Source organism: Camelus ferus, chromosome X (assembly GCF_009834535.1).
Source record: "Camelus ferus isolate YT-003-E chromosome X, BCGSAC_Cfer_1.0, whole genome shotgun sequence".
Classification (NCBI taxonomy): Eukaryota; Metazoa; Chordata; class Mammalia; order Artiodactyla; family Camelidae; genus Camelus; species Camelus ferus.
The window spans coordinates 42,165,754-42,237,842 of NC_045732.1; the positions used below are offsets into that span (position 1 = coordinate 42,165,754).

A 72,089-nucleotide genomic window follows, 5' to 3' on the forward strand; every position below is an offset into this window, starting at 1 on the left:
TTGTCACAACCACAGACTACCACAGACTGGGTGGCTTAAACAATAGAAATCTATTTTCTCACAGTTCTGGAGGCTGGAAGTCCAAGGTCAAGGTGTTGGGTTCCTTCTGGGGCCTCTCTCCTGGGCTTGCTGATGGCCGCCTTCTCACTGGGCCCTCACGTGATCTTCCCTCTCTGCAGGAGCATGTCTGTGTGATCTCCTATTCTTATACAGACACCAGTCAGATTGGATTAGGGCCCACTCAGATGACCTCATTTTACCTTAATTACCTATTCACAGGCCCTGTCTCTAAATCCAGTCAAATTGTGAGGTAGTAGAGGTTAGGACTTCAATATGTGATTTTTGAGGAGGGGGGGTCACAATTCATTCCATAACACCTTGCAAGAGTATTTATTTTATAAAAGAGGATGTCAAAAGCCTCCTGTTATCCTCTTCTTGATGAGACCAGCAACCTCCCAACAGTATGCCAAAATTTGGAAAGTCATAGCAGCTACGCATTACCCTGAGGAAAGGGTATGAAGGATCTTTTTGTGGCTTGTCAAAGTCAGAACCCCCTAATACTTCTTGGTATGTGGATCAAGTTCAGCTTTGGCTCAAGACTTGGAAGCAACCTAAATGTCCATCAACAGATGAATGGATAAAGAAGATATTTTGTAAACACACACACACACACACACACACGAATACTATTCAGCCATAAAAAAGAATAAAATAATGCTATTTGCAGCAACATGGATGGATCTAGAAATTATCATATTAATGGAAGGAAGTCAGACAGAGAAAGACAAATATCATATGATATCATTTATATGTGGAATCTAAAAAAAGATACAAATGAACTTATTTACAAATCAGAAATAGACTCACATACATAGAAAACAAACTATGGTTACCAAAGGGGAAAGGGGTGGGGAGAGGGATAAATTAGGAATTTGGGATTAGCAGATACACACTACTATGTATAAAGTAGATAAACAACAAGGACCTACTGTATAGACCAGGGAACTATATTCAATGTGTTGTAATAACCTATAATGGAAAAGAATCTGAAAAAGAATATATATATATATTCCATTATATATATAATGGAATCACTTTGCTGTACACCTGAAACTAACACAATATTGTAAATCAACTATACTTCAATAAAAAAAAATAAAAACAGAAAAAAAGAAAGCTCAGACTGGATAAAAAAAGTTCAGATTTGGCTCCCTGAGATGGATGGTTAGAGGACCTTATCACTCTGGATCTGGGTGACTCAGATTAAGAATTGCTTGTGGGAAAGGACACAGTGAGCCCCAGAAGGAGCTCACTGGGAAGAAAGGAGAAATTGGCATGAAACCCAGGCCCAGCACTAGGAGTTGGTGAGGCTGAGGCTCACTGGTGTTGTGTTCCGCTGGGGAGAGTTGCTCACATGTGAACGGGAACCACAGAGCCATAACTTTTGAGCACACGGGAGGACATCATCGAGGCCTGTATGATGACTCATACAAACTTGAGCATCGTTGCAGAGAGGATGAAAAACCACGTGACTGGGCAGGACCAGACTTCAAAAGCTACTCTGGGGGGCTTTGGAAGCAAGCAGCAGGGAATTGACCCCACTTTCCAGTTCTTTCTGGACGCATCCTAAGTAATGGTTTAGAGCAACCTCAGAGACGTCCTGCCAGGGTTCAAAGCCCACCTCAGCCACTTACTATGTAACTTTGGGCAAGTTATTCCCTGTGCTTCATTTTCCTCATCTGTAAAATGGGGATAATAAAAGTCCCTCCTTATAGAGTCTTTAGGAGGATTAAATGATTTAATAACTTGGGACTGTGTTTGGCACATTAAATGTTCAATAGATAATAAGTTCTTATTATTTCTATACCTGGTTTCAAAATTGTTATTATTTTGCCTCGGTTTTTGCACACAGAACTGGTGCTCTTTGACCAGAGTAAGCCTCAGGATTCTTCAAAGGTTGGGAGCTAGAATGGGGAGATTTATGGGGGGAAATATTGAATTGCCTGCTTATAAGGACAGAGGAAAGTTCAAGAGAATAACTGGAAAAATTTTTAAAGATGTGATTTTTTTTTTACTTAATTTGGTGAAGCAAGTTAAACCTATAATACATGCCCATTTTGATTTGGAAAATACAAATAATAAAATAATAGTCACTACATTCCTACCATCCACAGAAAACCAGTTAATATTTTAGTATAATTCCTTGCACATTTTCAAAACCCATATAAATTTTACATTGATTTTTTCCACATCAATATGCAATTTGTGTTCTGTTTTACACCATATCATATAAAAGTATTTCACACATTAAAAAAATGTTGTCAGCATAATTTTAAATGCCTGTATAGTATTCCATAAAATGTGTCCATATTCTGAGTGATCTCAAGCTAATGAATATTTAGTGCTCCATTTTCAATTATCACTTAAAATATTTGTTCATAGATCTCTATCGCCATTTCTGGTTATTTCCTCAAGTCAGAGTCCTAGAAATGAAGTTACTGGATCAAAGGGAGTAGGCATATTAAAAGCTCCTTTTTACAGATTGCCAATTTGTTTTCCAGAAAGATGATACCTCCTTGCCACAATCCATACTCTTGTCAGCACTTTGCTAAATTTAACATTGTTTTAACCTTCATATTTTCATTACTAACGAAATTTAAATGTTTTCAATATCTAATAGATGATTGCATTTCCATGATTGCGCCCATTTATTTGCTGCTCATTGTAATCAAATGCCACCTATATGAAAATATTAAAGGAATGCGAGTGGGAATTTGGGAAAGAAAATGAGGATGCTGTGATTCTGGGAGTTGAAAGACACACTCTGATTTGCCCCAGGTAAGCTTTTCCCACATCTCCATCTTCCCCGAACAACTTAGCCTCTGTGTCTGGCTGGATAGCAGGTGAAATGTGTGTCAAACTCAAGGCAAAGGCAGACCTGACAGATTCTATTGGTAATGAAACAACAAACCCTTTTTAGATTCGTTTATTACTCACAAAAACAGTGAAAGGAGGAAGGGCAGCCAAAGGTGCTGGCTCCCTGTGACCCCTGAGCAGGGCAACACTAAGACAAAAGGGGCCAAATGACTTCAACACAAATGATAGGATGTCCATTGCTGAGAAGCCAGTTCTAGACTACAGTCAAGTGGTTTCATTGCCTGCAGCTGGGCCCTACAGGGGCGAGCCAGGAAGCCTCTTACCTATCAGGACCCAGGAAGCGATAAGAAACCTATGTTATCCCAAATGGAAGGATGTCCTTCTTCCTCGTGGTTGAGTAATATTCCATTGTGTGTGTATGTATATACATATATCAAATCCATTATATATAAGTGTGTGTATATATATGTGTGTGTACATATGTGTGTTATATATATGTGTACACACACATATATATACACACATCCATGAATATCCATTCATCTGTTGATGGGCACTTAGGTTGCTTCCACAACTTGGTTAGACCTTGAGGGCATTATGCTAAATGAGTTAAGTCAGAGGAAGACAAATACTGTATAGTATCACTTATATGTGGAATCTAAAAAAGCTGAACTCATAAAAACAGAGAGTGAAATGGTGGTTACGGGGATGAGGGTGGGAGATAGGCGAGATGTTGTTTAAGTGGACAAACTTGCAACGAGTAGTGAATAAGTCCTAGAGATCAAATGCATCGTATAGTGAATATACACAACAATATTGTACCATAATCATCATACTTGCTAAGAGACTAGAACGTAACTATTCCAGCCACTAAAAGGAAATTATTAAGTAATGTGACAGAAATGCTAATTATCGCTACAATGGCAATCATATTACAATATATAAATGTATCAAATTAGCATGTTGACTTGATAAATTTACGCGATATTATATATCAAATAGATTTCCTTAAGAAAAGAAACTATTGGATGACACTCTTCCAAACTGGTATCTCCCAGGGAAGACATGGAGGTGAGTGGGGAAAAGGCTTCAAAAGCAAGTCCTCACAAGTTTCCCATGCTCTCAGAGGCATTCTATCAAGACTTAGATCCAGCTGTGGGACAAGCCTTGTCTCCTTAGCCTATGTGGAGATGTGCTTGGTTACCAGGGCAATGGGGGTGGAGCCACTCCTTTACAGTGCTCAGGGAAGGAGTCTCAGAATTCCATCTAGACATTTTTTCAACTTACAGGGTTTTCAGAAAACTTCATTAGTTTCAACCAGACCACTGTCTTCACCACGTACAGGAAGATCAATGAAAAACTTGCACCTACAGCAATCATTTTCTTGCCAGAGAGAGCCTAAGTGTTGTGGATGGGCAGCTACTGAATCTAGTTAACATTATACGCTCCTCATATCCTTCTGTGTCTTTGATAATATGACCATAATATGACCCAGAAAGCAGGTGCGTGGAGCCACTCCAAGATTACTGCATCGTATTCGTTGACTTCAGAAGGGCCGCTGCTATCCTCAGAAATGTTCCTGGATCTTAGTGTGCATTGAGGACGTTAGGACTTATCTTGAAGGGGGATGGCACATATAGACTAGAGTGGCTTATGTGCTAACTGAAACATTTTTCATTATCAACGGAGTGAAAGACGACTTCAGAAGTTGAAGTACAATCCTTACTCAGAGAGGGTTTTTTTGATTGTCCTGTTTCTTCAGAACTAAAAGCCAGTGTTAAAATATGTTTCTTGTCCTTTGGGAAATTCTTTAAAGCCAGCAGGCCAGTCTAAAAAGTCCCGTTGACTCTGGCTTTTTTTTTAATTGAAGTATAGTCAGTTTACAATGTTGTGTCAGTTTCTGGTATATGGAATAATGTTTCAGTCATACATATACATTCTTATATTCCTTTTCATGTTATTTTTCATTGTAGGTTATTACAAGATATTGAATATAGTTCCCTGTGCTCTACAGTAGAAGCTTCTTGTTTATCTATTTTATATATAGTAGTTAATATCTGCAAATCCTGAACCCCCAGTTTATCCATTCCCACCCTCTTCCACCCGATGGTAACCATAAGTTTGTTTTCTATGTCTGTGAGTCTGTTTCTGTTTTGTGAATAAGTTTTTTTGTGTCATTTTTTTTTTCAGATTCCACATCTAAGTGATATCATATGGTGTTTTTCTTTCTCCTTCTGGCTTACTCTGTTGACTCTGTTAATAACTGTGTCCTAAACCTCTCACACGGGGAGATGTTGCTTTCTGATCGTAAGCCTGAACGAAACTAATCATCCTTCCATATGATTTCAGGAAGGAAACTTCCATACACAGCCTGTGTTAGTTTGCTAGGGCTGCTGTAATAAAATATCAGACTGGGGGGCTTAAACAACAGAAACGTCTCACAGTTCTAGAGTCTGGAAGTCTCAGGTCGAGGTGTATGTAGTGCTAATTCCTTGTAAGTGAAGGATCTGTCCAGGCCTCTCCTTGACTTGTAGATGACTGTCCGCTCCCTGTGTCTCTTCACATGGTCTTCCCTCTGTGCCTGTCTGTGTCCCAATTTCCTCTTCCTATCAGGACATGGGTCATATTGGATTAGCACGCACCCTAATGACCTCACTTTAACTCGATAACCTCCGACAAGACCCTGTCTCCAAATAAGGTCACAATCTGAGGTACTGGGGGTTAGGACTTCAACATATGAGTTTTGAGGGAACACAATTCAACCCATAACATAGCCTAAGATTTTCCTGCTTGTTCTGTCACCCAGAAGCATTGCTCAGTGTGGCTAATTTGGCAGTACACTCTCAGCTCAAGAAATCAGAACGAATCATGACGTAACATTTTTTTTAAAACTCTGAAACCCAGAGATGAGAACCATCAAGGCTTCAAATTCCAGACCGAAATTCTTGAGGTGCACACGAATGCCAAAGTTCAAGCCTTACGATTCAGCTGTAGATTACCGGAAAATAGCAGCAATTACATTGCCCTGGAGTAGTGTTAAGAAGAATTAGACAGTGAGGAGGGTATAGCTCAAGTGGTAGAGCGCATGCTTAGCATGCATGAGGTCCTGGGTTCAATCCCCAGTGCCTCCTCTAAAAATAAATGAATAAATAAACCTAATTACCTCCCCCCTTGCCAAAACAAAATAATTAAATAATACAATAATAAATAAATTATATATATATACACATATATGTATGAAGAAATAGACAGAACGTGTTAACAAGCAAGATAATTGCATGGCCTTTTAATGCTGTTCTGGAACACTGTCCAATAGGCCCAACTAAGGTTCAGCTGATTCTGAAAGGGAATGTACCTTGATTGACATACAATTTACTGTTGATTAGGACCCAGATATTTTTAAGTCTATAAAGTTAGAGGTTAATTTATAGAAAACTCGTACAGTGTGATGGTTTTCTTTTCTGCTCAATAGAAAAGATCTCAAAGCATATGGTTTTACTGCTCCTTAGGACATTAACCAGTTTTGTATCCATGGTAGCAATCTTATTCCAGCATTCCTTTTTCTCCGTTAACTATAAAAAGCCCCGCTTTTCATATCCTCTTTGAATCAGCTGGTTGAACTTTTGGCTTCCTTATCAGTGAATTAAATCAATATTGGATACCGGCTTACTGTCAATTTTGTATCAGAATTCTGTTTTTACTCTTTTTGAAAATTATACTTTGGTAGTACCCGTTTCAAGCAAAGGTTATCAACTAGGAGGCAATAGGGTAAGTAACTATAAAAAACAATGTTGTCATTGTTAAAATAAAAAGCTGGACAAGAGGTACAGGAGTTTATTTCTGCTAGCAAGGAGGAATGATATGACAGGTTTGGTAAGAACTTACACTGTCTCAACAGGAAGTATAAGCATCAGTTTTCTAAACAGTTTGAGAAAAAGAAAAATTTGCAGTCATGCTAATTTAAAATTGAAAAAAATACCGGGTCAGCATGTAAATTTCAAGATCTTAACTTATCTCTCTCATAGGATAGTTTTTTAATTTTATTTTATTCTTATTGAAATGTAGTTGATTTACAGTGTTAGTTTCAGGTGTACAGCAAAGCAATTCAGTTATGCATACATATATATTTTTTCTTTTCAGGTTCTTTTCCATTGTATGCTATTACAGGAAATTGAATATAGTTTCCTGTGCTATACAATAGGTCTTTGCTGTTTATCTATTTTATATATAGCATTGTGCATCTGTTAATCCCAAGCTCCTAATTTATCCTTCCCCTGCCCTTTCCCCTTTGATAACTATAGTATGTTTTCTATATCTGAGAGTCTATTTTTGATTTGTAAATAAAATTTGTATCTTTTTTTCAGATTACACATATAAGTGACATCACATGATATTTGTCTTTGTCTGACTTACTTCACTTAATATGGTAATCTCTAGGTCCATCCACATTGCTGCAAATGGCATTATTTCATTCTTTTTTATGGCTGAGTAATATTCCATTGTGTGTGTGTGTGTGTGTGTGTGTGTGTGTGTGTGTGTGTATTTATATCTCACGTCTTTATCTGTCGATGGACGTTTAGGTTGTTTCCATGTCTTGGCTATTGTAAATAGTGTTGCTATGAACATTGGGGTGCATGTAACTTTTCAAATTAGAGTTTTCTCTGGATATATGCCCAGGAGTAGGATTGCTGGATCATGTTAGTTTTTTAAGGAGCCTCCATACTTTCTTCCATAGTAGCTGTACCAATTTACATTCCCAACAGTGTAGGAGGGTTCCTTGTTCTCCACTCCCTCCCCAGCATTTATTATTTGCAGACTTTTTAACAACGGCCATTCTTGACTGGCATGAAGTGATACCTCATTGCAGTTTTTTTAAACTTTTTTTATTGAGTTTTTTTTTTTAATTCTTGTAATGTATTGAGTTATAGTCATTTTACAATGTTGTGTCAAATTCCAGTGTAGAGCACAATTTTTCAGTTATACATGAACATACATATATTCATTGTCACATTTTTTTTGCTGTGAGCTACCACAAGATCTTGTATATATTTCCCTGTGCTATACAATATAATCTTGTTTATCTATTCTACATATGCCTGTCAGTACCTACAAATTTTGAACTCCCAGTCTATCCCTTCCCACCTTCCTCCACCTTGGCAACCACAAGTTTGTATTCTGTCTATGAGTCTATTTCTGTTTTGTATTTCTGGTTTTTTTTTCTCATTGCAGTTTTGATCTGCATTTCTCTAATAGCGATATTGAGTCATAGGAAATTTTTTTTTAAAAATTTGACCAAATTTGCACCTCTAGTCGTTCAAACGTCTGGTTACGTAGTTGTCTCTGTGAATTGTGAACCAGTCAGTAAATTTGCATGGGGAATTCTCTTCTTTGCATATCTGGCTCCAGTAGCTGATTGGCTATCACCAGCCTATACCTATGGGTTCTCTGTTCCCATTGAGGTTTTTCATAAATTGTGGCAGATCTGCAATATTGCCGGGAAAATATGGTCTTCTTAGTCCTTTGTCTGTATAATATGCTGTATGTATATATTCTAAAGCAAATTAGTATATGAAAAATGTGTATTATGTGTGAATTTAGATCCTGGCTTCCCAAGAGGTAATAGCTCTAATATCGTTCTGCTAGGTATTGAACCCAGGACCTCCTGCATGCTAAGCATGTGCTCTACCACTGAGCCATACTGATCCACCCCCCGCCTCACCAATACCTTTTGACAAATGGCTCATGGTATAACAAATGGAACGCAAACTTTAGGGTCCTCCATTTGCATGGGTCCTGTACACACCTCAGGTAATTTTGTATTCTTAATTTGTATTATTTTTCTTAGCAAGGACCCAACTCAAATTGTATAAACTGCGAACTCTACACATCCTAGATTTCTCAGAGTGAGCTGTTGTTTATTTGGTGCCATTCTTAGCACCCCAAGAATTAGTAAATGAATAAAAGAAGTGCTGAAGAGATGTTTTCCTCGCTGATTCACTTTCTCATCCTGGTCTTAGAATGTACTGTGCAGCTGGGTATTCGTGGCTGGGAGGTGAGGCGAGGGGAATTGTACAAACCCTAGCAGAGTGGCTCTTAGGGAAGATTTTGTCAAGAATGAGCCCTGATTTTGTCAGGAACTATGGGAGAAGGAGAAGTGCGAGCAGGAAAAAAATCTTACTCTTAAAGTTCCCAGGGACATTCAGGCCTGCTTAAGTGTTGGCCATCTACATGATTATTAGCCATTTCCTAGTGTAAAATTTAGGAAACGTTATTAAATATTCTTTTACTAAAATTTTGGCCTAGACCCTCAGTTTTCCTGCCCAAATCTTTCTTTTTAAAAAAATTTTAATGGTCAATTTACAATGTTGTGTTAATTTCTGGTCTACAGCATAGTGATTCATATATATACGTATTTCTTTTCATTTTCTTTTTCATTATAGGCCATTACAAGGACCCCAATCTTTCTTATTGACTGTTTTGGAATTGTATACTACACAACTGTCGACAAGTAACAATCATGGGGAGCTTATTTTTGGTCTATGTGCGTAGAGGAAACTAGGAAATATAATCTCCAGCTTGGGTGAAATGGGAAGTAACTCTTTTATTAATAAAATCCCCAGGATAAAGACAAATTTTATGAACTAGCACACTTTGATTATCTCTATGGTTTTAGTTTGATCACAGTTCATCCCTTTCCTGAAAAGTATTGAAATGAAGGTTTGGAAAATGGAAATTCCACTAGAAAAAAAATTTTTTTTCAGTCCAGAAAATATTTTTTAAATAGTTTCCATTGGAACTGCTTTGCTGTAACAGTTACAGGAATGATTTTTATTTTATGCTGCTAAAGGCATTCACTTCTGAGACACCTTTCTTGACTTTTCCACCCTCCCCACCCCTATCTGAGTTAAAAGCCTGTTTGCTCTGTTATTCCTTTTCTATACTAACTTCCAAATATTTTTTTACTGAGCTTGCATTAAGAATTTTACCAGCAACAGTGAACAAGATACTCGATGCTAAGAACAGTCAGAAAAATACATAGTCTTTATAACCTGATTACATACAATTGTTGATGCTTTTGAAAATAATTAGAACTGATTAATATGATGGTAAAAGAAAATTGGTGAAGACTACCTAAAAGTTAAAGTATGACAAGAGATGTTGGGTCAAAAATCTATTAAAAGAAAACAAAGTATCTGCTTGTACAATTTTTAAAAACCTTCCAATCCTCTTCTTCAGTGTATATGTAATACTGTTGACAGAATTAACTCCCGCTATGGTAGCCAGCCTCTGAGATGACACCCCAAAGACCTGCACCTTCCAGTATTCATTTGTTTGTTTAGTCCCTTCCTTTAGTGAATCAGGGCCAGCCCTTTGTGATTAGTAGATTCCAGTGGAAGTGATGTATGATTTCTGAAGTTATATTATAAGAAGCGCTGCTGCTTCTGCCTTGGTCTCATGGAATACTTATTCCTAAAGCCCTGACTACCTTAAGGCCATCTTGCTGGAGAGATCACAAGGAGAGGTCCTGAGATTTCATTTAAAACAATTCCTGGCTATAACCTCACACCAATCAGAATGGCCATCATTCAAAAGTCCACAAGTGATAAATGCTGGAGAGGGTGTGGAGAAAAGGGAAGCCTCCTATGTTAGTGGGAATGTAGTTTGGTGCAGCCATCATGGAGGACAGTATGGAGATTCCTCAAAAAACTAAAAATAGGCTTACCGTATGATCCAGCAATCCCACTCCTGGGCATATATCTGGAGGGAACTCTAATTTGAAAAGAGACATGCACCCCAATGTTCATAGCAGCACTATTTACAATAGCCAAGACATGGAAACAACCTAAATGTCCATGGACGGATGACTGGATAAAGAAGCTGTGGTATATTTATACAATGGAGTACTACTCAGCCATAAAAAAGAAGAAAATAATGCCATTTGCAGCAACATGGATGGGCCTAGAGATCATCATTCTAAGTGAAGTAAGCCAGAAAGAGAAAGAAAAATACCATATGATATCACTCATATGTGGAATCTAAAAAAAGAAAAAAGAAGACATTAATGAACTTATCTACAAAGCAGAAACAGACTCACAGACATAATAAACAATCTTATGGTTCCCAGGAGGAAAAGGGGTAGGACGGCATAAATTGGGAGTTTGAGATTTGCAAATATTAACTAGTATATGTAAAACAGATAACAAGTTTCTTCTGTACAGCATGAGCAACTGTATTCAATATCTTGTAGTAACCTATAATGAAAAAGAATATGAAAACAAATATATGTATGTATATGTATGACTGAAACATTATGCTGTACACCAGAAATTGACACATTGTAACTGACTATACTTTCATAAGTAAATAAATAAAAGATTCCTGACTAGTCCCCCAGCGAGTCATCCCAGCTCCAGATGAGGCTCTGGGCACAGAATAGAACAGAGTTGAGCTGTCCCCACTGAGCCCTGCCTAAATTGCAGATTCATAAGGAAAATAAATGATCATTGTCATAAGCCATTAAGTTTCAAGTGGTTTGTTACGCAACAATAGGTAATGGAAACACTTCTCCGATCCCTTCTCCTTCACTTATAAAGTGTTTCCTTAGGTGCTTACACAGTAAGCCAGCATGTGTCAGGTCAACTCAAGAATAGGGACATTTCCAGCCATTGTTGCTGGGGTAATTGGCTTATTCATGTTGTGAAGATTTGTCTTCTGAGAGGTAACTATGTCACTTCTGTGGTCAAGACACACAGGGGACCCAGACCATCTCTGGAGCCCGTGGCCAGGTGCAAACCCACAATCCAACTTTTTAGTACAGATGAACCTATGTCTATTCAGCTGAAAATGAAGGGCAGCTTTCTATAGAAAAGAAGCCATAGGAATATAAAGAGCAGGAGAAGTATAGGCAGAAGGAGCCACCAATTTCTGTCTGGACTCTGTGCAGTTAGGACTGCCCGCACCTGTGCCCTTTTCTGGACCTGCTCCCCACTCGTGTTTGTAATATGGAACTCATCCTTGCGGCTGCAGCAAGTAGACCAGGGGTGTACACTTGTCCGATGGGTAGCCATTCTATTTTTGATTGGCCAGCAATTTATCTAGTTATTTCCCTGGAGAATCTGGACTAAGATATAAGAAGATGGTAGCATGCTCTTGGACAGAAAGGCCATGACAAATCAGGGTGGGATGACTGTTCTCAGCCATGTATATGCTGATGAGTAAATAAAGAGAGCTGGTTTGCAGAGAAAAGTGGTGGTGAGAATCCACTGGGGAGGAGAGAGGAGGAGAAAAGGAAGAAAAAATAAGAAAAAGAGAAAGCATGAAAACTCTAGCATAGCTTTGTTCATTGGTTTCCAGTCCCCAGTTTAAATAATTTAATTTTCCTTAATGTTGGTCAGGGGTGCTGGTGGGATGGGATTTAACGGAAAGGGGACTTTATTGTCACTTTTAAGGGTCCCTGAAAAGATCACTGTTGAATATAGAGTTTGTTTTAGGTTTCAGTTTCTCATTAATGAATACTTCAAAACTATTTTAGGCATTGTTTCTCTAAAATTAGTTTTGTTTGTTCATTAAGAGGAACAGCATCACTGTGGCTCAGAGCTCCCACAGGCATCAGAAGGTCTAAGCAGATACTTCTTTACTTCTTTGTTTCAGATGAATCAGAGAGGAACAAATTTAGGCAGAGGGAGCACTGGACAACACAGGTTCTGGGTTTTCCTAGTCCCTGCTCACCCACTCTCATTGTGACCACACAGTGGTTAGTCCCTTCACCTCTGTGGCCCTCTGTTACCTCCACTGCACTACACAGTGGTCACAGTTTTAACCTTCTATGAATATAAAACATCTGAGGGTCTTATCCAAAACATCCTCACACAGACTTTTCATCTCACTCAGAAGAAGAAAAAGTGTGCACCGGGTAAAGACCCTATTGCCTAAGATCTGGAACTTACATTTACAATCATTTCTAATACTTGAGCACATGTACTTTTCTTCCTGATTGTGCAATAAAAGGCAGGAAGGCAGGAAGTGAAAAAGAGAACATTCTTAATGTTCAAGTTAAGTCAGAGGCTCATTTAGCATATACAGTAGATGTAAGTGTGAGAAAGTAAAAAGATAACCAAGTTTGAACCTAAACTCATCTGCATTTGATGTCCTATCAAATGCCCAAATACTGTGCCCAGAGAATTTAACCAACAAGTTGCTTAGAACAGATCTGATAGTTTATATGGCAGTGCTTATGTCCTCCCCTGGGCTATAATCTCCAAGAGGAGAACCCCACCCACACACACTCTGGTCACTTTCTTTACGAAGGAATAGGGAAAGGTTGTAAATGTGTCCTTCACTAGCATGCAAGCATTCTTTCCACAAACATTTTATTGAGCAACTAATGTGGAGTTGGGCCAGGCCTGAGGGGTTAAAAAAAAAAAGACCAGCCGTTTGGTCTCAAGAAATTCACAATTCCAATAGGGAGACGATACACAAATAGTTATTTTACTAAGTTCTTGTTCAATTTTAGAGTGATACGTGGAAGTACTAAGAGAGCACAGAAGAGAGGGCAAGGAGGGTCGGGAAGGTTGGTGGGGAAATTTCCCGAGTGCATGACACTGGCCAGACGACTTGGAAGCAGGGGACGGGTGATGGATGGGTGATGAGGCGATAAGAGGAGTGAGGAATGAGAGTTTCAGAGCTCTTCCTGCGTCAGCAGGAATTCCTGTTTCCTCACCAACTGCATCACAAAGCTGAAGTCTAGCGTTCAACTAGGGAGCCCTCCCGCGCCTAAAACTTGGAAACTGAGAAGCAAGAGCAAGAAGACAGGCTTGCCGGGCCGGCACTCCCGGCAGCTCCACAGCCCCACTCAATCCTAGAAGGGGCGGGGCAGGGCTGGTTGGTTGGCGGGTGGGGGTGACGATCAGCCGGGCTTGCGCCGGAGCCGAGCCGGCCGGGCCCGCCCTTGGGGGGCTGGCGCAGGAGCCGGGTGTGAATTGGTTGTGTGCATACGTCGACAGCCGCTCGCGGGGCTTTGATTGGCTCCCCGGGCGCCGAGCGGTCATTGGCTGCGGCGGGTCGTCTGGGCGACTGAAAGGGAAAAGAGAAGGGGTGCTGGGCCTCGCGGGCGAACCTGCGCTGAGGGCAGCTGGGCGGTTCCGCGGGGCAGTGTCCGGGGAGCTGCGGGGCCCGGGCGCCCGGGGTGCACGCCACAGCTCCGGGAGGTGCCTGAGCCAGCGAGCCGGCGAGGAGCAGCGGCCAGTGAGACCCCGCGGGCCGGGACCATGGGCTGCTTCTTCTCCAAGAGGCGGAAGGCTGAGAAGGAGTCGCAGCCCGAGGGCGAGGAGGAGCGGCCGAAGCAGTACAGCTGGGACCAGCGCGAGAAGGTAACCAAAGTCCCGTAGGCGCTGGTCTCAGCCCTCCCGAGCCGCTCGGCAGCGCCGAGGGGGCCGACCCGGCAGCAGCCGCTCTTGCGCGCGCGCGCTCTCCCGCGAGTAGTTGAAGTCCTAGTGAATGACTTCGGGGGGAGCCGCGAAATCGAGCGCTGGAGAGGGCACCGCGGAGGGCTTTGCAGCGCTGGCGGGGACCTTAGCGCTGATCGTCCAGGTAGATGGACCCTGGGAGCTTTCCTTCCTGTCTGCATCCCGACCTCCTGTCTGAGGACGGACTCGAGGGAAGGAAGGAGAACCCAGAATGCCCCAAATCTCACATCTACTCTTTTTCCCTCGCAGCGTCGAGCGGGGTTTTGTCCAGTCCTCGAGTTACGCATGGGACTGATTCTCATCTCTTTCGCGGCTTATGTTCTTCGTGTGGCTGTTTTCTTTTTTGTCTGCCCTAGGCAGTAAATCTCTTTGGTGCCTCCTGATATATTCCACTGCTAAATTTTCTCGATGACGAAGTGAACCGTTTGACATACAGCTTTGCCTTTCCTCCTCTTCCAGTTACCCGAAAGGAATAATGAAAATCGAATCAGTCTTGGGATGTGTGTTAAGACTCTAAGGTGAAAATAACCAGCATAAGCCAGGCAGTATTTTACTGCTGCTTTAATGAATGAAAATGCCCATATTTTTAGTTTTCTATATAGCCAGAAACGAAAAAGCTTTGAACACGTCCACTTAGTCTTGCACAAAATACACTTAGTCATAAATTTCATAATGCTTCCTCTTTCTACATAGTTCTCCATTTGTATTTAGTAAAACACTTTGATAGATTTATCAGTTATTTTTCTCTTCCAAACAAGATGAGAAAAAATTTTAAATGAGTATTAGGAACAGTTAACTCCTTGCTTAATGCAACGTATCTCTATTCATGAATACTTTATAGTAAATTTCTTATTAAAGTTTTGATTTCATAGGCCAGCCTGCGTGATTTCCAATCCCCAGCAGAATTTAATCATGGCAAATTTGGATCTCCAAGTGTCAGAAGTTAAGAAATTGTACGCTTTTTACAGACGTCTCAGCCCCATCTTTCTGCCCGTGTTTTGCAGGGTTGCATGATCTGTTTATTAATTCTCTCTTATTCATACTTGATAGCAGCATTTTATAATGTAGGAGTGGAAAGTACTGTACTTCCTGTCTTACATGAAGATTGCACGTATCGTTTAAAGTTATTTGGTGGGCAGTTTTTAAAAGATTCATTTCCTTGGCCTTAGTATTCCTAACAATGCTCTTTAAGCTTGAACTGTCTGCCATAGAGAAGGTTGTGAATTTTATTTTTATTTTAACTTTTGGTTTTGAAATCATAGGCTAAAACTAACATACTTTTATTTTTTTATTTAGAGTAGTTTGGTTGCCCTCTGACTCCTTACTTCATGATAAATTGTCTTACAGCTACCTTTATTAAGATAATGTTTGGGCTAGTTGGAATCTCACGTGTCTTTCTCCTTTTAGATAAATGGGTGTGTTCTGTGATTTTTTTTTTCTTCTGCTCTGTGGCTAAGTAAATGCATTGAAAAAGAATAGCGGACACCAACATCTAAGCTTTTCCTCCCAAATGAGTGTATAGTAAACTTTGAAATGTAGACATTGCTTTGTGCTTACAGGGAACATTTTGGGGGAGCCCTACTAAGTACTATAGTTGTAGAGGTGTAAGAGATGTCACTGGGTATGAAAAATAAGCTGGGTTGCATAGAATATGCTTCCGGATTGTGTATAACAAAATCTTGATCAACTCAGCTAATCAAAATTTTTCTTACTAAATAAGCGAACAACCCCGTTTGAAAATCTTTGGGGCTATTAGAGGATTACCAGCTTGCATTTAGAGACAGTGAAGATACCACATTTCTCGACATTGCTTTTTGGAATTGTTTTCTTTTTCTTTTGGAATTACTAGGAATTCACTCTTGGGCACCTCATTTATGATAGCCTGCTAAATTTTATGTGATGTTAAAGTTTTTTTTCTAGCACCTCACCTATTATGAGACCAATATGGGTAGTGTGCAAATATGGGTAGTGTATTACTCCAACTTTTACTGAGTTCAGCGTGGTCTTGCTTGCTCCAAGATTTTAATTGTACCACTTAAAAGGAATAGAATGCAAATACAGCCCAGAACACATAAATGAAATACGTTGCATGTATATGAACAAAATGGTTTGTATTAGGAATTTAGGTCTCTGTAATGTGATCATGGAGCATAGCAAACAATTTTAAATTTATATCAGACAGTTACCACTCAGTTTCTAAGACTTAGCTGTAAAAAAACAAAGTGCATTGCCTGAAAAGTTTCCTTGCATCTTGGAAAAGTGGTGTTTAAATTTTTCCTTAGGTTGTGTAATCAGAGTATCTTTATTGAGAGGCACCCTCTGGGTTTTGGGTTTTGAGTTCTGTAATTGGGTCAGTCTTAGGGGACCGAAGCTAGGAGAAATTGTCTCAATTAGAAAGAATGTTTGGGGACTAAGTGTTGTCATGGCAACCGATATACTGTAATCAACAGTGTAAGAAGCTCATTTTCTATTGCTGACCTTGAAAAAGGAAAAGCTTACCGTACAATTCCTACATTGACATGATGAAAAATATTTGTGGATTGTAAGATCCGTGTTTAAATCATTTGGAAAGAAATGCTTTTATCCTTCTCTCTCTTCTGCCTCTCATACCTTAGCAAGTTATTCAATGTATATGTACTCAAACACCAAGGAAGATGCAAAATTATAAGAATTATTTTCCTTGCCCTGGAAGAGCTGGACTGGCTTTTTGGACTTAAACCAGGAAATATTTAAGTACAAACAAAAGGAAGATGAGTGGTACAGAAAAGTAGTTTTCATTCTCTAATTATTCATACCATTATTCTTTTAGATGACAGAAATGGTGGCATAGGTGTTGAAAATTGTGGCTTTGAGTATGGACAGCTCATCTTGTATCCATTCAGGTTCCTCAGCTCTACAGTGAAACAGTGGTAAAGATTTCTCTACTATTTAAGAAGGTAGAGGCCTGCCCTAGGTAAGAGGGGTTAGACAGTAATGGTCACCTCTGAGGATAGAACTTGAACCAGAGGTTGGGCAGGACAGAACCAGTCGTAATATAAGGCAGATCGTAATGCCCAGAGTTACTCATCAGTGGACGGGGTGGCTTTGTGAAGAACTGATTTCCATGTTAGTCAAGACATTTAGACAGAGGTTGGATGGCTACCTACTAGAAAGAAGTGTCTATGTTGTGTAGGGGGCTAGACACTGTTCTTAGCCTTTTAGGTATGTAAGGTATTCAAGTTACCCATTGTTGCCTACCAAACCACCCCCAAGACTTAAGGGCAGAGGATAATGGCACGTACTTATTTTGCTCCCAGCTCTCCCATTTGTGTAGGGCTTAGCAGGGTTGGCTCTCTGCTCTGTGTGGCATCAGCTGCAGCAGCTTGACCGGGGAGCTGGAGGATCTGCTTTCAGTATGACTTAATCACAGAGCTGGCTGGCAAGTTGGTGCTGGCTTTGGCTGGAAGCTCAGCTGGGGCTGAGGGCCAGGGGCTTCCTTCTGTAGCCCAGGCTTCCTTCCACACAGCGTGATGGCTGGGTTCCAAGGGCGAGTGTCCTAAGAAACCGGCAGAAGCTGCATGGCTTTTTCTAACTAGCCTCTTAAGTGAGGTAGCATGACTTCTGCCCTATTTTGTTGGTTCAGGCAGTCACAGATGTCCACCCACGTCCAAGGGGAGGGGACCTCTTGATGGGAGAAGCATCAGAGAACTTGTCAACATGTTTTAAATCCTTTACGTAAAGTTGTTGCTTAAAAGGGAATAACTAGTTCTTTGTTTATTCGTTTAAAAATAGCTTTATTGAGATAGAATTCATTTAAACGTAGCTTTATTGACATAGAATTCATATGCCATACAACTTACTCATTTAAAGTATACAATTCAATAGTTGTAACAAGTTCACAGGGTTATGTTACCATCACTATGATCTAATTTGTAGAACATTTTCATCCCTCACAAAAGAAACCCACCCATTAATAGCTACTCCTCACTCCCCCAGCCCCTAGAAACCACAATTTTACTTTCTATGTCTATAGATCTGCCTATTTAGGACTTTTATCAATGGAATCATAGAATATGTCATCTTTTGTTACTTGTTTCTTTCACTTAGTATGTTTTTGAAATTCATCCATACTGCAGCATCTATCAGTGGTTTATTCCTTTTTATTGCCGAATAACATAACAGAATAGATATTTTATTTCATTTTATTTATAGGTACATTTTATTTTTTATCTGTTTTATTTGTTTATCCATTCATCAGTTGATGGACCTTCGGGTTATTTCTACTTTTTGGCCATTACAAATAATGCTACTATGAATGTTCACATACAAGCTTTTGTACAGAAATGCATGTTTTTGTTTTTGTTTTGTATATATATTTATTGACATATAGTCAGTTTACAATGTTGTGTCAGTTTCTGATGTACAGAACAATGCTTCAGTCATACATTTTTTTTTCTTGAATATATACTTAGGAGTGGAATTCCTGGGTCATATAGTAACTCTATGTTTAACTTTTTGAGAATCTGCCAAACTGTTTTTCAAAGTGTCTGTACCATTTTACATTTTTGCCAGCAGTGTATGAGGCTTCCACTGTCTTTACTCACATAAGGTGGGAAAAGGGGAAAGCACGTATGGGACTGGGGTCTTCATTTGCATTCTGCCCTGCACTACATCTCACTGGTCAGGTCATTTAGATTTTCCCGTCCTCAATTTCCTAAGATCCTTTCCAGTTCTCTGATTCTTTGAGCATCTCATGAGGGGAGGTGAAAAGCATTCAGGTAAATCTGATTGAACAGAGGGAATCTGATAGGATGTCAAATTAGATTAAGAACAGATTAGATGATATGAAAAATCCTTTCCAAGCCTAAAATTTCATAATTCTATTTTGTGGTTACATTTTTAGCAACATGATGTGCTAATATAAATATAATACTTCACCTTCTCTTATCATCAGTGTATATAAGATCAAAGTACTGGTGTTTACTATTTTTATAATTAGGTGCCACTGCCATTTTCATTCATGAAATTACCTTGCAGCTACATAGGTATGTTGCCCTGAAACGGACTTAACAATGTTTAAATTTTAAGTCATTTGTTTATTTTACATTGAAGTATAATTTCCCTAAAGTAAAATTTATCCTTTTTAAGTGTACAGTTCTATGAATTTTGATAGGCAAATACAGTCATGTAACTATCACCACAATCAAGATGTGAAACAATACCATCATCCCCCCAAATTTCGTCATTCTCCTTTGCAGTCAACCCTGCCTCCAGCCTCTGATCAGTTTCTTATCCGTATAGTTTTGTCTTTTTGAGAATGTCATATAAATGGAATCACATAGTTGGTAACCTTTTGAGTCTGGCTTCTTTCACTTAGCATGATACATTTAAGATTCAACCATGTGATTGCACGCATTAGGAGTTCCTTTTTATTGCTGAATAGTAAGTAGTCCATTATATGGATGTACCCCATTTGTTTATCCATTCACCAGTTGAAGGACATTTAGGTTGCTTATAAATTCTGGTAATTGTGAATAAAGCTACCATAAACATATGCATACAAGTTTTTGAATAAACATAAGCTTTCCTTTCACTTGCGTGAATAGCTAGGAATAGGATTGCCGATTGTGTATTAAACTTTATAAGAAATTGCCAAACTCTTTTCCAAAGTGGCTGTGCTATTTTGCATTCCCTCCAGCAGTCTATAAGAGATGCAGTTTCTCTGCGTCCTCACCAGCACTTGGTATGGTCAGTTTTTTAAAAATCTTAGCCATTCTAATAGGAGTGTAGTGGTATTTCATTGTGGTTTAATTTGCATTTCCCTAATGACTAATTATGTTGAACATTTTTCCATGTACTTATTTACCATCCATATATTTTCTTTGGTGAAGTGTTTATTAAAATCTTATGCCCATTTTTTTTTACTGGGTTATTTATTTTCTTGAGTTTTGGGAGTTTTTATATATCTTGGCTATCAGTCCCTTGTCATGTGTGTCTTGCAAATTTTTTCCCCCAAATAATGTCTTGTCTTCTCTTAACAGTGTCTTTTGAAGAAGAAAAGTTTACAATTTTGATAAAATCCAATTTTCTCTTTTATGGGTTGTGTTTTTGGTTTCACATCTAGGAAATCTTTGCCAACCCAAGATTACAATGATTTTCTCCTCTGTTTTCTTCTAGAAGACTTAGAGTGTTTGGTTTTATATTTAGGTTCTATGATCCATTTTGAGCTAATTGTTAAATATGGTACAAGGTATGGAGATTCCTTTTTCAATTTTTTTTAACATGTAGATGTTCAATTGTTCCAGCACCATTTGTTGAAAAGACTATCCTTTCTCTATTGAATTGCCTCTGCACCTTTGTCAATATATACATAAGTCTATTTTTGAATTCTGTTCTATTTCATTAATTTATTCACCTAGTAAACATTGGTTTCTGTTTGGAGCAGCCAAGAGAATATATTTAGGGGCCAAACTGTCTAAGTCTGAGACTCAGCTCAAGCACATACTAATTGTGTGACCTTGGGCAAGTTATTTAACCTCTGAGTGCCTCAATTCTCTCATCTTTAAAACAGAGATAATTATAGTACACAACTCTCAGAGGGGTTTTTATGAGGACTGAATGAACAAAGCACTTAGAATGGTGCCTGGTACCTATGTAGTGCTTCTTATGCTCCTCGGTCTGATTTTGAACTTCTACCCAGACCAAATTTCCATTAAAATTAATAAATTCCATTATTTCATCTCAGATTATCATTATGGATGTTTATCTGTGGGGGTGAATTTTAATGAAATATTTACGTAACTACTCAGTAAAAGAATAAGATGTTTACTTTTGTTTTCTGTTAGGAAAAAAATTCCTAATTTAGTTTAGTAGCTGTTATCAGGTGAATTCCAACTCTTGAAATGTTTCTTTGATTTTGAAAGTATATCCACTACCTTTCAAGGATTACAGAAAGAAATACAGCCTAAACTAAGCTCACTTCATAAGGGATTCTTGTGAAAAAGTAGTTTAAAACTTGACCTTTCATGTTTGTGATCTGGGGCACTTTGAGAACTAGTAACTTTTGCAAAATTGTTATGGTGCTAAGCTCCAGATTGTTTAGTATCACCTTTTGTTTTGAAGAGCTTTCAGAAATTGTTGAGAAAGCAACATAAATCCTAAATTTCCCCTTTGTAGATCATATTGATAGCCCAGATAATTTTATACTATAGAACTCGTTAACTATAGGATTAATTTCTCCTGGATTAATTTCCCCCAATGAACTATGAGAACTGAGGTGTCCAGAGAAAATACTTAAAAGAGCAGTACATTACATTTAACTCCTCAGCATTGGTAGCTGTTATGGACTGAATGTTTGTGTCCCTGCCCCAAATTCATATGTTGAAGCCCTCAATTCCCAGTGTGGTTGTATTTGGAGATGGAGCCTTGATGGAAATAATTAAGATTAAATGAGGTCACAACAGTGGGGCCCTGATCTGATAGGATTAGTGTCCTTATAAGAAGAGACACCAGAAAACTTGCCCTGCATCCACCCAGGAAAGACCATGTGAGGATAATGCGAGAAGGCAGCCATCTGCAAGCCAGGAAGAAAGGTCTCACCAGGAACCAACCCTGCTGGCACCTTGATCTTGGACTTTGCAGCCTCTGGAACTAGGAGACATACAGTTCTGTTGTTTAAGCCACCCAGTCTGTGTTATTTGGTTATGGCAGCCAGCCTTAGTCTGCTCAAGCCTCTATAACAAGATGCCATAGACTGAGTGGCTTAAACAACAGAAATGTATTTCTCCTAGTTCCAGAGGCTGCAAAGTCCAAGATCAAGGTGCCAGCAGACCCACCGTCTGGTGTCAGAGATAAATACAGCTGGACATTAAAGCAGTGCAAACAGATTTTGTTCAGTAACTACTGACAGGAGAAAGAGCTGAGCTCCATTCTTATTTGTGCAGAGGTGATGTGAGCCATTTAAGGGAGAATAAGGGAAGGAGGAGAGCAGTATTGTCAGAGAAGTGAAAAATTACCAAGTTGGTCCCTGTTAGTGAGATTAGGCCAGTCGTGTTTGTTAGCTGGCAGTTATGGAAGTTAGAATCCTATCCTCCCACAGAGCCTGGTAGACAGAGGCCCTATCCTTCCTAATAATTATATTTCAAGGGAATGGCTCTTGGGTCCTTGAGACACTTAGTTGTAAGAGATACAGTCACAATTATAAGCCCTTTTTAGTAAATGTTCTAAGAAACGGAGGTCAGGGGCCTAGCATCAGGTGTTGGCTAGAACACATAGTACATTTTCCTGGCCAGGTTGAGCTTTCTCAGACAGGCATTTTAATGGGGACCTGAGATCATTCTAGGGACACAGCCTCGTGCTGCTAGAAGCCATGCTAGAGTTTGATCAAGTCTCTTAGCACGGGGATTTGGACGGAGTTGCAGTGTGCCAACAGTTCTGTGGTTCTCGCTGGTGGAAACCCACTTCCTGCTTACAGTCAAGCCACCTTCTTGCTGTGTGCTCACATGGCCTTTCCTCAGCGCCTGCTTGCGCGTGGAGAGAGGTGGAGGGGGGAGAGAGCAAGAGAGAGCGATCTCTTCTTCTTCTAAGGGCACTAATCCCATCATAAGGGCCCCTCCGTCACGACCTCATATAAACCTGATCACTTCCAAAAGTCCTCACCTCCAAATACCATCACATTGGAGTGTTAGGGCTTCAGCGTATGAATTTTGAGAGGACACAAAACATTCACTTCATAATACAGCCCAGGCCAACTAAAAGAGCAGCTCAGTAATTTTAAAGTTAAGAATAGATTTTCTTTCTGTATTTGCAACAAGTACTAATATAGTTCTAATGATAACATATTAACAGAGTTGAAATTTCTGTTAAGTACTGTACATTTTATATATCATCTCCTGTGCAAAAAAAAAAAAAATAACTAAATTCCTTTAAGTAACAAGAATTAACTGTTTTATTTTTTAATCTTTATCCAAACATTGGTTTGTTTCTTACTTCATTCTCAGATAAATGTGCTTGCAAACTTTTGAACTTGCTGTCTGTGTCTTAGGCAAAGATAAATTGCCTAGAGTCTTAAAGCCCAAATCAACTCCCCAGGAAAATGCACACAAAATTTTACACAACAGTTTTAAGGAGTTTATGGTATAGTGAGAGAGAGAGATACTATAAACTGAAGCTTGAAGATTCCCCTTGCTCATTGACTTTGAGGCATTGGTAGAGACAGGCCAACTCCTTTGCTCCCTTTCAAAAAACAAACAAACAAACAAACAAAAACCTATTGGTGGTACTCTCACAGCCACCGTGGGAGGTAGATTGGTGCCAGGAAGACAAGCTGAAGATGACCAGAGAATGCTTTTAACCTCCTTAAGGCCGAAAGCAGAACTGACTTGAACCACACTTGCATGTTCCTTTTTCCCTCTTAAAGCCTGGACTGGCTCAAGATCCCATTAGCCTCCTCCATGACCACATTCCCAGCCCCTTCCACTGGCTCCTCCAAGTGAAAGGCAGCCCCAGCTTCCTTGTACTGCAGGTAGGGACAGAAGAGAATGTAAAATGGAGAGACCCAGGACGGGCATTAAAAGGAGTGCCTCTGCATAGCTTTGTGTATAATTATCTGATCTTCCTACTGAGTCCCAGCAGGTAGAAGGGGAGGATTGTTATCTCATGATTTGGGAGGGGGAGAAGCAAGAGCAAAAATCTCAGAGGTTCCTTCTTCTCTTTTCTCCTCCCACGCCCACCACAGGTGTTTCTCATAGTTTCCCCTTTTCCTGATGTTTTCCTTGCTTGGTCCATTTGGGCTTGCTCTTGGGCACTGGAGAGCCAGCAGCTACGCTAGTGCATAATCTTGGTAGAGACCAAACTGGAACGCTGTACCTTAATATATGTCCGTCACCCGTAAAATCCTTCAAATGGAATTGCTCGGAAACCTCTTCCCACATTAAACCTGTGTGCTGCCTCCTGTGTTTTCCATTTTATTTATTTATTTATTTATTTTTGGTGAGTGGCACTACCAACATCCAATCACATAAACCAAAGCAGTGGTTTTTTTCATACCTGTGGGTGGAATAATACAAAGTATTAGCGGGTTCAACACAAAATAAGAGTATTATTCTGCGAAACTTTGATTTCATTGGTATGGGTACATGTATAAATATTCATAAGAACGTGTACTGGGCTGTGGTGGAGAATGTAATAATGTGGATTATGGTCAAAAAATGGAAAAATACTGGATGAGAGAACTATGAATCATTTTTAACATAAATATCTGAATATGAATTTTAATTTCTGGCATATAATAAAGGTTACCAGAAAGGTGAAGATACAACTTTTATACAGAACAGATTTTTTTTCATTGTTATATCATCTAAAAGCATAATTTGAGATGGTGTGGATAAGCTTAGAAATTTTCTTCTTTCCACTTTTATAGGAATCATTTTTGACCCATCCTTCTGCCTTACCTCCTACAGCCATTGAATTACCAAATCTGCTGATTCTACTTCCTCAGTGTTTCTCAAAATCCATGCCAGCTTCCCCTTCCTTGCTAAGCATTGGTCTAGTTGCAGCCCTTTCTGGACGTCTGCAACAGCCTCTTCAATCCACACTCCGCTTGTCCTTGTTAAATCATCTTCCTGAAATGTAAATTTTGCTTATTTAAATCCTTCTGTAGTGCCGTATTGCCCATGGATAACTTTCGAGCTTTATAATAGAGCCCCTGCCCACCTCTCTACCTTCATTTGCTTCCGTTGCTGGATCACTGGTGGCGCCAGACCACTTTCAGTTTTTGCCTGGCGTGGGAAGGGAGGATCCTTTACTTCCCACCGCTTTCATCTGGTGAACTTCAGCTTGTTCATTTCTCAGCTTGTACAGGAAGTCTTACACCCCTACGGGCCCCGCCCCAGATGTCCCTACTCTGTGTTTCCAGAATATTTATTCTGAGCATCTCCCATTACACAGCCAGGTTGTCTTTAAATCATCTGTTTAGGTTAGTGTTTGCGTCTTTTATGGAAAGAGCTGGTCATACTCATTTTTGGTGCTTAAAACGATGTCTGGCTCATGTTGGATGTTCAAATGTTGGTTGAATGACTGAAGATCTGGAAAGTTAAAAGTGCCTTTTTCATTCATGTTCCTCTTAGGGGACAAAACTGAGACAAAAATACAAGTGCCTCTTTTATTGCCTCATGGTACAGACCAATGCTTCTTCTAGTACATTGTGTAAAACTAGATAAGTACAACGTTTATTGTACAATACTGAATAAGTCACTTTAAGCTAATTTGCTAATGATTAAGATGATTAAATTATCCTTCATAAGTAATCGAATTTTTACATATTGTACCTGTGGGAGCCTGTTTCTGATACATGAATAGTTTTGCATGAAATTTAATATTCACAAAGAGGCAAACAGTGCAAATAGATTTAAAGATAACTTGGAAAAGTCAAAATGGCCTTTTAGTGACTATATTTTGAGAGGTCAGCTAAAATTTAAACAATAATGTGACAGAGTCCAGGCACACTGTTTAAAAGAGTATGTGAAATTAACACAATGTTGCAAATCGACTATACTTCTACGAAAAAACGATTGCGTGAGCTTTAGTTTAGAATATCTAAAGATGGAAATGGTGAAATTTGAAAAATCACATTGTAGGAGTAGCTCAATAAATGTCTCAATCAAATCTATAGATGTAGATTCTGACCTATAGTGATTCCTGTGCCTTTAGTTTCTTCCATTTTCTGTAGCAGATTGCACAGATCAGTTGGGGTTTAGCAACTAAGACCCAAGCATCAATTCAATGGAAGGATAGAGAAATATATTTCAATCTGGGTGTATTTCCAATTTCAAAAGTTTTTAAAGAAGCAGAAGTCATTTTAAAACTGAAGCATCAGAAGAAGAAAAGGGTCAAAGCTGAAATATCCCTGAATGTCATCCAGTATGCTGTATGGATATATGAGAATTTCCCCAACTGTTTCCAAAAAGTTGGTATATTGAAACAGTATCGAACAATGGTCCACACATCGTTTGGTTGATATCTCTTTGAGTCTTTATCTGTAAGTTTCCTCTCCCTTTTTTCCCTTCATGTCTTTTATTTATTTGTAAAAAAATTTTTTTTGTCCTGTTCATTTTTCTTACTATGTTGCAAGTCAGGAAGAGTCCGAACATATTATTTTAGCCTTAAGAATTGTGCCTGGCAGCCAATAGACAATGAATGTTTGCTGGATAATGTTAATGATGCTCAGTGTCTGTGTTTTGTTCCTGCAGGTTGATCCGAAAGACTACATGTTCAGTGGACTGAAAGATGAAACAGTAGGTCGCTTACCTGGGAAAGTGGCAGGACAACAGTTTCTCATCCAAGACTGTGAGAACTGTAGCATCTATATTTTTGATCACTCTGCTACCGTTACTATCGATGACTGTACTAACTGTGTCATTTTTCTGGGACCCGTGAAAGGCAGTGTGTTTTTCCGGAATTGCAGAGATTGCAAGTGTGCGTTAGCCTGCCAACAGTTCCGTGTGCGGGACTGCAGAAAGCTGGAGGTCTTTTTGTGCTGTGCCACGCAGCCCATTATTGAGTCTTCCACAAATATCAAGTTCGCCTGTTTTCAGTGGTACTACCCTGAATTAGCTTTCCAGTTCAAAGATGCAGGGCTAAGTATCTTCAATAACACCTGGAGTAACATTCATGACTTTACACCCGTGTCAGGAGAACTCAACTGGAGCCTTCTTTCAGAAGATACGGTCGTCCAGGACCATATTCCTCTACCTACTACCGAAGAGCTCAAAACTGTCCGCGTTTCCACAGAAGCCAATAGAAGTATCGTTCCAGTATCCCGGGGTCAGAGACAGAAGAGCAGTGATGAATCATGTTTAGTGGTATTATTTGCTGGTGATTATACTATCGCAAATGCCAGGAAACTAATTGATGAGGTAAGGAGAGAGAGAGAAGAGAAACAGACACACACCTACATAGAAGCACACCACTTTCTGGAAAGCATCCATGCTTTTCAACTTGGCTATGAGAAATATGGGCAATCCTTAAATGATAGTCTTCTGCCCCCTACAGATTTATCTGTAAGCTGGTTGCTTAGGCCTCAAGTGCTTTCCTAAGGAAGCTTTTTAAAAATGAAATTTAAGGGAGGGTATAGCTTAGTGGTAGAGTGCATACTTAGCATGCACGAGGTCCTGGGTTCAATCCCCAGTACCTCCATTATAAATAAATAAACCTAATTACCTCCCCCGCAACAAAACAAAAACAATAAAAAATAAAAATGTGAACTAAACTTAAAAAAAAAAGTAAATAAAAATGACATTCAATTCAGGAAGCATTTATTAAGCACTCAATATGTGCAAGTTACTCTGTTACCATGTTTCATTGATTATAGGATGTACCTGTGTTTTCCACAGTTTTGCTTGTCTGAAATGCATCCTGCAATTGATGGCAGCTTAGAGCTAATGAAATATAATACGTGCTGGGAGTGGAGATACATAAAAATTCTCCACCCTCAGAGAACTTCCATTCTTGATAATAAATGATTTCTATGGAAGCTGACAAAAGTAATACTGCAAAGTAAAGGGTGACTTTTTATAATGCTTTAGTGGGGAAATTTATTTGGCGTTTTCATCAGTTAGAGTGTGGGAAAGACATGTAGGAATACAGCTTTTGGACCCCCCCATGGTGACTGTGAGAGCAACCTCCGCACCACTTTCCTTACTTCCCTATGCCCCGGGGCCACAAAGAGGAAGTTGATGGGAAAGAATGAGGTGGGAGCTGGTATAGCAGAGGCTGTGGGCTCGTGAGCAGGGGCTCCTTAGTGCGCTCAGGAGTAGAGAAGGGTTCTTTGGGTAGCAGCTTTCACTTGAAAAAGAAATGGGGGCGTGGAGGTAAGGGGCTCCGGAAGCAGCAGTGTCTGCGTTGGGCGGGTGATCCAGTGGGAGGCAGCAGTCTGGTGATTTAATGATCCATTTAATCAGGCTCTCTTCAGGAGGAGTCTGTTTGAATTAAAAATCCAACTTCCAGAAGTGGAGGAGTGAATGGAAAACTCATCAAGTCTCTTTCTGAGTGGATTTTTTTTAAAAAGTTGTAACAGTTCTGTCAAAAGGAATGATTTTTTTTTTTTTTTTTTGTAGAGGGCGGCAGGGTGTAGCTCAGTGGTGGAGTGTGAGCTTAGCACGCAAGAGGTCCTGGGTTCAATCCCCAGCACTTCCATTAAAAATAAACAAACCAACCAACCTCATTACCTCCCCCCACCAACGAAGAAGATAAAAGAAAAAGAAAAAAGGAATGATTTTTAGAAACAAAAAATCAACTAAAAATGGCTACCTCTCTGTAGGTTATACATTCTACAATGTAGAAAACCTGTGTCTGAAATCTACAAAGTGGGGGGAGGGTATGGCCCAGTGGTAGCACGTGTGCTTAGAATGCATGAGGTCCTGGGTTCAATCCCCAGTACCTCCATTAAAAAAATAAATAAACAAACCTAATTGCCTCCCCCTCAAAAATATTTTTTTAAAAAAAGAGTGAAATCTGCAAAGTATATCTGAGGTCTAGTTTGCAAAACAACAGAAGCCAAAGTATAATCATAAGACTCTGATATTTTCTTTTTTGATTTTGCTAATCTGAGAAAAAACATGATATGGATCTGGTAAGATATAGAAGCTATCTATGTCTTTGAGCTGTCTAATCACATGTAAATCCAACATCAGAGAGGTAAACGTTTTTTGTATGGTGACTTTAAAAAAATCTACATACAGTTTTCAAAAGAGTTAACTATTCAGGTTAAACTCCTTTTTGGTAGATAATGAGGAGTGGACATAAAGAATATATAGCATGTTTAAAGAAAAAGTCATCAAAACAAACACTGTCATGAGTCATCATGAGTCATCAGATGTCCTTAACCTTTTAACTTTTAACATCTGATGTGTGAAATGGCAGTGTTGTGTGCACTTGAGAGCAACATGACCAGGAAGAGTGATGTTCTTTAGATGTCATTCTGGATTACAAAATACTTTAAAACAAATAAAAATCCAACAATAACTATAACAACAATGATGACAATAATAATAATAGCTAACAGCTAACACTTATACAGTGTTTAGTCTGTGTCAGGCACCGTTGTATGAGATTTAAATGAGTTAACCCACTTAACTGAGAATAAACTATGAAACAGGTGCCATTATTCCCCTTTATACAGATGAGGAAAATGAGCCACAGAGAAGGTGAGTAACTTGGAAAAGGTCGCTCACAGGTAAGGAGCAGAGCCATGATTTAAATCCAAGCAGTTCGGCTTTGTAGGCCATAGTCTTAACCCTTAAGCATGATGCTACAATGCTGCCTCAGTGGTAAAGGAAAGTTGATAAATGCCTGGTGGAGCAGGAGTGTGACCAAAAGTGTGTGGAGTCAAGGCAGTCTAGGCCTTGGAAAAAACCCTGGGACTTTTTGGCTAGAGTTATCCTATCTAATCCTGAAATCAGGGGAAGGGTATAGCTCAGTGGTAAGTGCATGCTTAGCATGCATGAGGTCCTGGGCTCAATCCCCAGTACCTCCATTTAAATAGATAGATAGACAGACAGACAGACAGACAGACAGACCAACCGACCTACCTAGTTACCTTCCCCCTAAAATAAAAAAATAAGTAAATAATCCTGAGATCATGGAATGAAGACAAGAGAACAAAAAGAAGAAAATGCCAATTATATGTGAAGAGGTTATCACAACATGCTGAACGATCAGTGACTTACATATTAAGAGAGAGATGACGTATTTTTTTTAAATGAAGCTCAAGTTCCCAGGAAAATAGGTGTAGAAGCTAATTAATTCTGAGATGGAAAAAATAAAACTCGAGTCTTTTCCTCGTATCATAACACAAGTGTCTTAAGACAGGTTTTACTGGAACTGTACTTGCTAGCTCTGGTTTTGTTAAACCCTAAGAGTATCACAGAATTTTGTTTCATAGCATTTGTAGAAATTAAACATATCATAATGGTTTTCTGAGGTAGGAAGTATAAAACTTGAGAGGGTAGGAAGGTCCAGAAAAGCTACTGAGTAAAGCAGAAAGTAGTTTCCATAGGAGTGAAAAGAAGTTACTGAGCCTCAGTTTTCTTACCTAAAAATCAGATTTCTTGCTGGCTCTTAACTACATCACAGATACGCACAGAATAAATTAGAGTAAGAGCAGCTTGTGTCATTTGGAAGTAAAATATTATGTAATTAGTTAGGTAGTTACCACTATTTTCAAGTCTTTAAAAGTAGAAGAATTTTCATGAGTTTCTTCACCTATCTGCAATGAAATATCAAAATAGATATACTAGTTTCATAGTTCAGTATTTGTTTTTAGGTAATGGTATTTTGAATCAATCTTACTTTTGTCAGTTTATATGTCTGACTATAAAATGAGAGGTAATGAGCAGTCTAGAAAATTAGAAACAGATGTAGGATTTTTGCTAATATTTTAAGTAACTTTGCAGTCATCATCTGGCAGTGATGTTTATATAATTTTCTGCTACTTTTTTATGTATGTTTTTTTCTGAGGCAGCATTGAGGGCTCTGAAAAAGGATTCGACTTGGAATCCAATTTGATGAAATGATAAGGAATAATGTAGCCATAGAATGAAGTACTATCAACCATTGAAACTGATTTTATAGTAGAATAGTTGGGAAATGTTCACAATCAAGTAAGTGAAAATTTGTAGAACATCACATAAGTATCGGATTTTTTTAAGAAGGTAAATCTGGAAAGTGATATATACTAAAATGTTAACAGTTGTGGTTCTTCTTAGGAAGTGGATTAAGAGCAGAGTTTTCTTTTCTTCTTTGTACTTCTATGGATTTTACATAGAACATGTATTATTTCTGTAACAGGGGAGAAAGAAAACCAGGAGCGTAAAAGGAAGTGTACCTATTTGGCAGTAGCATCTTTGAGTTGCAGCACCTTGGTTGATAATCCTTTGTCTCTGTTTTTTATTTTTCAAATGTTCTGTATTGAGCATGTATGTTACTTTTATAATTAAAAACTCAAAAGGCTTCCTTGGTTGACTGACTTCAATTTTAAAAACTACTTTCATAATTATTTTAAAAATTAATGTGTACTCATTGTAGAGTGAATAGTCTTTTTAGGGATAATTTTTTCTGATGGGAGTAATTAGGTTTGTTTCTTTCTTTGTTTGCTTATAATGGAGGTATTGGGGGTTAAACCCAGGACCTTGTGCATGCTAGGCATGCACTCTATCACTGAGCTATACCCTCCCCCTTTTTAGGAATAATTTTTAATTTATCAAATCTGTAATCAGGTTAATTGGGTTCAAATCACAGCTCTATTATGTAATAGTTGTGTGACCTTGGGCAGATTTCTTAACCACTCTGTGCCTTAGTTTCTCATCTGTAAAATGAGGGAAATAATAGGACCTGCCTCATGAGAGGGTTAAACGTGCTATACATAGAATATTTTATTTAAGTATATTTACATATATTATGTATATGTAGAATGCATAAAACTGCCTGGAACATAGTAAATACTCCATAAATGTGCTCTTTCGTTATTGTGCTCTACTATGTAAAACTTGAATCATGCTTTTTAAAATTAACATTATTACATAAGCCTTGCCCCCTTTTATTATTTGTTTTACTTAATGAACTATGGTATTTTATCATGTGAATGTACCATAATTCACCTAACCATTCTCCTCTCATCTGACATTTGCAGTATCACCAAACTAAAGCTTCCATCTGTTAGCTTCAGTCAAAAAAAATTTTTTTAAGTAATGTTTAAAATTTGGAAGGCTAATTCACATTTATTTGATCCTTAATGTTAACAGGAAGCCATGCAGTACTAATTCTTAACCAGAACCACCCATCTGGAGAAAAGAATCTTGTGTCTGTGAAAATTTGTTACAGCAAACACCCTAAATTAGAGTCATAACTAAAACAAAAATCAGAGCATTGTGTTGCATTTTATACAGAAAAATTCTAGAATAGGGAAATATTGTTTTAATTTCACAAGGTCATTTTAAAATTTAAATGAAATTTTATTTCCCACAGATGGTTGGTAAAGGCTTTTTCCTAGTTCAGACAAAGGAGGTGTCAATGAAAGCGGAGGATGCGCAAAGGGTTTTTCGGGACAAAGCACCTGACTTCCTTCCTCTTCTGAGCAAAGGTACCTTCTGGATGATTTGGTATACTTTTCTGGTTATTCTCTTGACCTGCTGATTTGATTTACTCTTTTTTCCTTTTTTCTTTTTTTTTTTTTTTTCTGGTTTGCTTGTTTTTTGTTTGTTTGCTTTGCGAGGGTATAATTAGGTTTATTTATTTATTTTAAAAAAATTTTTAAATAGGAGGTACTGGGGATTGAACCCAGGACCTCATGCATGCTAAGCACTGAGCTATGCCCTCCCTCCGCCCCCAATTTACTCTTGCCTTTAGTATTTCTCTTATATTGTCTTCTCTTTCTCGTTTGTTTTATTCTCTTACATTGTCTTGTGTTTCTCATTTTTTTTTATGTTTTTTTCCTGTTACTATTCAGAAATGTCAAAATTTCACATCATTCAAAAAGCCACATATAACTAACTAGAAATTAGGGTTTTTCCTCCCCTATTCTATTACCTTAGTTCTTGAAAATCACGTTTTATTATTATGTATTTGATTATTTTTAATTATTATTTTATTATTGTCATATTATTGTACTATAGTGAGCGACCATTTCCTTCTCCCTGCCCAGATTTACAAAGCACTTGATAAGGATTCTTTCTACCTTCATGTGCTTTGACCATACTGGAAAAGAAGTAAGAAATATAAGTAAAACATATATTATTCTGTATATTTAATATGATTGATTAAACTTCCCACACGTAATTAGAATTGTTTTCACCAGTGGGCGAATGCTACTAATAAATCTCAGATACTGGAAATATGTCTGTAAACGGAGGAACTAGAGTCCGTGTGCCCTCCTGAAGTGTTACTGTCTGTCTCCATGTATTTGAAGGTGAGCTGATTCTAGAAGACAGAGTACTGTTCATCTCTCAGAGCAGGAACATTGTTTGCTCAAGGCTCACCAGGCTTTTCTCGACTGGCCTGAGCAAATATGCATAGTAATATGTACTGCTGATCGGATATACCCTCGAAAGAGGGCATTTCTGCATTTACACGCATGTTGCAATAAACTGCAAAACCCTGTATGAACATATTAGAGGATTTTTAGGATAGTTTTAATAACTAATGCAGGATGTGACTCAGCCCTTAAGTATTAATATGGTATTTCATACTCCTTTGCGGTTACTCTAGTAGTGCCAAGGGCTGACTCCAACCCAGTGTATGAATCTATCCCAGACTATATATAGGAAATTATGACCTGGCTCCTTTGATACTGCCATTTTGATATGGGAACATTCTGATGAAACCTTGAAAGCAAATCTTCAAACTCTCAGCAGCTCTCAGAAATTGAATCAAGTAATAAATGTAATTAACATCCTAAAGTGTGAGGATCAGGGATGAAATGAGCATGAGTAGGCCTAAATTAATGATTTATATACTCATGTACTGTTAGTGAAATGGTTTCTTAGAATTGCTCCAACCGGGGGAGGGTATAGCTCAAGTGGTAGAGCACATGCTTAACATGCAGGAGGTTCTGGGTTCAATCCCCAGTACCTCCTCTAAAAATAAGTAAAATAAATAAACCTAATTACCTCTCCCCCCTCAAAAAAAAAAAAACTAAAAAAAAAAAAACAAAAAACGAATTGCTCCAGCCCAACCATATTTATGTTTTAAGTTACACAGCATTCTACATGGAAGAGGTAAAATATTCTGATCCTCTTGAATAAGAAATAAGAATTATAAGATAAACAAGATTATACTGTATAGCACAGGGAAATATACACAAAATCTTATGATAACTCACAGAGAAAAAAATGTGACGAGTGTGTATATGTCCATGAATGACTGAAAAATTGTGCTGAACACTGGAATTTGACACAACATTGTAAAATGATTATAAATCAATAAAAAAGGTTAAAAAAAGAAATAAGAATTATAAATAAATAAATAAAAATTTTTAAATGTTCTGTTCCTGCAAAAAGTAGAACTAAAACCATCGGGCAGGTATTATAGGAATTTCAGCAAATAAACATCATATAAACATCTTTTAAAACCAGAGATGCCCAGAGGAAGTAGTCAAAGGCTAATGAGATCATGTCAAACGGTCACAAGAGCCAGCTTGAAGAAATTTCAAGGAGTTTCCACTGGCCAAATTTGGGACAATTTGAGCATCAGAAAGAATAGTGAAGGGAAATGATTTAACAACAGCAGAAATTCACACATCCATAGTGATAATAAAAAAAAGTTGGGCAGAGGGAATAAAGGGAAGCTCGTCTGCACTTTACAGAATACTATGAGCTAATAAACGTAGAAGGAATGATAGACTTTGGAAATCACTACGTTCCAACCCCCAAATGTAATAATTTAGGCAAAGGTTATCACTGGATACTGAAACTATCGGGGTAAAAGTTGATAAGAAGTAGGATATTTGTACATTCTAATTCAAATGGGAAGTGTACCTTTGCAGCAGAGATTTGCTGATCATCACATTAACCCAGTGGTCAGACTTAGCGTCACTGATGGCAGGGCAGCCTGATGTATTTCTCCTGATGCGATGCAGTGAGAAATACACAACATCATCTATGAAGTATTCTTGCCAAAAATATTTCACCTGAATCTAAATGAGCCAAGACTTAGCTTCTAGTTTATAGGAAAGAAAGGAAATTTAGAGACGTGTTAAATGACACCATGAGGAAACAGTGAGACAAATCCAAAATAGAAGACATCCTACAAGATAACTGGAGAGAACTCTTTCATACAGTGTCCTGGAAAACAAAGAAAAATGATGGAGGGCTGTTCTGGATTAAAATAAACATATGCTGTACACCAGAAATTGACATAACATTGGAAACTGACTATACTTTAATTTTTTAAAATTAATTAATTAGGAAAAACATAACTAAATGCAAGGAATGAATCTTAATTACATTTTGGATTAGAGTGGGGTAAGCTGTAAGCTATAAATCTGTTAAAGATATTTTGGGGACAACTGGGGAAGTTTGAAGATGATATTATGGAATTATTGTTGTATCCTTAAGTTTGATAATGGTATTGTGGTTATGTAGGAGATGCTTGCTGAAGTGTCATGATGTCTGTTATTTTCAAATGGCTCAGGAAAACAAAAACAAAGTATGTGTGTTTGTATACATGTGCGTGCGTGCGTGTATGTGTATAGTGTGTGGCAAGCAAATGTGGCCAAATGTTAACACTTGATGAGTGTAGACAAAGAACAAATGGACGTTTATGTTATTCTTTCAACTTTTCTATAATGTTGGGAATTTTTCAAAATAAAAGCTGGGAAAATTTTTTTAAGCTGCCCAGTAGTGCACTGATTGATGTGGAATGATGAACAGGCTGTCTGTGGAGATATTCCGGCAAGTGTTGGATGGATTGGGTCCTTATCTAAAGTGACCATCAGTCTTTCTATGGAAGGTTTCTCAAACTCAGCACCACTAACATTTTAGATAATTCTTTGTTGTGGCGGGCTGTACTGAACATTATCGAATATTTAGCAGCATCTCTGGCCTCTACTGACTAGGTGCCAATGGCACACTGCCCCAGTTATGACAACCGAAAATGGTTCCAGACATTGTTAAAGCCCCCTGGGGGGCAAAATTGCTCCCAACTGCAAACCAGTGTTCTGAGCTGAGGGTGGACTTATTCTTTTTGAAAATTCACTTTTACTTCAAATAGTCTGTACTTTAGTCTCTAAATTTTCCTCTTTGGTTAAAGTAGTCCTGATTATTTACTTTGAGTTAGTGAAGCTGTTTGACAGCTTAATGAGAGAATTCGTTGTGTTTTTGATCTTGAGACTCTTCCAAATCAGAACCGTCTAGGGTACTTTTAAAGATTTAAATTTCCAACTCCCACCCCAGAAAGACTGATTCAGATATTTCTGAGATATACCATTGGAATCTGCATTTTTTAAGTTTTCCAGATGGTTCTGATGATTAGTTAGACTTGGGTTCCTTTGTTTTAGAGGGTCATTCATTGATTTATTCAACAAACATAGTAGATGAGATCTGAGAAATGGTAAAGGAGGAATCAGATAATATAGGGCCTTGTAGGCCACTGTAGAGAATTTGGCTTCTAGTCTGAATGAGGTGAGAAGCTACTAGACATTTTTATTTGTTTTTTTTAAAATAAACTCTTTACATAAGAATAATTTTAGATTTACAAAAAAAATTGCAAAGGTGGTACAGAGAGTTTTAATACACACTTCACGCAGCTTCTTATGTTAACATAAGCATGGTACATTTGTCAAAACTAAGAAACTTACATTGGCAAAATGCTATTCATTTAAACTATAAACTTTATTCAAATTTCACCTGTTTTTTTCACTTATGTCCTTTTTCTGTTCCAGAATTCAAACCAAGATCCCACATTGCATTTAGTCATCTTGTCTCCTTAATCTCTCCTTAGTCTTTCCTTGTTTTTTGTAACCGTAAATATTTGAACAGTACTGGTAAGTTATTTTGTAGACTGTCCCTCAGTTTACATTTGTTTGGTGTTTTCTCTGGTTAGACTGAGGTTATGGGTTTTGGAGAAGAGATAAAGTACCCTTCTCATCAGATCACATCAGAGGGCACACGATAGCAACATGACTTAATGCCGATGATGTTGACCTTAGTGACTTGGTTCAGGTAGTATCTGCCAGGTTTCTAGAAGCCTGTAAAGTTCTGTTTTCCTCTTTGTAAACTCTTTTGAAGTTCTTTTTATATTCTTTGGAAGCTGAGTCACTAAGACCAGTCTACATTAAAGGGGAGGGGAATTAAGCTCCACCTCCTACAGAGGGGAGTATTACAAACATTATTTGGAATTCTGTGAGAAAGATTTGTCCCTTCTCTCCCATTTATTTCTTCAGTCATTTATGTCTATCAGTAGGGACTCATAAATTATCCTTTAGGTTATAATCCAGTACCATCAAATTGTTCCAGGTTTAGCCTTTGAGAGCTCTTTTAGGTTAATTCCTCTGTCTCTTTGACATGCCTTTTATTTCGTTTTCTTGCATTATGATGCTGGCTAGGACTGCCACTGTGATGTTATGTACAATATTGAGAAGAGAACATCCTTGTCCTGTTACTTATTTCAAGGTGAAAGTGTTCGGTCTCACCATTAAGAATGATGTTAGTTGTGGTTTTTCATATGTACCTTTTATTAGACTAAGGGAATTCCTATCTATTCCTAGTTTGTTGAGTTTTTATCACACATGCACGTTGAATTTTGTTGAATGCTTTTGCTGCATTTATTGAGATGATCATGTTTTTTAAATTAATGAGTCGTTTCATCTGGTGAGTGACATTTGTTGATTTTGAATGTCAAACCAGCCTTGTATTTCTGAGATGCACTCCCCACCCTTGATCATGATGTTTTACTCCTTAAATATATTGCTGGATTTGATTTGCTAATATTTAATTGAAGATTTTTACATCTTTGTTCATGAGGCATATTGGTCTATACTCTTCTTTTCTTGTTGTATCTTTGTCTGGCTTTGATATTAGGGTAATGCTGGCCTCATAAAATGAGTTGAGAAGTACCCTTCCTCTTCTATGATCTTGAAGAGAAAAAGAATTAGTATCATTTCTTCAATAAATGTCTGGTAGAATTTGCTAGTGAAACCATCTTGGCCTGGAGATTTGTGGGGAAGATTTTTAGTTATGAATTTTATTTATTTGTTATATAGAGAGCTCTTCAGGATATATTTTTCTTCTCAAGTGAATTTTGGTAGTTTTTGTCTTTCAGAGAATTGTTTCATTTCATCTGAGTTACCAAATTTATAGATGTAGAGTTTATAGCATTTCCTTATTCTTATTAATGTATGCGGGGTCATTAGTGATGTCCCTCATATTCCTTCTGTTGGTAATTTGAGGCCTCTTCCTCTCCCATCAGCCTTGATAAAGGTTTATCACTTTATTGATAATTTCAAAGAAACTTCTTTTTGTCTTATTGATTTTTCTCTGTTCAGTTTCATTGGTTTCCACTCCAATATTTATTTTTTCCTTCCTTTCACTTGCTTTAGGTTTGGTTTGCTCTTCTTTCTCTAGTTCCTTAAGGTTTAAGCTTGGGTTACTAATCTTAGATATTTCTTCTTTTCTAACAGAATGATTCTCATTTTTCACAGTAGTTCTGTTCTATAAAGTTGCTGTGAACCCTGAATCAGTGAGTACTGAACAGCTGCTCCTAGGAGAAATGGAGGGCTAGGTTTCTGCAAGTCTCTGGTCACAACATTTTTATCAACTAATCAAAACATAACCTTATTGTATAGACGTTTCTGTTTAAAGACACCTCATTTAGTATATGTTATTGATTCATTAACATTTGAACTCACAGCCAACAGCATTATAACATGTGCCTGAATGAAGCTTGTCTACTAGATATTTCGTCTGTAAGGCACATCACAGCTTTCCTAAGCTTAGGAACATTAGACTATGCTTGAGCACGATATTTGGAGGCCATTTTAAACAGCAATATTACCAACAAAAGGCACAAAAATGTGGAAGATGTGGCACTGAATAGACTACAAAGAGGGCACTTGTTCGCAGAATGAATGCTGAAACAAGAAGGCAGAGCATCACCTTGTTCGGCTTCACCTGGGAACATGCATGTCAGGCAAATCATATTTTTCACCACTTTGTATCCATAAGTGACCATGAAAAAACTTCAAGGATTGATTTTGGGTCAAATATTTTGCCTATTTGATAAAATAAACTTTATCAAGTAGGCAATTGGCAAATAAGGAATCCACAAATAATGAGGATTGACTGTATATGTATCTTGTGGTAGAAATTTTCCTTTCAGCACTGCTTTAGCTGCATCCTGCCAATTTTGATATGATGTATTTTCATTTAATTCAGGATTTGGCAAAGTATGACCTACACTATGTTTTGTAAATGAAGTGTTATCGGAGCACAGCCACACTTGTTCTTTTATCTATTATGTTTTGCTGTTACTGCACTCTAACAGCAGAAATGATTAGTTGCGACAGACGTGGTATGACTCACTAAGCCTAAAATATTTCCCATCTGGCCCTTTACAGAAAAAGTATGCTGATCCCTGATGTAGTTCAGATTATTTTTTAGTTTGCCTTGAGACTTTTCACCAGATCCATGAATTATTTGGAAGTATAATATTTAATTTCCAAACATTTGTGAGATTGTCCAGGTGTGTTTCTATTACTGATTTCTAGATTAATGCTGTTATGGTTTAAAAATGCACATTGTATGATTTCTGTTTTCTTTACTAAGTTAAGGTTTGTTTTGTGGAACAGAATATAGTCTATCATGGTGAATAGCCTATGTGCATGTGAGAAGAATGTATATTCTGCTTTTGTTTTGTGGAATGTTCTATAAATGTCCACTAGGTCAGTTTGGTTGATAGTGCTATTCAGGTCATCTGTATCCTAACTGATTTTCTATCTAAGTGTTCTATGAATTAAAGAAAGAAGAGTATCAGAGTCTTCCACTATAATTGTGGATTTGTCTATTCCTCTTTTCAGATCCTGTCAGGCTTTGCCTTGTGAATTTTGAAACTCTGTTATTAATTGCATACACATTTAGGATTATGTCTTCTTGAAGAATTCTTTATCATTATGTAATTCCCCTCTTGGTCTCTGATAATCTTCTTTGTCTGAAATGTGCTTTGAAATACAGCTACTTCAGCTTTCGTTTGATTATTAGTGTTTCATCATATATCTTTATCCCTTTTCTTCTAACTTATCAAAAGTCTGTGTATCTAAAGTGAACTTTTTGTAGACAGCATATAGTTGGTTCTTGCTTTTCAATCCAATCTGACACTCTCTGTCTTTTTACTGGTGTGTTTACACCATTCAAATTGAAAGGTGTTGCTGTAGTTGGATCAGCATCTACCATCTTGCTAGCTGCTTTCCGTTCCATTTGTTCTTTGTTTCTTGTTACCTCTTTTTCTGTTTAATTGGGTATTATGACTCCATTTTATCTCCTCTATTGACTTATTTATACCACTTTTCGTAAATCTTATAGCATGGTCACCTTTGGTTTTACAGTAAACACATTTAAATAACTTGAGTCCGCCTTATAATAATATTATACCATGTCACCTGTAGTATATAAGGACATAATAACATTATATCCTCAAATCTTTCTTCCCATCCTTGTGTCATTGTTATATATTTTACTATTACATATGCTACAAACACCTAATGCATTGTTCATATTATTACTTTAAACTGTCAGTTATTTTTAGAAGAATTAAAAATAAAAATAATATACTTTACTGGAGGTTTTGGAGCAGAAGAATGCCATGGGCCCATGGGCCTTTTAAAATACAGCTTTTATCATTCTGGTTACTCTAAGGAAGAAGCAGAGACCAGCTGGGAAGCTGTTGCTGTAATCTAATTGAGGTGTGATAGTGGCTTGTTCCAAGGTCATATTAAATAACACAGAAGAGTTTGTTAGATAGGACATCCAGAAATCTTTCTTTATTTACCTCAAAGTCTCACAATTTTTCATGACAGTTCAAATATTAAGATTTAAAGCTCCTGCAAACTATTTGATAAGAAGTTCACATTAAAACACTAAAAACATGAGCAGTGATCCTCGTTGACCTCATAGTTCAGTTTGGAAATTTTACAGTAATTGTAGTCATCATCATTAGAGAATCAAACAGAACTGCTTAAGAAGTGCATTGTCAATGTTGTAGTTTTTGTTAATTTAGAATAATCCACACCTGTTAATCAAAACCAGTGCACTTGTCCACCTTTTTTGTTGATGTTTCTTTGTTGGCAAATTAAGTCACTTATTGGAAGTTCCTCATCTATTCCAAGGATATCAAGCAAGTTACATACTTGGGTGATTCTACCAAAATTGTATTTCTGAATTCCAGATTATATTGTCTTTGTAGACTATAGGAACTTTCAGTAACAAATTCTGACTTTAAAAATATATCTACTGTATTTCCTTTAGAGATCCTGAATAAAAGCATATTCTCTTCTACCTTACTTCAAACTTTCTGTTCTCTGCAAACCTGGAAACCCTACATTATTAACTTTTCCCTTTTAGTTCAATATTTATTTGGTTTAAAATGCTTTGTAAACTCTTTTTTTGCAAATTTCCAAATGTACTGTTTCGACTCAAAAGTAGAGTACAGTGACCCCCATGTGTACCCATCCCCCAGTTTTATCAGCTTTTTGCCATACTTAAAAAAAGAATCTATACTCCCTTTTTTTGCTGAAATATTTTAATCAAATTTTGATATGTCCCATCATTTCATCCCTAAACATTTCAATATGCCTTAAACAAAATGAAATTAAAAACAAATGTTTTCCTTTTTCCTTTTTTAATAAGTTTTATTAAGATATATTTTATATACTATAAGATTTATACCTTAACAATTTGACAGCTACACAAATGTTTTCTTAAGTAACCACAATATATTATCATGTATAACATGATTAACAGTTCCTTAATGTCATCTACTACCTAGTTCATATTCAAATTTCCTTAATTAATCTAAAAACATCCTTTATGTATTTTTACGGTTAATTTGATCCAGGTCTAAAATTGGCCCACTCACTCACTGGATGTGGCTGTTTTGTATCTTACATCGCTTTTAACCAGAAACAGGTGTTACCCCTCCCGTATTTGTGTCATGCCTTTGTTTTGTAAAAGAAACCTGGTCAGTTGTCCCATAGTATGCATGGGTTTGTTGAATTTCTTCCTCTATAGTTCTTGTAGATTAGAAGTTAAATCTAAGCCTTGTTTACACTCAGGTTCAGTTTTGTTGTTTTTTGGTTTGGGGGGTTTTTTCGTCAGAATATTTCATAGGTGGTATTATTTCCTGTAACTAGAGGGTACATAATGTTTGATCGTTGCACTTTTAGTGATCCTAAGATTGTTAGGCTCAGGTAGTGACAGTCTTATTATAGTTTCCTGTCTATCTTCCTTGTGGGATGCGAAAGCCATTGCTGATTGTTGCCTAATCCAGTAAAATAATTAGGAATTTCAAAAATGATCATTTTCTAATTGTGTCACTTCCTCTGCATTTATTAATGGATGTTAACAGAACTTCGCCTTGTACACCGAACTGTTTGGTTAACTTGAAATTTGCTTCATACTAGAAAAGCAGAATAAAGGAAAAATAATTAAGTATCGATTTTTAGAGTAATAAATTGGTGCCCTAGCAACCTACAGTGGTGTCCAGTACATTTTGTTTCTGTCTTTTCTAAATATCGTTGTGAGCTCAAGACTATATATTTAGTATGTTTTAATAAATTGCAGTCATCATTCCCTCTGATCTCCCCATGTCTCATCGTTGGCCCTTAGGAGCCTCTTCAGGCTAGCTCCTGGGTCCTTATGATACAACCCTATTGGCCTTTAATAGCTTCATTGCTTTTTGGCTCAACAAGATGTTCGAGGCTGATTGTATGCATTCATTGCCCCAGACATAGAATCATCCATTTTCCTGAGAAAATATTCCTCAGCTACCTTCTTTTCTTTACTCAACAGCTGTTTTGCTCTATATATATGGTAATGCTGAAAAACTCATACTTTAATTTGTTCTCTGTATCTGGTTGTACAGTTGACTGATGTATCTTGCCTTTTCTGTATTTGTTGTCTGTATTAAATCACAAGACCTTTTCTCTCCTTGTGCCTTGTTCTGTGGCACATGACTACATTCACCTTCATGTTTCATTCCTTAATATTTCATTATTCCCTTGTATTCTATGTTGTTTAATGAATTCATGTCTTTTTTCAAGAAATTTGTAATTTCCTGGATGTTAGGACTTCTCCATTACTGAAGGAGATAAAAAGCAAATCTATTAGGGATAAAGTGATAGTGGAATACCTTTTAATTGGATTGAAAGGCTTATTTTGTTTGGCTGATTTATGACCGTGTTTGCCAACAATTTGAAACCAGTAGTGCCAATGCCACAATTAAATCCAGGCCAAACTAAATCTTTACACCAGAATTTAAAGTACAGGTGGTTTTAAAAGTAATCAAATTAATGATATCTTGTAGTAACTAATGGTGAAAAAGAATATGAAAACAAATATATGTATGTTCATGTATGACTGAAGCATTGTGATGTACACCAGAAATTGACACAACATTGTAAACTGACTATACTTCAATAAAAAATATATATATACACACACACACGTTGAAAAAACAAACAAATAAATAAAAGTATTCAAATTAAGTATGGGAAAGGAGGCACAAATGCTCTCTCCAGAGAATTAAAAAATAAAAACTTGGTCATTGGTTCTAGAATATAGCACACTCAAGAAAAATACTTTCAGATGGTCATTACCTTTGGTACCTGACCTGAATTCTTACTTGGCTTAGTATCATTACTGGTGGCCCTGAACTTGGCTGGTAAGTAGAAGAATTGGAAACAAGACTGGCTGCCTGGCAAACTGACTTGAATAGCTTTTGATCTTATTTGTCATTTTGTCAACTATTCTTTGTACTGCTAAATGGGTGGACTTTTTATGGGTTTTGTTGAAGGATGAAAATCAGAAAAGTCAGACTATTTACAACACTTAAAAATTTTTGTGACACTAGCCCTATAATAGAACTGAAGCTACTTGTCATGTGATGAGACTCTGTATTAATTTCTTTTATGATTAGAGTAGGAAGAAGTAGCTGAAGGGAGTGTCCCGTCTGTCTACTTCCTTCTTTCTTTACTCTTTCCTCCCAAAGAAGAGGCTGGAGATTTTTCAGGGAAGAATAAAAAGATTAATTTTAGAATAGATTTGTATTCATGATAAGACTCTTCATGGGTTTGCTTATAGGTCCTGTAATTGCCTTGGAGTTCAATGGAGATGGTGCTGTAGAAGGATGTCAACTTATTGTCAACGAGACATTCAATGGGACCAAGGTACAAGACTTTATTGACTATTTATATTTCAATCAAACCTTCTACTTCCTAAAATAAATAAACAACAAGGTCCTACTGTATAGCACAGGGAACTATATTCAATATCTTATAAAAGCCTATAGTGAAAAAGAATATGAACTCTTTCTATGCATTAATGGCTAATTCTTACTTATGACCACCCTCATTAGGTTGTTTTATCTAGTATCTTATATATAGCTGTATATGAATAAGGTTTTTTAAATAATTTTTGAAATTTTAACATGAATATTGTAAAAACAACAACAAAAAAAACCAATTCAGGCAGTGAGACAGTAAATCTCCCTGGGACCCCTGACTCTCCTCTGATTTCTTCCCATCGTGTTTCTTTGGAAGCTGAATGGTGGGATGAGGGGCAGGGTTCTGTCCAGGGAGGATCAAGGTGAATGGGAAAGGCATTGATCATATCCTTTATGGCAAAAAAAGGAACTTGGAAATACAGTTGTTCCTTAGTGTCCGTGGGGGATTAGTCCCAGGACCTGCCGTGGATACCAAAATCCACGAGTGCTCAAATCCCATAATTGGTCCTCCGTATCTGTGGTTCTGCATCTGCAAATTCAACCAACCATGGATGGTGTAGTACTGTAACAGTTATTGAAAAGAAAGAACCCTGTATAAGTGGACCTACACAGTTCAAACCTATGGTGTTCATGGGCCAACTGTAAACCCAGTGCTGGTTGGTCAGAAGTAGGGGTCCAGTTCAACAAAATGTCACCCTTGAACTTTCTGGGATTCAGATTTCCTCATCTGTAAAATGAGGATAGTAATGGGACCCACAACATTCAGTTATTAGGTTTCAGTGGATTAATACATGTAAGTCACCTTGAACAGTATCCAGTACATTGTCCAATAAATTTTAATGGTTTGTGCAGTGTAATAGTTTATTCTTTAGCAATCATGAAACACAAAAGGGGTCAATATCCTGAAAAGACACCCATAGCTTAGTTACATGAAGGAGGAGGGAGATGTTAAGTCAGTACAATACAGTGTGGTCTATTTTTGTTAGAACACAAGGTTGCAATAGATTTTTGGCTGTCTCTTTTCAGGTGGCTTTAAAAATATTGTCCAGATTATTGTATTTGTTATAAAAATAGTGTGAAAAATAACAATTTTGAGAATTGTGTCAGTTGATATTAAGATCCAGTAGGAAGCACTACCTACTATATATAAAATAGATAAACAACAAGTTTCTACTGTATAGCACAGGGAACTATATTCAATATCTTATAGTAACTTACAGTGAATAAGAATATGAAAACAAATATATATATGTATATGTATAACTGAATTACTATGCTGTACATCAGAAATTAACACAACATTGTAAACTGACTATACTTCAATTAAAAAAAAACCTTTCATTTCTTTTCCTTTTCCTTACAATTAAATGGTACTTTCAGCAGATCATGATTTTTAAAACTTATAGTAAACAATTGAGAACTAAGTTTTGGTTTTTCTTTGCCAAACTAAAATTTTAATAGCTTAAGAATTTACAAAATAATAATCTACTTATTAAAAACCTTCAATAATATGTAAGTTTCTCAAGTAAAAAGTCTCACCAAATGTCTCTTCAAGTCCTTCCTTTTTAAAAGATAGTGATATGTTGAAAATGTTGTATTTCTAAGATTGTATACTTTAGATGGATGATCCTATTGCTCAGTGTTGATTTTTATTTGCTTCAGTAATACTTCATCAAAACTTGACCTTGACCCTATATCTAGAAATCACTACATGTAGGTTATTTTCTAGATATGGTTGATGAGATTGCTGTATCTAAGAATTTCAGACTCAAATAAATTAATATAGCTTAAAAACCAAATATATAAGAGGATTAAATGAGTATATATAATTGTGGGTTTTTGATAAATATCTGAGAGAAAATGTTTGGTTTTGTAGTCTGATCGGGCTTATGGTCCCTTGAATTTGCATAATTCAAAGTACTTTGTCTTTTGTCTCATTCTGTTATCACAACAGTACTAAGGGAGAGGGCATATATAATCAGGTTGGATAGAAGAGGAAACAGAGAGAAAATGGTTATATGATTTGGAGTTTTTAGATCTGAATGAGCTAAAGATGATCTAATTCAACTTTGTCATTTTACAGATGTGGAAACTGAGCCCAGAGAGGCTTATTAAATTGTCAGCCCCATATAGCTAGTTTATGATAAAGCTAAGTAGAACCCAGGTCTCTTCTAATTTCCGGCTGACATCTGTAAAAGTTATTTTTGAAGGGTTCTATTGAGTACTGCTTTGTTGATGTTTGGAAAACAGTTCGTTTAAAATTAGTAATATATCTTTAGGAGCTTTTAAAATAGCTAATCTCCAGTTTTGCTTCTCGGCCTATTGAGATTCTTAGAAAATACAAGAAACTTAAGAGTTCTTTAAATAAACCTCTTTATTCAGTAGCTTTCATAATATTAACTGTTGTGTATTTTAAAAACTGAAATTCCAAGTGTAATAAAAATACAACTGAAGGATTATGAAAGCAAAGACCTTAATTAAATCATAAGTGCTTTTAAAAGAGCTCAATTTACATCATAGCTATTGAAACTATTATTGCATGAACTCTACAGAAAATCTACAGATTAAATGTTAGAAATGATGTACTTGAATTTCTTTTAAATAGCAGGCTTGTGACTTCTGTGGAGAATGTGGGCTTTGGAATTTGGGGGTTACTAGTATTTACTTTTTTTGTTTCTTTTGTATTTAACATAGATGTTTGTATCAGAAAGCAAGGAGACGGCGCCTGGGGATGTAGACAGCTTCTACAACTTTGCCGATATACAGATGGGAATATGAAGTTCAGTATGGAACCAAGGACTTGGTATTAAGCCCTTTTCAATTTGTGTGTTAGCAATGGTTTTTCACTGATGCTTAAATTGTTAAAGTCATTTTAAAAATCAATTGCTGAATACAGCATCATTTACTCGTGGTTCAAAAAGAGTTCATTTTCAATTAAGTACTTTTAATCAGCTTCAAAACTGTTTAACCCAGTTCAGTGAGCTTGTAGTTATGTTTCTCTGCATGTGATACTGTTATTAGAAAATAGAAGTGGCTAACAGTTCATGATTTTAATCCTAATTAAACGTTCTTTCAGATCTCTAATTTACCCTTTCCTCAGTACACCATATTTGTTCAAGAATACATTCCATTGCTTCTTTTCTTTTTTAATTTAGAACGATTCATTACTGGTTGATCAACTAGAATGAACCTATGGGCATTTTTTTTTTCGTGTATACATATCCAGTTGAATATTAGCCTCCTAGTCACATAATATAGCAAATGAGATTTTGTATACAGACTTGGTGTAATACTTTGTAAATTGAATTTTTTTTAATGAATAGGTATTTGCTAACCAGTTTTGCAAGTAACTCTACTAACTGATGTTGGTATAGCTGTTTAAAGACTACTTTGTGAGTAGTATAATCATTTGAATAAATTCCACATTGTTTAGTTTTTGAATACAGCTGCTATAGACGACTTCTGCTTCCTGGTAAGAAAAGGTATATGAAACACTAAAACTGTAGAAGCCTACCCACAAAGGTGATCATTGTTATATTGGCTCTTAATGAGCTATTAAAATTAGAACAAAACCTTGCAACATTTAGGTAGGAAATACTTAAGCATGATGATAAGCTATGCAGATTATTAAAAAGCTAGATAAATTTGATTTTCATTAGATATGCCACTCATATCAAGCAACGTTCAAGTATAATCAAATTATTTTGGTTGCTTTAAAGCATGATTTTCCAAATCAACCTGACTGTAATAATTTACCAGGAGGCAGGGGAGAGCTACTTGCTTAAAACTCCACATGCTTGGACCCAATCCTTAGGTGCACTGATAGAGTGTCCAGGGGAAATTCTGTTTTAAGGGGTGGGTTGTAATGTAAAGTAATCAGGTCAGAAGATGTTGATAGGTTGATCTTGTGAGAAGGGACTGAATCTGTTATCTCCATACACCACACACAGCAGCTAATAGGAAATTAGCTTTCATAGGTCTATTTTTAAAAGGAACCTTAAATTTAATTCTATTTTGATAAAACTAAGGCTGAAAATAGTCACTTGTGAAAATTCCTCTTAGGACTGTTACTAAAAATGTATTTTCATGTCTCAACTGTTTTTGGATATTTTCAGATCAATTTATAACTACATTGAATTGTGTGTTGATGTTCAGAAATAATACATTCAAAGACTTTTCACTTTAAATTAGTAAGTAATATTGCCCACCTAACCTGTGCCTCACCTTGTATTAGCATTGTATCATTTCAGCCTTTTACAAGAGCATTCTAGACTACATAATCAACCTCTCCTTTAAATCAAAAATGATTTCATGAGATGCAAGTAAAAATTGGTGACAGATTTAATATAATTTTGATCATAATTTACAAATGAGCTTTGTCAAGTAGTGGTGAGAGGGCATTAATTTTTCTCATAGTTAAGCTAAATTAAACATTCTTTCTGATCATAATTACATTAAATCCCATTGTTCACAGTTTAAAAAAATCTCAATACTTTTTGTTTTTCAGAAATATAGTACAAAATTATGCAATATTGTAAATTGAGTTCTTTATTTTATCTATGGTATTTTAGCAAAAACTCAGGAATATTACATATAAGGGAGATGCTAATTTTAAAATGTCCACTAAGTTTAGTATCTATTAACCAAAGCCTAAAATTTTATACTCTTCAGTTAGGTTAAGAGCTTTTACCCAAGTTTAATTTGTCTTTTAGGACAGTTCTTTGGCTTCTGAATGTTTGTAAGGATTTTTTTTTCGAATAAGTAGCGCTACCGTGTTTCTGTCATTCTAAACCTTGATTGTATTCTGCATTTCATTTCTGAATAGCCTTTGAATTCATGAAAAAGTATTAGCAATGAAAATTTAGCAATTTGATTAAGTTACACGTTTATTAGACATTATATTAGCTTATTTCTCTTGTGTTAATAGTACTGCTGTTTTTGCTTCTATATATTTATGTCTAGCTTTTGTATGTAATTTATCTAGTGTTTATAAAACGTGATTTGTAATAAATATTGTTAAAATGAAAATAGCTCAACGCTAATTTTTGAAGCGCACTTCTATAACATATATTTACTCATACATGTACCAAAATTTGATCGTGACACAAATTTTTTAATGATGAAAGTAAAATACAGTAGTCTGATCTCTGGCTCATGTTAATGAGAAATGAACTGTATGCCTTGTGTGTGTATGTATGTGTGTACAAACACTGGAGAAATGCAAAGGAAGTAGAAAATCTATTCTAATCTAAGGAGTTTCCGTTATAATACTCTCTTTGTTAAAAGATACATTTTATTATGATTGAATTCTTACTAAGATTAGGCATGTTTTCTCCCATATTTAAGAAAATAGTGAATTGTTTGGAATATACTTTCTTTCAGGTTTATACAAATGGACCTTATTTTTAAATTACTACCAAATTTACCAGCCTTTGTACCCAACCTCTCCCTCTCCTAGCCCATAAATCAGAGAAACTGCAGATTGGTTGGTTTTTAAAATAACATATATTATCATTATTTCTATGTATAAAGCTTCTACATGTACATTTAAAGCATTTGGGGAAAAAACAGAACTGCACAAGAAAGACAGTAGCAAAAATTACTTCCTACTTATTGGATAATTCTTGCTGTGCTGAGTGTTAAAATTTGTTTTTCTCATTTAAAAGGGACATACTTAACTGCTTTTCATAGGAAGAGAAGATATCATAATTAGGGTATGATTATTCCTTCAAACTCCATCTTAGAAAATATTTCATCCTTTAAACGTGTAACACTAAAAAAGCCAAATTGCATTTGAATTTTAATAATGAAAACTTTTTTGCAAAAAATGGAGTCATTCACTATTGACTTGGTTTGCTTTTTTGGGTAGCGTGTTTGAGGAGCATGGCAATCAGTCCTACTCAACTGGGGAGGCAATAAACCTGTATTCTACTTCATCTCTCTCCTTTGACATTTTTGCCATTTTGGCTTTTAGTGGCAAATTCCAGCAAGATGTCCAGAAACAGCAGGATTTTTTCCTTTTCTAAAGTGTTTTGGTGCTTTCCTGGTCTGGGCAGGTTCTCACCTACAAATAGATGTTGAGGGAGCAGGCGCACAGGTAGCTGAGAGCCCAGCATCCTCCTCTCAGCTCTGATCCTCCCTCTGGGGCCTGCCTTCCCCAGTTCAGTTTAATCTGTCCACTCATAATTGGACTAATGAAAAGTAACTTGGCCAGTAATTAATGGATGTTTGTAAAGTGCCTTGAAAATGAAAGGGGCTTTATGGATGTTAAGTATTATCATGCCAAGCAAAGTGAGTATGGTGTTCTTTTAAAGTAGTTCAGTTGCAAAGACATACACCCACCTACAAAGAGGCAACTGAATAGGAGCAAACACCTATAAGAGGCTGTTAAGACTTAAGTGCTGTTTTCTTATTGATTAATGTACTTTCATTTGTCAAATGGAGGTCCGTTTGTTAGGCTCCTTCATAGAACCTTTCATACTGTTTCACCCTAACTTCTAAACAGAGCATATATTAAGTGATTTTAAAATGTATCTCATTAGAGTCATCTAGTTTTAGGGCTGTGAAGCATCTGAATATTTTCAATTCCTCATTTTACAGATGAGAAAATTGAGGGTCAGAAAATTTAGATGGCCTGTCCAACTCAAACCATAATCACCACACTACAGTGTGAGCCTTCTGACTTTCCCCCTGTGATCACCCAGAGAACAAGGCTCAGCTCATGAGGCTCCTTCTATATGAAGCCTTTTCTAACTCTCAGAAAGGCACAGTCCCTCTTTGGTGCTCACACAGTCACTCTGTCTAGATTTCCTGTGACTCTTTACTCCATTCAAAAAATTTTTTTAATTGGGGGGTAACTAGATGTTGTTTATTTATTTATTTAAATGCAGATACTGGGGATTGAACCCAGGACCTCGTGCATGCTTAGCATGCGCTCTACCACTGAGCTATATATACCCTCCCCCCTACTTCATCTCTTTATCCGTGCCTCCCTTGCTACTCAAAGTGTGGCTTGTGGACCATGAGTATCAGCACCATCTAGAACTCGTTAGACTCTCAGGCCCCACTCCAGATCTGTTGAATAAGCCTGTCAACTGAAGAAAAACTTACAGCCTAAAAGTAACGAGTTATGTTTTCTTTGGGGACCTTATTGAGGACTATCGCACGGGAGACAGACTCTCAGATAGCTCTACGGAACTGCTCCAAAGAGGTAAGGGTGGAGTCAGGATATATAAGAGGTTTTGCTGGAAAAAAAAAATATATATATATATATAGGCAAACATCAAAAGGTTACTGCTAATCACGAAAAAACTCAGACATCTCAAGTTAATGATTTTAGTGCTTTTCTATATATGGGAAGACGCAAGAGTCTGGGCTCATTGAAATTATCCCTGAGATATGCATCTTAACTCTCTAGGGCCAGTATCCTGTTTTTCTCCATCTTTAGTTCCCCTCAGGGTGCACCGTGGGGGTTGGGGGAGCGGCTGCAGTGACTGATGGCTTGATGGTGGGCAGCATTCTTTGTCGACTGAAATGGCAGGCAACATTTTTTGTCTGCAGGCTTCTACCTTTTAACAAAATGTTCAGGAGATTCATACGCACCTTGAAGTTGGAGAAGCTTTGTCCTAGACTGTTAGTTCCTCAAATCAAGGCTTAGATCTCTGTATTCTAGAGAGTAGCTTAGTAATGTGATCTATCTGTAATAAATATTTTTGTCTGAATGACATCATCCAGTGCTTCATTCTACTCTATCAGATTTTAGTCTTTTCTGTAATTCTTCTCTTCATGCACTCTCCTTGATTGACTTTGGAATAAAAACATTCTACAATATTTACTTTTTTTTCTCCCCTGCTTTGTGTTGAAATAGTAACCCTGGTCTCTGCTCACTGAGGCTCCTGGGGAGCTTTAAGAACATCAGTGGTATGCATTTGGAAACAGAGATAAGAGCGCAGCGGGGGAGGGGGAGGGTATAACTCAGTGGTAGAGAGCAAGCTTAGCATGCACAAATCCTGGGTTCTATCCCCAGTACCTACCTCCATTTGAAAAAAAAAAAAAAAAGGAAAGCACAGCAGTTTCTGTCTTAAATTGTCTTCTGATGTGTTTTCATATTCAAGTTTGTTTTATTCAATGAGGAAACACGTTGCCTGAAAGCCAAAGTGGTGATTTGTTGATGCTCAGGCTGAGTTCAAATAAAACAGTAGTCTACTACTTGCTTTGGGCTTGTGGGGAAAGTTAATCACTTAGTCCCTCTCAGATGTTATCCTCCCTCTTTATTTCTTGACATCTTCTCAAGAAGAAGGGATGAGCTGGGCCATCATCATCAATAGAACATGTGTGGGGAGGGTATAGTTCAGTGGTAGAGCACATGCTTAGCATGCACGAGGTCCTGGGTTCAATCCCCAGTACCTCCATTAAAATAAACAAGTATAAACTTGATTACCTCTGCCCCCCCCCCAAAGAGGAACTATCAAGTCAGTGGCACATCTTCTATTGCTGTGCATCACTCCCCCTTTATACTGAGAGTGTCAATGCCACTTATATTTCAGAAGAATGCCTCTAAATCTCCTTGTCAAGATCTGAGACACAGTTATCCACTATCCACGAATTCACTGAGTACTGCTTTTTGGGCTAGGCACTGCACTAGACTCAATTGTTCCTTCTTTATTTTTTTAACAGAGGTACTGGGAATTGAACCCAGGATCTCGTGCATGCTAAGCATGTGCTCTACCACTGAGCTATACCCTCCCCACAATTTTTCCTACTTCTTTAATACTTAGTCTGTTTGGTTATCTCCTCTTTTCATTTTTTTTCTGCCCTTTTTTTCTTCCACCTCAGCTATCATCATGGTCCAAAGTTCAGTCGTGAGCCCTCTGCTTTGATCTCTGTGTCCCTTCCTTTAGCTCCGTGAACTTTTCTCCCAGCCTCCACCAGCATCACTAAGCAGAGCCGTTCATCTGACTGCTGTTGCTCAATCTTCAACTCTACCCAATATGTTCACTTGAGTAGTTAAATTTTAATAGTTCTCCTGGTCTCACCACGTACTAAACTGAACTCATCATATTTCTCCTTCCCAGATGGCCTCCCTGTCTTGGCCTTCTCGGATCCATTGATGACATGCACTTATCTTAGTTATACCATTGACATTTGGGGATCGTCTTAGAATGCTCACCCCCCAATCCCACCCCCCACTAGGCATCTCTTAACTAGCCCTGTTGTTGAAATGTTTCTCTTCTCCATCCTCTCCTTCTTCATGCCCATCCTCCACCTAACGTGTGCCATTGACCCCATGGTTGCTACATCAGCCTCCTCACGAGGACCCCCTACTTAAGATCTCTGCTTGCTTCCTCCCACGCATCCCATACACTGCAAGGCAAAAAGCATAGTAGTTAAGAGCATAACCTCTGGGGCTGGTTTTGTTATCATTAGTCTGATATGATGTCATCTTGTGACACTTTCTTTTGTGGAACTCTTTTTTAAATTTATTTTTAATTTATTTTTTAATCAGTCTGTTTTTGAGAGGTGGGAGAGGTAATTAGGTTTTTATTTAATTCATTTATTTTAGTGGAGGTTCTGGGGATTGAACTCAGCACCTCGTGCATGCTAAGCACGTGCTCTACCACTGAGCTATACCTTCCCCCACCTATTGTTGAACTCTTGAATGATTTCATTCTCTCCCAAGCTAGATTGTCAGCTTTTGGAGTAATCCAAATGATGCGTGCCTTCATTTTCAAGTCTGGGACCACTTTCTTTGTTTTTTAATTGAAGTGAAGTCAGACAAAGATATGATATCACTTCTATGTGGAATCTAAAAAAAATGATACAAATGAATCTATATACAAAACGGAAAGAGACTCACAGACATAGGAAACAAACGTTTGGTTACCAAAGGGGAAAGGGAGGGAAGGGATAAATTAGGAGTTTGGGATTAGCAGCTACAAACTACTGTATCTAAAATGGAACCACTTTCTTAAAGAACGAAAACATCAAAAACTGAGCAGCGACACATGCCAGGTACTTTCACAAAATTAACCTTGGTCTAGCCCACAGCATCTATCACAGGATATTGAGATAAATCAACAGATGATACTTACTTGTTTGAAGAACTCAGTTCTCCACTTCAGCTGTTTGATCTCTTGATTTTCAAATAGTCGTGATCAATGACAACCAGTCTTGGCTTACATTCCTCTCCATGCCTGCCATCCCTTGATCACACTCCCCTTTTCCTCTCCAGCTTACCCCAAATCTTCAAATTCTGCCATTCCTTCAGGACTGACCCACTTTCTATCTCCTCCATTAAGCCCCTGACCCCTGATCATTTGGACTAGTCATGTCAGAGTTGCAAAGAACAAGTGTGGATTTGTGAAGGGTCAGACCTCTGTTTCACTTACATTCTGCTACGTACTACCTGTGTAGAGCTCCACAAACTGTCAGGTCTTTAGTTTCCTCCTCTGTTAAATGAGATTTATGCCTGATTTGGAGTATTCTGTGGAACAAAGTAAGTAAAAGTTCTAATCTCAGTGTTAGCACTTTGTAATCATACAAAACCCTGAAGTACTGTGTTTCTTGTGTCTTATTTTTCTCAAATGACACAAAACTCACTGTGGACAGACACCAAGACTTCCGTCGCTGCCCTCTGTTGGCCTCAGGTAGCCAAATTTACTGCCTGTGGCAAATAAATACTGGTTGGATGAATACGAATATAAACACGTTTAAGGGACTCCACTCTACTCTGACTGAATACCTATGAGTATGGAACTTAAGAAGTGAGGTGATGGGTCTTTGGTAACAAAGTCTTGAGTTAGGTAGCTGGGCAGCCCAACAACTCCACGATGTCTTTAAGGTCCTAGGCTCTTCCTGCTCCGCCATCCTAAGCATGTCACTTTTTCTTTATGCCAGTAACACAGCATTCATACCTCTAAGTATGGTGACCACATTAAGGGTAGAAAGAATGGAGAAGGTGAATAGCAAAAGGTCAGCTAAGTCTGTACCTTTCCAGCAGGAAAATAATAACTTTCCCAGAAGTCACACTCAGTAGACTTCTTCCATCTCATTTGCCAGAGCTGGATCCCATGGCCTTTCTAACCTTCTAGAGATTTCGGGGAGGTGAGTATTCTTACTGGGCACCTCATCTCCATGAAAAATTGAGGTTCTAACAGTAAGATGAAAAGGACGGATGTGGGGTAAGCAACTCTCATGAAACTTACAATCTGCATAGTTTTGAATACATTATAAACAGATGGGAGGGGAAAAGTTTAAGAACATTTCCAAAAATAACCCAAAAGCTTCTTCAGAGGGATAAAGAATGGGAGATCATTTGGGGAAGATCTCCCAGAAAAGTCAAAAATTCCCAAGAGATTTCTGAAGAACTTCAGGAACAAAATTATTGCTGTTGTGATGAAAACTATACAAACAAAAACCCAACTAGTTCTTGTATCCCATCAGACATACAGGATTTACGGATGGACTTGAATAGAGCGTAGAAGGCCTGGAGCAGTTTTTAGGGGCTTCGATCTCATAAGATGCTGGTCCTTATATCTTCAGAAAGCCAGATATAGAGATTTCTGAGAACTCAGAAGATGGTTTCCAATAGGAATCACTCTTTCCTAAGCCACACATCTGGTGCAGTTTACATCTTTTTTTTAAGTTTTTTTTAAAAAAAAATTTATTTTATTTTTAGGGTTTTTTAGGGGGAGGTACTTAGGTTTATTTATTTATTTTTAATGAAGGTACTGGGGATTGAACCCAGGCCCCCATGCATGCTAAGCACACACTTTACCACTGAGCTACACCCTCCCTTTGCAGTTTACTTCTAATACAGAAAATAATGCTTGGTCTCTCAAGATGAGAAGTCTCCACAATCAGACAGTTCATTTCCTTTTGAAGTTTCTGATTTCAAAAAATCCAATCTAAGCAGAGAGGGCAGAGTTCAGGGAAAGTTCATTTTTGTCTTAAGTACATAGAGATTCTGGATTTATATATAAAAGTAAAGATGGTGATTGAATCACTCAAGATTCTGCCAGAGAAACAGTCCCAGTGAATTGGCTTAGGTGATTGTAGGGGCTGGCTAGGCAAGTTGAAAATCTGGACTCTGTAGAGAGTTGGGTGTCAGGATAGTCAGGATGGAGCTCTTAGGCACAAGCTGATGCTGCCGTCCAGGAGTGGGATTTCTTCAGTGAAGCCCCAGTTCTGCTCTGAAGGCCTTCAACTGATTGAATCAGGCCCACCCAGATTATCTAGGATACTCTTCCTTACTTAAAGCCAATTGATTATAGACGTAAATCATATCTACAAAACACCTTCCCCATCTAGGTTAGTCCCCATCTAGATCTGGGAACTATGGCATAGCTCTGTAATACTAATGGTGTTGGTTGGTGTTTCATTTTGTTTTTAATTTCCATCAGTGAACATTTTGTTCTTTGTGAAAATAAATCACAAGCCCAGACGGGCTTCCAGGAAGAGAGAGAGCCAATATTATCAATCTGTGGCATCAGCATTAATCCATATTTGGTCTGGAAATGTCATTAACCACCTGGTAAAAGGAAGCTTCATTGATTATAGCTCATCCATTGGGTGTATGCTATTGCCTGACTCCACTAAACTGTTTTCAGTTTATTGGTAAGAAAATCAGTTCTCCAATTCAGTTGAAGTTAACACCTAAAAAGGAAGGAAGTATTTCAAGGAATAGATGTGTACTTCTTCATGTGTAAATCATTTCCTCATACCATAAATATTCAATGAAAACTGGGCTAGATTAGTCAACTATTTCTACTCTCCCTTGGTGTAAAAATGGTGAATGCTTTAAACAGTGATACCTACACAAGGGTAGAAAGCATTCTGTTTGAAGCATACCTACTGTCTACTAATGATGTGGGGGAAGTTATTTTCTCTCTGAGCCTCAGTTTGTTTACCTGTGAGATGGGGATAATGATTACCATCGTGAGGATTTCAGAGAACATGATGAAAAAATATGAGTTAAACACTTAGAACACAGTCGATTCTCCACACAAATTGATGTTCTGTCTTCTCCCATGAATATAGCCTTCACAAGTGAAATCTTGTGAATTCAAAGTTCTCTCCAATATTTTCTACAGACTGTCTGTACTTGATAGCATTATTTTGAGTATCAACACATAGTAAATAATCAAGCAAATAATCACTGAGTTTACCAGTGCTCCTGAATATATCACCATTGACTCTACTCTCTCACTGAATTTTGCTTTGTATTTACTTATGTGCATATGAAGACCATTTTACATGTCATCATTTCAACCATGAGTGCAGATAAAATCCCCGTGTGTTTACAATTGCTTTTTTTGTTTGAAAAATTAGCAGTTTTCTAAATTTTATCTGAAAATGTTCCAGTGAGTCCTAGTGGTAAGGTTCTCAACAAAGGTTAGGTGTCACCAGATTTCACGAGTTTGAAATAATTTTTGACTGAGGAAAAGGGAGCATATCTTAAATTATTTTCCTTATCAATCCCTCTCATGTGGCTTGGCAGATGCACGGGTGGTTTTGTTTCATTACTAATTGCTAATTACACAAACAATACCATTTTATTTTCCCTGAAAAAAATGGAGATAAATCTAAAATCATACTTGGTCGCTACTCCCCACTGGTAACTACCATGATCAATTTGGTCTGTATTCTCCCAGACTATTTGTCTATGGATTTACATATATATTATAGTGCACAGACAGATGAACTTGTGTGGAGAGTACCTATTTTAATTGTCTAAGGAAAATGGGGCCTATTATTGATTTTTATCACATGTGAAATTGGTGTGATGGGTAAGAGAGAGATGGGCGAGAAAAAAGAAGGGCGGTCTTGCCAAGAGTGATAGTTCACTTCTCTATATTTCTTTGGCCTTTTCACTTTTGGTCCCCTGAGCCCATTTCTGGCCAAGTTACACCACCATAGTGTCTGCACAATAACACAGGCAGTCTAAAGATCCTGCATCCAGTTTCATCAACGAGTGGCTTAACAAAGAGAGATACACAGTCCCCTAGGCCTTCTGAAAGTATCTCTCCACTGAAGTCCAAGCATTAACAGTTCTATTTTACAAATCAAAGGAAGGAAGGACAGAAGGAAGGAAGGAAGGAAGAAGGGGGAATAGTTTGGGCTTTAAAGTCATCTCATGACTCCTGATGGCAAACTCTTTCTGTTTTCCAATTGAAACAGACATCTCTTCATTAATTGTTTCATTAATTTCTCTTTTTTTGTAGAGGGAGGTTTATTTATTTATTTTCTTAGAGGAGGTACTGGTGATTGAACCCGGGACACACTCTACCACTTGAGCTATACCTTCCCCGCTTTGTTAGTGTCTTTTAAAATATGACGTAACTTCAGGTTCCAGACAAGATGGCATAGACTTATTTCTCCTTGCTCCTCCCTGCTAAGTAGAACTAAAATCCCTGGAAATAATACAAAAATCTATAATAAAGAGACTCTGGTGGTGGAAGGAGGAATGTGGGCTGGCTAGAGACCTCAGGACTTGAGGAAATATGGAGGTAGACTCCCCCCTTTTCTCAATATTCCAGACTGGGTGCTGGTGAAGCCCGCAACCTAGAATCTCCAAGCAGAGCAGACCAAAACAACAAATAAACAAAAAACAACAAAGCCAAAGAAATACCTGTTCTTTCTGGCCAAAGCACCTGGAAAGGAGAGAAACCCAGTTCAGTAGGAGAGAAACCTTTTTGACAACACCCACCTGACCCCAGCCTGTGGTGCAGGCAACTTCTGAGTAGGGACACTAGACTTAGGTCCCCCATTCAGTAGCTGCAGGCAGCTAGGGGAAATGCTTTCCCGTCCCTGAAATAGCACAAGCTGAGACTGAGGGGGAGTCCCAATGGCATCAGGTGGCCTGGGGAAGGACTTTCCTCCGCCTTCCACTCCCACCCCCACCCCCCAGCCAGGGAGAGCGAGTTGGAGCCGCAAGGAGAGGGAGGGTTGGTGCTATGCTTGCCTAGTGACATTAACAGATACCCAGCAAAGAATCTACACTGCTATGGCCCACCAGCAGCACCAGGTAGCCAGGGTTAGCACTTCCAGCATGGGATGGGAGCTGGACGTCTGCCACTCCTCTCCCACCTAGCATAAGGAGAGGATCTAGAGAGGTGCTCCCCTATTCAGTGCTGCCATGTCAGTAGAGACAGAATGAGGGGTCCAGACTTTCACTCTCATCTGCCAGTAGCAACTGGTGCCCCTCATTCTCTCAATTAGAGAGTGAAGAAAGGAGCTCAGAGAGGAGGTTGCTGGAAAAAGGGTTTCTTTAAATCTTCATAGGAAGTCCTGAAAAGACACCTGACCCAAAGATAAAACTGACTAAATCAACATGCCTGAAGATCTAAGAACTGAACTACAATGGGGAATAGCACCTGAGCTCTCAAGGGGGCTTCAAATAGCACACAAACAAAGCATACCAGAATATCACTCTCACAGTGATATTTAGTTCTAAAAACTAAAGTGTCATTGGAACCACAGCCCACAAAAGTAGGCTAAGACCTGTGCACTAAACCTAAATAGGGTAACTGCCTGCTAAAATAAAAGATTCAAGTAGGATCTAGAGTCTCCTAAAATCCAAAATATCCAGGAGACAATGGAAACACACTCATTATACCCAGAACTAGTAAAATCACAACCTGAATGGGGAAAGACAATTAACAAATATACCACTAAGATGAATCAGATGTTGGAATTATCTTACACAGACTTTAGAGCAGCCATCATAAAAAAAAATGCTTCAATGAGCAATTACAGATGGGGAAATACATAAAGTCTCACCAAAGAAATAGAAGTTTCAAAAAAAAAAAAAAAACCAAAACAGAAAGTGGAGAAGTGAAAAATACAATAATCAAAATAAAAAACTCACTGGATGGGTTCAATAGTAGCATGAAGATGACAGAGGATAGAATTAGTGAACTTGAGGACAGAACAATAGAATTTCTCCAATCTGAACAAAAGAGAGAAAATAGATGAGGGGGGAAAAACCCCAGTCTCAGGGACCTGTTGGACAATAACAATAAAAATGTTAATATTCATTTGCAGCAACATGGATGCTCCTGGAGAATGTCATTCTAAGTGAAGTAAGCCAGAAAGAGAAAGAAAAATACCATATGAGATCGCTCATATGTGGAATCTAAAAAACAAAAACAAAAACAAAAAAAAACAAAGCGTAAATACAATACAGAAATAGACTCATAGACATAGAATACAAACTTGTGGCTGCCAAGGGGGCGGGGGGTGGGAAGGGATAGACGAGATTTCAAAATTGTAGAACAGATAAACAAGATTATACTGTACAGCACAGGGAAATATACACAAGATCTTATGGTAGCTCACAGAGAAAAAAAATGTGACAATGAATATATATACATGTTCATGTATACCTGAAAAATTGTGCTGAACACTGGAATTTGACACAACATTGTAAAATGATTATAAATCAATAAAAATGTTAAAAAAAGTTAATATTCATATCACTGAAGTCATTGAAGGAGAAGTGAGAATGGAACTGAAAATGAATTCAAAGAAATAATGGCTGAAACTGTCCCAAATTTGGCACAAGACATAAACTTACAAATTCAAGAAGCTCAGTGAAGCCAAGACAGGAAAACTAAAAAATATTCGCACCAAGTCACATCATAAATAACTTCTGAAAACTAAAGATAAAGAAAAAAATCTTGAAAGCAGCTAGAGAGAAAAAAAATGCTTTACCTGTTGAAGAACACTGATTCATATGACAGTGAATTTCTCATCTGAAATTATAAAGGCTGGAAGGAAGTGATACATTTTTCAAATGATGAAAGAAAAGAATAGTCAAATCTGAATTCCATGATCAGCAAAAATATCCTTCAGGAATAAAGGGGAAATAAAGACATTCCCAGATGACAGAAAACTTACAAAATTTTTACTAGCAAACTTACCATTAATGAATGGCTAAAGGAAGCTCTCCAAACAGAATGGAAATAACAGAGGGAGCCTTGGAACTTCACAAAGGAAGGAAAACAATGAAATGTATAAAAATAAGGATAAATATAATAGATAATCCTTTTCCTTTTTTTCAATCATGATGGATTATTGAAACAAAAATTATAGCAGCATCTGATGTTGGGTTCAACGTATTTGGAGGAAATAGATAAGGAAATTGTATTTAAATAGTGAGAGGGTAAAGGGACATAAATGAAAATAAGATTTCTATATTAGAAGTGATAAAATGTTGACAACAATACACTGTGATATTACATATGTGTCTTTTAATACCTAGAGCAAACATTAAGACACTATACAGAGTGATATACTAAAAAACACAATGTAAGTCAAAATGGAATTCTAAAAAATATTCAAGTAACCTACAGTAAGGCAAAAAAAGGAAAGCAGAGGAATGAGAAACAGAGGGAATAAACAGAAAGCAAATAATAAAACATTAGACTTTAGCACTAAGATATCAATAGCTATATAAAGGTAAACAGTATAAATGCATGAATTAAAATACAGAGATTCACAGAATAGTTTTTAAAAATACCCAACTAGGAAAGAGGGTGGGAAGGGATAAATTGGAAGTTTGAGATTTGCATATACTAACTACTATATATAAAATAGATAAATAATAAGTTTCTACTGTATAGCACAGGGAACTATATTCAATATCTTGTAATAACCTATAATGAAAAAGAATATATATATGTATATGTACGACTGAAACATTATGCTGTACACCAGAAAATTTTAAAAATAATTTTTAAAAAACCTTTAAAAAATACCCAACTATATGTTGTCTACAAGAAACTCACTCCAAATACAACATAGGTAGGAATGGAAAAAGATATACTATTCAAACATTAATTGATAAAAGCAGGAGTGGCTATATTAATATCAGATAAAGTAGACTTCAGAGCAAACAAAACTACCAAGGACAAAAAGGGATATTGCATACTGACAAAAGGGTCAAGCCACCAAGAAGACATAGGAATCCTAAGTGTGTATGCACCAAACAAGAGAGCTTCAAGATACATGAGGAAAAATGAATAGAAACAAAGGAGAAACTGACAAATCCATAATTACAATTGGGAACTTCAATACCCCCTCAACAATAGAACTAGTGGACATAAAATCAGGAAGATTATATAGCTCAACAACACCATAAAGCAACAGGATATAATTTATAGGACACTCCACCCCATAATAGCATAACTCACATTCTTTTCAAATACCAGTGAACATTCACCAAGATAGCTCATATTCTGGGTCATAAAACAAACTTCAACAAATGTAAAGAAACTGAAATCATATGGAGTATGTTCTCAGATCATAATGGAATCAAACTAGGAATCAATAACAAAGTCAACAGGAAAATCTCCAAATACTCAAATACTTGGAAACCAAATAACATATTCTCGTTAATTCACAGGTCAAAAAGGAAAGCTCAAGGGAAATTCTAAAAAATACAGTGAACCCAATGAAAATGAAAATACAACATATCAAAATTTGTGGAATGTAGCTAAAGCAGTGCTGATATGGGAATTTAGAATACCAAATACTTCCATCAGAAAAGAGGAAACATTTCAGATCAGTCATGTAAGCTCCCACCTCAGGGGACTAGAAAAAGAACAAAATAAAATTAACTCAAAGCAAGCAGAAGGAAGGAAATAATAAAGATAAGGGCAGAAATCAATGACATTGAAAATAGAAAAATAATAGAGAAAAATCAATTAAACAAAAAGCTGTTTCTCTGACAAGATCAATAAAATTGATAAACCTATAGCATGATTGACTAAGATAAAAAGAGAGAAGACTAGTATCACAAATGAGCCAGGGCAGCTTTCTACAGATCCCACTGCCATTGAAAGGAAAATAAAGTTCTTAACCCAGTACCCAAATTCTTTGGAAGAAAGATGTTATGGAAATGTCTGTCTATAGCAAATACATAGTCAATCCCTGACCAAAATGTTCACAAAATATGTCACTATTTGGAAAAGAAACTTGCAAATTATTATATTTCTTTGACATTAGAGACCCCTCTTCAAAAAAAAGAACTATCATATGATCCAGCAATCCTGCTTTTGGGTAGATATCCAAAGGAAATGAAACCATTATGCTGAAGAGACAGCTGCACTCCCATGTTCATTGCAGCATTATTAACAATAGCCAAGGTATGGAAGCAACTTAAGTGTCTGTCAACAGATGAATGGATCAAGTAAATGTGTTATACACACACACACACACACACACACACACACACACACACACACACACACAAGAATACCATTCAGCCTTTAAAAAGAAGGAAATCCTGTCATTTGTGACAACATTGATGAATCTGGGGGGGGAGTATGCTAAGTGAAATAAGACAGACAGAGAAAGAAAAATACTGTATGGTTTCACTTATATGTGAAATCTAAAAAAAAAAAACAACTCATAGAAACAGAGAGTAGAATAGTGGATGCAGGGACTGAGAGGTAGGGGAAGTGGACAAAGGTTGATAAAATGGTACAAACTTCCAGCTATAAGATGAATACAGTCTGAGGATCTAATATATGCCATCGTGACTATAGTTGATAACACTGTATTGTATAATTGAAATTGCTCAGAGAGTAGAACTTCAATGTTCTCACCAAAGGAAAAAAAGGGAGGGGAAATATGTGAGGTGATGGATGTGTTTTTAAGAAAGGAATACTATGAAAACCCTATGCGTATACATTCGACAACTTAGATAAAAAAGCACCAACTCCTTGAAAACCACAAACTACCAAAACTCAACCAATATGGAATTTATAATCTAAATAGTCCAAGAAGTACTAAAGGAATTAGATTTGTAATTTAAAAGGTCTCGGGAAAAATAAGTTCCAGGTCCCCATGGTTTCACTGGAAAATTCTACCAAACTTTTAGAGAATTAACCCAAATTTTACACAATCTCTTACAGAATGTTAAACAGGAGGGAACATTTCTGTGTCAGGGGTCCGCAAGACCATTCCTAGGCTCAGTGATTCCCTTAGGACCTCAGCATACAGTCAGACTCAATGCTAGTATTTATTACAGTGAGAGAATACAGAGCAAAATCAGCAAAAGAAAAAGGCACATGGGGCTGAAGTCCAGAGAAAATCAAGCACAAGCTTCCAAGAGTCCTCTCCCAGTGAAGTCACATACTATGTACTTAAATCATCCACCAAAGGAGTTGTGACAACACACGTGAAATGTTGTCTACCAGGGAAGCTCATTAGAAACTTAGTTCCCAGGGCATTTATTGGGGGTTGGTCATGTAGGCACCCTCTGCTCAGCACTTACCAAAATTCCAGACTCCCAGAAGGAAAGCAGATGATGGACACAGACCATATTGTTTGTACAGTTTAGGCACAGTGAGACACTCTTATCAGCCAGTCCTGGGAATGCTGGGAAATCATCCCAAATCCAAGTTTCCAGATGCTATTCAAGAACGGACCTCGTGGTGGGGGAGGGTGTAGCTCAGTGGTAGAGTGCATGCCCAGCATGCACAAGGTCCTGGGTTTAACCCCCAGTACCTCCATTAAAAATAAATAAATAAATAAATAAACCTAACAACCTCCCCCCTCCAGAAGAATTTTTTAAAACTCCTTAAAAAAAAAAAAACGGATCTTGCAAACAGGCCTTTCAAAGGATTGCAGTCAGGCCTGCTATGTTGACGCTTTTTCTGCAAATCTTAGCAATCAGGAGACTTGAATTCTAGTCCCAGCATAAATCACATTTGCACAAACAGTTTAGGCATAGTGAGCCACTCTTATCAGATCTTCGAATGGTGGGAACCCACCTGAAATCCAAGTTCCCAGAGGCCCACCAGGGGCCTGCTATGTTAACTTTTTCTTGCACAACTTCTTAACTCATTTTATGAGGCCTGTGTTCACCTAATACCAAAACCAGACAAACACAGTATGAAAAAATCTCTCAAAACTTCTTTCGTGAACTTTGACACAAACATCTGTGACAACCTATTAATGATAGAGGATCCAGAAAGGTTTAAAAAGGGCTATCCCATGGTCAAGTGGCTCTTAGTCTAGCTATGCAAGATCAGTTAAAAAATTAATATTCAATCAGTGTAACCTACCGTATCCACAGGCTAAAGAAGAAAATTCATATGATCATATCAATTGTGCAGAAAAAGCATTTGACCAAATTCAGCATTTACTTATGAAAAAACTCTCAGCAAACTAGGAATAGAAGAGTACTTTCTCAACTTGATAAAGAGCATCTACACAAACACACTGCAGCTAAATTTTCTTAATGGTGAGAGTTGGAATGTTTCCCCTTAAGAAAAGGAACAAGGAAAGATGTCTGCTTTACACCATTCTTATTCAACATAGTACTGAAAGTTCTAGCCTGCACAATGAGGCAAGAAAAAGAAATAAAAGGCATACAGATTGGAAAGGAAGAAATAGACCTGTTCATACTCACAGACAACATGATTATCTATGTAGAAAATCCCAAAGAATCTACAAAAAAAAAAAACCCTCCTAGAACTAATAAGTGGGTTCAAAAAAGGCAAAGGATACAAGATCAACACTCAAAAATTAATCACATTTCTATATACTAATAATGAACAATGAATGAAGAAGCTGAAATTTAAAACACAAAATTATTTACAGTCACTCCAAAGAACATGAAATTTGGTATACACTTAACAAAACATGTACAGGTTATGTATGCTGAGAATCCCAAAATGTTGAAGAAAGAAGGCAAAGATCTAAATAAACGGAGAGACACACATACTGTGTTCATGAATTGGAAAACTCAAGACAGTAAAGATGTCAGTTCTCCCCAAGTTGATCTACAGGTTCAACACAATTCCTATCAAAATCCCAGCAAGGTTTTCGTAGATATAGACAAGCTCATTCCGAAATTTACATAGAAAAGCAAATGACCTTGAATGACTAAAACAATTTTAAAGAAGAATAAATAAATATATAGCTACAGTAATCAAGACTGTTTGGTATTCACAGAAGGATAGACACACAGAACAATAAAACAGAACACAGACCCTAGAAATACCCCAGAGAAATATGCCCAACTGATTTTGACAAAGGTGCAGAAGCAATTCAATGGAGGAAAAAATAGTTATTTTAACAAACTGTGTTTGAGCCATTAGACATACATATGCAAAAACATGAACCTCAACCGTAAGTTCACATTTTATACAAAAATTAATTCGAAATGAATCATTGCCTTAAATGTGAAATATAAAATGACAATACTTTTAGAAGGAAACATAAGAGAAAATTCGTGGGACCGAGGGCTACATGAGAGTTTTCTTAAACATGACACCAAATCATGAAACATAAATTCAAACACTGATAAGTTGGACTTCATCAAAATTAAAAATTTTGGCCCGCAAAATCTCTTAAGAGGATGAAAGGACCAGCTACAGACTGGGGAAAATATTTGCAGATCACATACCTGACAGAGAACTTGTATCTAGAACATGTAAAGAATTCTCAAAATGTAATGGGCCAAAGACATGAACAGATATTTCACCAAAGAGGATATACAAATGGTAAATAAGCACATGAAAAGATGTTTTATCATCATTAGCTATTGGGGAAATGCAATTTAAAACAAAGATATATCATTACACACCTATTAGAATGGCTAAAATAAAAATACAGTGACAATACCAAATGCTGGCAAAGATGTGGAGAAACTGGATCTTTCATACATTGCTAGTGGGAATGTAAAATAATACAGATCATCTGGAAATTTGGGGCAGTTTTTTTTCTATTCACTTTTTTTTCCATTTTTTAAAAATTGAAGTGTAGTCAGTTTACAAGGTTGCATCAATTTCTAGTGTACAGCATCATGTTTCAGTCATACATATACATACATATATACCTTTTCATATTCATTTTCATTATAGGTTACTACAAGATATTGAATATAGTTTCCTGGGCTATACAGTAGGACTTCTTTGTTAATCTATTTTATATATAGTAGTTAATATCTGCAAATCTTAAACTCCCGATTTATCCTTTCTCATCTCCTTTCCCGTCTGGTACCCATAAGTCTGTTTTCTATGTCTGTGAGTCTGTTTCTGTTTTGTAAATAAATTCATTTGTGGTTTCTTTTTTTTTTAGATTCCACATATAAGTGCTATCATATGGTATTTTTCCTTCTCTTTCTGGCTTACTCCACTTAGAATGACGATCTCCAGGTCCATCCATGTTGCTGCAAATGGCATTTTTTGTTTTTTATGGCTGAGTAGTATTCTGTTGTATAAATATACCAGAATTTCTTTATACAGTCATCTGTAGATGGACATTTAGGTTGTTTCCATGTCTTGGCTATTGTAAATAGTGCTGCTATGAGCATTGGGGAGCATGTGTCTTTTTGAATTAGAGTTCCCTTTGGATATATACCCAGGAGTGGGATTGCTGGTTCATACAGTAAGTCTATTTTTAGTTTTTTGAGGAATCTCCATACTGTCCGTCATAGTGGCTGCACCGAACTACATTCCCACCAGCAGTGTAGGAGGGTTCCCTTTTCTCTACACCCTCTCCTGCATTTATCATTTGTGGACTTTTGAATGTTGGCCATTCTGACTGGTGTGAGGTGATACCTCATTGTAGTTTTGATTTGCATTTCTCTGATAATGATATTCAGCATTTTTTCACGGGTTTGGCAGTTTCTTATAACACTAAACTTACACATACCATCCAACTCAGCAATTGAACTCTTGGACATGTGTCACAGAGAAGTGAAAACTTATGTTTACACAAAAAACTCTACATGAATATTCATAGCAGTTTTATTTTTAATAGGCAAAAACTGGAAACGGACCAAATGTCTGCGGAGGGGAAGGAACAAACTGTAGTACATTCATGGCAATACTACTAAACAATAAAAAGGAATGAACTATTGATAAGTGCAACAACTTGGGTGGATCTCAAAGAAATTGTGCTGAATGAAGAAAAGCCAATTTCAAAAAGTCTGATTCCATTTACGTGTGATAAAATTGCATAGTACCATATACATAGACACAGAAATGACTGCATGTAAGACTGGTGAAATATGAATAGAGCCTGTGGATGGTACCAATGTCAATATCTTGGTTATGTAAGATACTACCATTGCGAAAAAGTGGGTGAAGAGTATACAAGACTGCTCTGCAACATTTTTTACAGATCCTGTGAATCTGTAATTCTTTCAAAATAAGTCACGTATAATAAAATGAGGTAAGTTTGAAGGACTGTGAATATTTTAGAACTAACCCGTTTGTGTATTATCAAATTGAGCTACGTGTTTAATATGGAAAACAGACAAAATACAAAAAGAGCCCACGCTTTTGTTTAGCCTAGAAATGTAAATGAAAATGTCAATATGAGTTCACGGTAAAGAGTTTCTTGCTTAAACTTCTGTATGCGTCAGGATTCCACCAGATAAGCAGACCAATAGGTGTATATATATCTAAACTTATTTATTCATTCGTTCATTAGAAGATACTGGCTCACAGTTGTGGGGCTGGCTCAGCAAATCCAAAATCTATAGAGCACGCAGTCAGAAAGGAAAGATCAGGCCCATCTAGATTATCCAGGATAACCTCCCTTACTTTACATCAACTGATCAGGAGCTTTAATTACATCCAAATATCTTCACAACAACACCCTGGTTAGTGTTTGATTGAATAACTGGGGGCTGTAGCCTCACCAAGTTGACTCATCAAAAAGCCACACAACATCAGAAACCATTTGTGCTTGAGATCGAATAAATTTATTCTGTTAATAGCCACTTTGGCTTGGTTATTATGGGTAATTCAAGCGCAAACGACTTAAATCAATAGTGGCCGACAATCGGTTGTATACAGGAGGGTCCACTTACAGAACTTTAGAGTTGAAAGGGGCCACGAAAAGCTTAGTGTTTTCAACACAGCCAAGGCACCTCTTGGTCGTCAGCCTCTCGGGCTCTTGGCTGGGCTGAGGCTCCTCCCCGCAGCAGCGCGCCCAGCAGGAGCAGAGAGGAACCCACCTGGAGCCCGGCGCCGCGGGTGCGGGAGCACCAAGTGGGCGGGGCCTCGAGGCGCGCGGCGGTGGCCTCGGCGCCCAGCCCGCCAGAAGAGCGCGCGGCAGGCGGACGGCGGGGAGCCAGTCGGGTAGGGCGAGCGCTGCTGGCGGTTGGCTGGCGTTGGGGGGGGAGTGGAACGGGGGGAGAGGGAAGGAAGGGGAAGAGGCGGAGCGTGGGAGCGCACAGTGTCAGGAATACAATAGTGCTCCGCGCCGCTTCAGCTGCCGCCGCCGCCGCCTCCGCCGCCGTCGCTGCCGCCGCCCAACCGCCTGCCCAGCGCTGAGGCCTGACGGGGCCAGGCAGGCGGGCGGGCGAGGGCCGAGGGCGGGAGCTGAGGCGCGGGGGGCGGCCCCGGCGGATCCGGCAGCGGGGCGGGGGGGCGGGGGTGGGGAGGAGATAGGGGGCAGGTGCGAGGGAGGGGAGAGAAGAAAGCGAGCGGCGCGGGGGGCGGTTACCACCCGGACTAGACTCGCCCGGCACGTTGCCGGGCCCGAGTGTGGAGCCGGGAAGCAGCGGCGAGCGAGCTGCGCCAAGGTAGGCGCCGCCGAGCCTGCACGCGGGGCGAGCGGGCTTGGGGGCGTCGCGTCGGGTGGGCAACGGGAGTGGCGGCCTCGGGGAGTGGAAACGGGCGCCGCGGAGCGCAGCGTCCCGGCCCAGCCTCGCCGCGCTCGTGGTCGCTCCGGCTCCACACTGCGGTGGCCTCCGGCGTCCCCGACGCCTTGGGGCCGAGAGCGTGTGTGGGCTGAGCTGAGGCGACGGGTGGCCCCCTCGGCCGGCCGGGGCATCGCCGGGTGGCCGGCGCGGGGGGCGGGGGCGGCCGGCCGGGTTCGATTGCGGCTACACTCGGGCAGGAATTGAGCGCCATAACTGTTGCGGCCGTTCCCTCCGGTGCTCACTCCTGGCGCCCCCTCCCTCCCGGTCCTCTGCCTGCTCTCAGGGCTCCCGGGGTCAGAGACCCGCGGCGGGAGGACCTGCTCTGCGGGTCGCCTGGGGCCAGATGCTCCGGGGAGCTGGGACGCGCCCTGGTGGTTTCGATGTTGTGGTGGGGGAGCGGGAAGAACCGAATCCCAGTGACCCGGGGCCCGGCGGTGCGGGCGGCGGCGAGGCTCCCGGTGAGCCCGGGCGCCCCTCAGACTGGCGAACTTTCCCTCCCCCTGGCGTCATTGTTCGGGCGCTGCCCGGCCGGGGCCGCCGTAACCGCCGAGCGCCGGGCGGTCCGGGGGCGGGGAGGGGGGGCAGTGGTGGGAAAAGCGGGAGGGCTTTGCGAGTCTTAAGGGAAAAATTCCCACCGCTGGGCACGGCGAAGTTAACTTTTCTCTAGCGATCGAGTTGGTTTTATTCCCACCGCCATGGGGCAATCGATTTAAAAAAAAAAAGGATAGCCTCCCTCCGATCTTTTCCTCTCGCGTTTCAGAGCCACTGCTTCTGTGAGGTCTGGCTTTAAATTGCACGAGGCAACCTGCATTTATTATTTGTGAGGAGAAAGGGGGGGCGGGATCTCGAGTGTGTGACCACAATGGTGGTTTGTGAAGGCATGTTAAAAGTTGGTATCATTGTGTAGCCCAGGGACATATGTAGCCCCTAAGCATTTGGCAAGAAACTTGTTTGGCCGCTTCTCTGACTTTTTGAGTTGCAAGGAAGTTCGTGGTCTCGGATGTTCGAGAGTTTTTTGTTTTTTGTTTTTTGTTTTTTTTTTTTGGATGTGAGATCCGTTCATGTGTGAAGCTGAGAATGAGATCCCCGTGCCACACCACCTCTGCCGTCTGATTGTATAAGAAATCAAAACCGACTTGATGGTGATTCCATTGGTGTGGAGGGAAAGGCGACCTTATTCCCTATATTCAGCCTGATAAAGATAACTGCTTCTTCCTAAACTCGTAAAGAAATGGAAAATAATTTAGGTAAAGACTGGTTGCACAACATCTTGGCTTAGTTTAAGCAACCCAGACTCCACTTTCCTAGAGCAGTTCTCTTAAATACCTTCTCTGCATCCACTTCTTGTCATCTTGGGGGTGGAGGGGGCAGTAAGAAAGGAGTCGGCCTGAACAAAGCATTGTGTTTTTATTTAATTTAATACTTTTCATAACATCTGTAAACAATGGGAATGTGGATCCCAGGCCTCTGTACCCTTTGAATAGTGTAGTTCTCATGCTTTTATAGCATCATGTGATTACTCTCTGGATAAGTGAAAATAGATGGTTTTTTCCCTCTTTTGTTTAGCCTAGGAGTACCTCTATAACGTATCATTTTCTTCTTCACTTACAGTGAGCTTTAAACTTAAATATTTGAACTGTAAAAGGATAATACCTTCCTTCAAGGGGTGAGGGAATTACGTGAGATCTTCTCAGTGTTAGCTACCATCCTTGGCACCTTTTCTTCAACTGTGCTCTTCTGTGCAGTTTTGTTTGCTAGAGAAGTCCTCTTAACCCAATGTCGTTGCCTTGACAGAGTTCCTTGCATTCTTCGTCCAGTCACTTCTGGAATACTCGGGGGTCCTGGTCTGGTTCTAGGACCCGCACACTTTGTGTCTCCCCCTTTTCTGAGTCGTGTTACTGTCCCTTGGCAGTGCGGTAGATGCCTTCTCACCTGTAGGAGTTGGTGAATCTTGGTCACAGGTAGGGGAAAGTGGAGAAGGGCCTCCCACTCCTTCCTGAAGTGTTTGTGATCAGCGGGCTACCAGGAGTGACTTGGAAGCAGCCTTAGGGGCACCTGTGACCCACCTTCTGGCCTGTAGAGGAGTCTCCCAGGCATAGGACGGGTAATGGTAT

The 72,089-nt window shown here is 38.2% G+C and overlaps 2 protein-coding genes across 7 annotated transcripts in view; both read left to right on the plus strand.

Annotated features, from left to right (window-relative positions):
* The first annotated feature begins 13,911 nt into the window (after nt 1-13,911).
* On the plus strand, nt 13,912-47,204 carry RP2 (RP2 activator of ARL3 GTPase). The gene is made up of 5 exons (XM_006187206.3): nt 13,912-14,246; nt 26,570-27,235; nt 32,343-32,457; nt 44,162-44,247; nt 46,998-47,204. Exons 1-5 carry the CDS (start codon nt 14,145-14,147, stop codon nt 47,079-47,081), a joined length of 1,053 nt encoding a protein of 350 aa, XP_006187268.2. The 5' UTR covers nt 13,912-14,144; the 3' UTR covers nt 47,082-47,204.
* Nucleotides 47,205-69,321: 22,117 nt separating this feature from the next.
* The window catches only part of JADE3 (jade family PHD finger 3), a 138,694-nt gene continuing 135,926 nt past the window's right edge, over nt 69,322-72,089 (plus strand). For 3 of the 6 annotated variants that reach the window (XM_032475920.1, XM_032475919.1, XM_032475915.1), the window contains exon 1: nt 69,550-69,855. The gene's annotated coding sequence lies outside the window, so the exon portion shown is untranslated. Of the gene's footprint in view, nt 69,410-69,548; nt 69,856-72,089 lie in introns of those variants that run through there. The other 3 variants (XM_032475918.1, XM_032475917.1, XM_032475916.1) reach the window with 2 other exon arrangements.

Excerpts from the sequence above, each read along its gene's own strand:
- RP2 (XM_006187206.3), top strand. The coding sequence starts at position 14,145 with ATGGGCTGCTTCTTCTCCAAGAGGCGGAAGGCTGAGAAGGAGTCGCAG. Across the intron at positions 14,247-26,569 it reads GCTGGGACCAGCGCGAGAAG|GTTGATCCGAAAGACTACAT; the intron begins GTAACCAAAGTC and ends TTGTTCCTGCAG. Across the intron at positions 44,248-46,997 it reads AGACATTCAATGGGACCAAG|ATGTTTGTATCAGAAAGCAA; the intron begins GTACAAGACTTT and ends TATTTAACATAG.